The sequence below is a fragment of the Haliotis cracherodii genome, unplaced genomic scaffold (genome assembly GCF_022045235.1).
Source record: "Haliotis cracherodii isolate W230 unplaced genomic scaffold, xgHalCrac1.p SCAF_28, whole genome shotgun sequence".
Taxonomy (NCBI): domain Eukaryota; kingdom Metazoa; phylum Mollusca; class Gastropoda; order Lepetellida; family Haliotidae; genus Haliotis; species Haliotis cracherodii.
In genome coordinates this window covers 2,225,393-2,282,968 of record NW_027266284.1, presented here as the reverse complement: position 1 = coordinate 2,282,968, position 57,576 = coordinate 2,225,393, and the positions used below count along the sequence as shown (strand labels likewise).

The following is a 57,576-nucleotide window of genomic DNA, read 5'->3' as shown; positions in this document are numbered from 1 at the left end:
GATATGCTGTTCATCAGCGGTCGACCTTCACCGCCATAACGCTGTAAACAATCAACGCTCGGATGTAAACATTAACAGAAACCCTTACAGATCCCGATAAACAGACAGAATGTGAACTCAGTTGTTCATTCCCTAATGTAAGTGGCCAAAGACAAAATTATTATCACTTGATATTTACAAACTACATTCAAAATTAGTATCATTTGTAGAACGAAACTTATGAATTCTTTAGACGATATTGAAATTGAGAACTTCAAAGTATACAGCTTCCCAAGAACAAAAACTGCGGTATCCCGTTCAAGGGATATACTTGCAGAAGTTTGTCAGGGGCTCCTTTACAGAGTGGACGTGATCAGCTAAAGTAATGAACATACATACTGAGCACACAAAGATACATACACAAGATCAGAGTAAGAAAGATATTGCAACAGGGGTCTCTTATGTACCACATGAAGGGTCAACATATTTCAATAAAGAACGATTCACTAATCTCGACAATGACATAATGGAATATAGATTGAACCATTGTGTTATATTGTTGGAGGGTTTTAATGCTAGGACCGGCCGCCTCCGGGGTCTAGTGGTAGAGCAGGAGGTCGGGGGTCCCATCCCTGGTCACGTCATACCAAAAGACGTTACAATATGGTCTTTCTTGTTAAGCTCAGGGGTTAAAACAAGGACATGGTCGGCTAGGAGTCAGTATAATGTTAGTGTGGGGTATTCATTTGGGCTAGCACTATAAAATCGGCATTAGTCGGCTAGTACAAGCAGCCACACACACACACACACACACACACACACACATACACACGTCGCTATATAAGTACAAATATCTTGAAATCGTTTAACCCCATTTCACCTCACCTCGTGTATTGCTTGGACCAAAACCAATCCTGATTTTGTCAATCTTGCAAACGTTAAACCCTATGTAGATCTTCCTGGTGAACTCATGGAAGATGGACAGAAGAGACAGTCTCTTTCTGACCTGGGCAAACCCACCACAAGACATTCCAGTGATTCAGGTCATGTGAATAATCATGGGAATATGCTTTCATATATTTGTAAAAATATCAATCTTTACATTTTCAATTGCGGATGACATCAGGATAAATGCTTTGGGTAAGCCACTTGTAAAGAAATTAGTGTGAATTATGCTATTGCATCTTATGATATTACACCACACATAACAGATTTTCTGGTGTGGACCTTTAATCCTTTTTGTATGTAAAGGTATAGGTTAGACCACTCGGACCAAGTGTCTAATCGTTAAAATGGTTAATTTGACCACGAGGCGCGCAAGATAAGATACTTAAACCATGTCCAACATTTATGTCACATAAAATGCTCATATAAACATCGTTTTGTTAAATGTATTTTTTTAAAGATATTCAGTAACTCTATGCTCAACTGTTCGATCACTGTGTGAGTCGGCCCTGCGTGAAACACGTGAAATATGTTCCCGAGCATTTCGCACGTGCGACTCGCCCTTTGCCGATTTGGGTTATGAAATGCATGGCCCGGGGCAAGTATACCATTCATTTTGGACCAACTCAAGCATATTTATCAATCACCTAAATTTTATTTGCCCATGTTGAAGCGCCTACTATGAGCAAACATAGCACTGATACAGATAATAGTAATTTCTTTTCTATCTGTTCGTTTCGTTGAACGAAAAGCAACCAAATCACAATTACTGTACAAATACTAGAATGTATAGAGTAGCATGCTGCATAAAAATTGCATAAAACAAATTTCGCTGCTCATAAACGGATAAGCAATTAGTCCTGATGTAAGTTAATATTTCATACAATTTCATACAATTTCTCCCAATCGCCGTGGCACAAGTCTACATTAGTTAACCTTCCGTGCGGACTTCGCGGATTCGAATCTCGCTGGCGACAAACGTTTTTCATAAAATTGTTCTATTATCAAGAACATGACTGAGATTTTAGTGATTTTCAACATCACTTTTATTCTATTGGTTGCTATCTGATTACACAAAAGACATTTCTCGCCGCGAATAGCTGCAAAATTGCTGATGCGGCGTTATGCAATATTCACTCACTCACTCTATTATCAAGATTAATCATTGGGAAAAAAAGAAGTTTTGTCATTGCCAAGTGGTGTTAAACTAAGGAGCCATGGTTTAATCCCAGTTATACACTCTTCCCTGATACTGAGCATTGAATTCTCTTGTGACATTATATCACCTGGCAAACAAGAAGATGACACCCATGATAATGTGATCACCACAAAATGGGACAAGAGACTTGATAACCAGTGAGTAGCCCAAATACAAACATATGATACTGGGAAGCTGTGTGATTGAATCACAAACTTGCCCACAGATAATGAAATATTATACACGATATGGTTAGCTCAGCGGCTAAAGCTCTTTTGGGGAATATACACAGGAAATGTCACGACTGAACTGTTTTTGTTATTGGCTGAACATCTTATTTCATTGGAATGTAGGGATAACCAAATGATAAGCACTTACAGCAAACAGGCTCTGTACAATAAAGGGTCAGATTGTTGTCATCAATGTCCAAACAAGGAGCTGACATGTCAAATGCTGCCAGACAGGATTTTGATTAGAATAGTTGATACTGATGTCATTGTTATGGCAGTTACATTGTAAGACAGAAAAGATGTGTCTCACTTCTTGGTAGCTTTTGGAACAGGCAAACAATTTAGATATTTGGCTGTTCATTTCCTTGTCGAACTCCTTGGAGCAGAGAAAGTCTGTTCGCTTCCAGCTTTTCTTACAATTACTGGCTATGACCAGACATATTTCTGCGGGGTACGGCAATAGACAGCGCAGAATGGAAACATGGAATAGGTGATGTACCAATCGAACAGGATGTGAAGAACATGATGCCAGTCATTCAGTGTTTTGTGGTCTAATACCCCGTTCACATGCACAACATTTACTAACGTTAGTAATTTTACACATGTGTAACTATACATACGTGCATATATGTAAATTTACTGTGCGTTCACATGGAAAGCATCTTAGGAGTGTAAAAAAGTATGTAAATTGTGTAAGGCACACATATTCGCCAGTCTGTTTACAAAACAGGTTGTTTTCAATCAAAGTATGAAAATGAGAATTATCTTCAGCTGTAGCCACGTTGCACCAAGCACCATTCCAAGAGTGTGGAAGCGATATCAGACACACGGGAAAACACGGGACCTCCCCAGATCCGATATGACCACGCATCACTGCTAGAGCACAGGACAGATGCTCACGTCTACGTCACTCTCGTTGATATATTTGATATCAAAAGACACTCGGTGAGATTCTCTATATAACACCCATTTATAAAAAGAAACATACATATTTACGATAACAATTATTTTCGTTTCAGAACAAGCATATTCTTGTTTAGTGTTTGTGCAGTACTGGGCTGGAACTCACTCAGTACTTGTTTGGAACCGAATTAGGCTTCCTGGAAACCCTGTCGATACAATGATGTATTCGGTTTATCTATAAACTCTCTTCATCAACATTCAACGACTCTTTGTTAGGGCCACATGATTTGCAGTAACAATGTGGCTACATTTAGGAACAAGCCGAAACTTTGGAAACATTCAGTGTTGGCTCTAGATTCGTCTGTACGCATGTATATGATAGTTCTTGTGTACCAAACGCATGAAGAGATTCTCTGGCATATAACACACGCAGTGTACAGACCAGAAATAGTCAGAAAAGCAAATTATTGTCTTTTCCTCATATTGGACGCTGATTTAGGGCAGGCAATGTACAGGAAAACCAGTGCCTTTGTTTGACTTGGCATATTGTGGTGTTAGTTCTGTGCCTAAAAGACACGTCCTACCTCAGCCATCCCTTCAATTAGTTCTCCAGTGAGGTCACTCAGTGCGGGGAGGTTTTGTACTTCCGCAAGCAACACAAAGATGAAAGAACAAATACATTTGTTTGGAACTGTTATTGTAACTTAACTTACACGGCCCTTCCTGGCAAATGATTTTACTACCTACAAAAAAGGAGGCCGTCTATATTTATAACTATGACTCTCAGTGCGTAGTGCAGGAATACGGGAGCCCGCATAGCCGGACGATGAGGAGCGGTGGGTTCAAAAGCACTCTCGCTAATCATGTTAGAGAGTTTACAACGAGAAATTTTCAAATAACTTATCGAGAAAATTAAACAACTTTGCAATAAGCTTTCAATTATATTCTTGAAAACGGAAATGTCATTACACAAAAGTGAAAGGCACATTTATCAACACATGAACTGTACAATTCTGTACTTTAAGTACAGGATAACTCCGAGGTTATGCATGGGATAGTCAGACCCGAGGAAAGAAGCCTGAAGGAAAGCAATACTTACTTTCTTGAAGCTTTGTTTCCGGTGGTCTTACAAACCCTATCTTCCCGAGGCAAGCGTGTCCACGAGCCTATATCACGGTCTAGTTTCCACCGTTGCCACTGTAAGCCTACTTCACTGTGCTAAAATAATGAGTGGATTATCAAAATCTGTCGATTTTTGCTGAAATTGTTCCTTAAATTAAGCTAAGAATTAAGTTTTCAATCAGCTCGCCCAAGTGCTAATATATATTTGAGTACAATTAACTCATACGACTTATCGCTGATCGCAGCGTCTGAGATACAGTGCCGTTTTTAGACGACCCCCTGCTGAGCGTTTAATGTTGATCTGATAAACCAGCCCCGTGAAGATCCGGGTTAGAATAAGTCTACAGCAACCCATGCCTGCCGTAAGAGGAGACTATGCTTATCGTGTGAGGCGACTAACGGGATCGGGTGGTCAGGCTCGCAGGCTTGGTAGATGCATGCCATCGTATCAACATTGCGTGGATCGATGCTCATGACATCAATCACTTTAATGTCTGGTCCAGACTTGTTTTTTACAGACCGCCGTCATATGGCAGGAATAGTGCTGAGTGCGGCGTAAAACAACCGACAAACAAACAAACTAGCAAGCAAATCTGATGGACCAGGTCGTCTGCTAGTCATCTTCGGAAAGTAATTCAAAATAAGATCAGCGATCTGATTGGCTATCCCATTTTCATCACAAGGGGAACAACACGTGTACTACACGGGGTGGCGCCACGATCGAGCCAAATAAAGTAGGCTTGAAATTCTTAAATGAAAACTATTTTTTTAAACAGCCTGAAAGTATTTCCCACTTCATGTACCCAGCTACATGTTTTTGCTTGAGTTGATAAGATTGCAATTGTTCATATTTTTTCCTAAACGTTTTACATAAACGCATTCATATTTACGAATCACTGAAGACCAGCATCGGCAAACAGGTCATAATTTGTCAAGCACTGACGTGACAGGTCAAATCATGCCATCAACCACAAATACATGTAACACAATCCCCAAATCAGCTCACATGTCTGTCACTTCCTGGCACTCTCGTCATGTTGAAAATAGCAGCTAGGATACAGTCGTTGTTTGTGGGTCCTATACACGGCGGTACATTCCTCATTAACATCAACAACGCTACCTAGAATCACTGGGTTCTGATTCCGACTAACTGCAACTGAATGGTAAATATTCCTCATGTCTGATGAAATGGTCACATTTTTACTGTTGCTACGGAATTTCTTTTGGGTTACAGTCTCTAGAAATTTCGAAGGTGGTTACGGATGAGATCTAGAGACATAAATAGAAAGAACGAACTCGAATCTCGGAATTACCGTTTATCTTTCCCTCACTCGGAATCTATGATATTAATTCCCTTGGGAAAATTAAACCGTGGTTATTGTCATAGTTTAAACATTGTAGGACATCCCATCTATAAGACTCTGTACTTGGATATAATAAGTCCCTTGTCATCACTTGGCGGTGTCACCAGCTGTCTTGGTCATCATGCTACACTGTAAGTGTTCTGTCAGTAGCATACCAATATAATGAGATTTGTCATCAGTGGCTAGCTCAATATCTCCCTATCTGATGAAATCTTCAGTTCAGGTGCGATACATCACTTGCCAAAATCTAGTTTTATACTTTTCAAAGTAATGGGATTATAAAAAGGATGAAGTGATATACATTGACACATTTACTCAGTCTAATGTTAATTGCATTGATCTCCAAAAGAAAATAAAGTTTATACAGTCATGTGTATCAACATCTCTGCTCAGCTTAAGAACTGGCTTGTTTGAACAACCATGGATAAGAAATTAAATTGTATTGATCTTAAAAATGGTTAATTGATGTGATTGATTCCATATGATCTTGTTGTTGCTTATACAGTAATAAGTATATACTCAGTCTAATGTTAATTGCATTGATCTCTAAAAGAAAATACAGTTTATAGAGTCATATGTATTAACATCTCTGCTCAGCTTAAGAACTCTACTCAATTGTGAAACAGATATTTTAAAAAATAATAATAAGTCAAACAATGGTGGTTCAGTCCATATACATAAATAGGGATGAAACTGAGTTCCAACTGTGCCTTCATTAATTTCTGTAGGCAAATTAGGATGTAGGCACAATGGGATTGAACCTTTTCTTCAGTCTGTATTCCTTCTCCCTCGTTTATTGTCTCAATCATATCATCTACATACAGGTAAAAAAGCAGTGGCGATAAAGGGCAGCCCTGTTTTAGGCCCTTGCTCACTAACAACCATAGCGTGTTAAGCCGGTGGACGCGAATAGAACACTAATCTTGACATTGTGGTACAGTGACTTGATAGCGGCTGTCTAATTTATCCCTCTTACTCCATTTTCGTTTGGTTTTCTTACAGAATATTCTTCTGTCGATTTAAATACATGCTCTATTGAAGTTTTGAAGGCTGCAAAGGAAGATTTATTTCTCATCAGCGTTCTACTCTCTTTGATACTTGTTATTGAAGATATGTGATCCCTTGTTGATTTACCTTTTCTAAAACCATTCTGTATATCTCTGCCCATGTGCTCAGGTGAGCGTTCAACACACCACAGTATGTGTTATACACGGTAGGAGCCAAGGTAATTCCTCTATACTTGAGAGGCTGTTGTGCTTCCAAAATTGATGATTTAGGCATTTGGTTGATAATTCACCTCACTTAAATCCTAGCTGCTTTGAAACAAACATTAAATGGTTTATGTAGAAGTCCAATCGTGTTTTTTTCCTCTCAGAAGCTGAACTGGTGTTATTGTCTATCCCACGAGCTTTACAATTCTTTATTTTTGCGCAGAGCCATTATCCAACCTTATGTCATTCAAACCCGTGTGTATTGTTTCCTGCATATTGTTATCAATGACGTCATCCGCCTCATCATTACCACTGAAAGGTTGATGATCGTCATCCTTCCACTTATCCAAAACATTATCTGTATCTTCACACACGTCTCAATTTTCTAATATTAACTCGTTAGGAATACCCTTCCGTCGATCCTGCCTTCGCCTTACCAACGCGTATCGTTATTGTTTTAAGTAGTTCACGTATGCATACACCAACATAGAAACCTTCGAGAGGGGCAAGAATGGTACCAGACCTCAACACTTACCAAAATCATTTTATTCATAATTCTACCCAAGTCTGCTACCTTCGTAGTTATAAGGATTGTTTTTCATTTTTTGTGTATTTATCGAAGGAAAACAGTGACAAATTTAGTATAAAATCACTCCGCTACGACTCACTATAAAAATACTCTTTAATCTGACTGGTGGTGTAACAAAAAGCATATAGCGATTTCATATCTATTAGAAAAAAAACGACACAAGATGAAGTAAATTCTAAAATGTGCCCCTGAGAAAGACACACAATAAATTTAAACCTTGATCAACATGCCGTGATCCTATAAGTGGCAAAGTGAATGGTTAAATCTCCCAGTCCCAATACTAAGTAAAAAATAATATAATTGATTTACCTCAAGTAGGAACATGGCATTGACAAGGAATGTGAATGAAAAGTCTAACTTCTTAGGAGTATTTTCCCAAAAGTTACCAATGCTTCCAGTTTTGTTGTATGTCTGTTGTTCAGATAACATAATAAGCCTATTTCTTGCATGATCTCCCCAAGACGTCCAAGCTCAAAGGCCCAGCATGCACCACCCCTGCAGAAAGAGTGGCCAGTCACAACTTGTTGGTTGCCAGAACGCCTGAGTGCAAGGTGCACTATGGACACAAATCTATCATAACCAAGGGCTTGGTAGTTATTGTCACATAGAAAAGGTTGAGCTCCATCTCTACCCGCCTGATACTCTAGCACAGACTGGATAGCATTGCCTGGGTCCAGTGGGTGGCCTGGAATGTTAAGCAGAATTATATCCAAACTTTTCTTACGAAATTGTAGCGTTTCAGTGTGTCTCAGCTTCACACACAATAACCACCTCTACTGCACTTACATCTTGAATACGAATATGCTTCTCTGCCACAAACGCACCTTTTTACACCAAACATTGCCTGCCCTCAACATACAAAAGAAACCTCACACACAGGCAGCCCACACACAGGCACCAAAAAGACATCCTAAATCCAAGTTGTCATGTATTGCTAGTAGCATTGTTGGCGTAGCAGGGTTTGCAGCCGTCTGAGCATCGCCAATTTCCCGTTTTACACCACAAAGAACATGTTGAACTTGTCAGCCGTCCTCTTGTGTCACTGGTACTGGATCAATAGCGATCAGATCACAAAAGTCAGTGTAACACTTTAGTTGACAGTGATACATTGACCTGGCCGACTCTGCCCACTCTTGCATCTTGGGTCTCTGCACGGAGCTTCTTAGCCTTGCCATGCTCGTAACAACTGGAGGCTAGGCAACAATGAAAACACATCCTTTCCTTTCTCATGAATTCTTGAAATAGAATAGATAATGACGTTTTGATGTTGTGGACTACATTCAGCTTGTAAAGCAAAGTTATATGACGCCTGTTACCAGAACATGCATCTCTAATACTTCATTAAAAAGGGGGACTTGGACGTCTGCTTGTTGATAATTGATCTGGCAGTTATGTTTTCAGTCTTAACAATAACCACTTTATGAACGAAGTGGTGACACCATCTCATAACTGCTAATACAATTATCAAGGCTTCTTACAGTTAACGTGCTGACCACAAACAGGTGGCATATCTGTGGCCCAATTGACATACATAAAGTCTCCTTCATAATAAGCACCTCCACCCTTTAGACATGCATCAGTATGTAAAGTTCTAACAGGTCTAGAGTCAAGAAACTTTAAAGATAGCCACCAATTCACACCTTCATGGAAGTCAGCGTTCAATAATAATTCTTCTAAAAAATGTTCTTAATCGTTTTATAACCATGCTTGCCCAATTGAGCTTTCCAATTAAACTTCCCAACTGCTTTTTTGTTGCTTGTTTCCTATCATGGAATTCCAATAGCACTTGTTTAACATCTGTCACTTTGTCTGAAGGTAGGGAAGGCACACTATTTGTGGTATCAGTCACAATTCCTAAGAAAACAATATTCTGACAAGGACCATCCACCTTATTCCAGTTTATATTTAATCCCAGAAACCGAAGCACTTCAAGCAATTTCACCAGTCATTTTGCACAGACTTCAGCTGAGTCACAATAATCAAGAAATCATCGAAATATGCATTGACGTCAAATTTGGCGTCGAAAGGCAATACGTCATACATATAAGTGTAGTCAGAGACCCTTTCGAAGAGCCATGTAAGTCCTGTATACGTGTGGCTACTAGGAAGAATTCGAACAGATGTTTATGCATTTTCAAGTCAATCTTTGCTAAAAATAACCTTTACTAATATGTTGAATTGCATGTTTAATATCCATATAGGAACAGTCACAATCTTCCATGCAACTGTTCATTCCACAATTATCATTAAGACTACCATCGTGAATGAGTCGTACTATATCTTCAGACTTAAGAATCACACCAAGCGGGCTCACAATGACAGGTTTTTCCTTAGTTAACACATAATTACCAAGATCTAGTTCTTCCTTAATTTGCTTTTCTGCCAAAAACTTGTGCTAATATGCCAACCTATGATTCCTTGTAAAACGAGGTGTCAAAGTAATATGATCACCGTCAACTAACTTGAAACCTTCCCTTACCCCTTCCAAAATATTATCTCTTTCGGGATCATCTCCTGCAAGCAGTCTCTCACAAGAAGTTTTAAGTTGTGTAAAGTGTTTTTGCCTCCGGTCTGCCTTGTGTTCGCTCTGAAATCATGTGACTGGGAGGACCAACTGGATAATCAACATGAGCCATCCTGCAGTACTCCTTCCGGCAGTTTCAGTAGTTGAAGCGACGACAAATTTCCATTCCATTCAGCGTTAAAGGTCCACGTTTCCGGGCGCAGATGGTGTACGGCGAAGATTAGAGCTGACACCAACACCGGCTTCCATATGACGCAACTTAGTGCCATTGGAGTGTTGGGTTTAGGAACAAGCTGATAATCTCTGATATCTTGAGATTGCATACCCCATTTCATGCCTTCAGTTTTCTGCACTGTTCTGTATTCCTGGTCGTATAACAATATAGACGACCCAATAAACTTGGCCGAAAAACGACAGATATCCAGAACATGTTTTATGAAGTCATCCGCATCCAACATGTTCACCTCTCTCCCTTTGATCATTTCTCTCAACATACCCAAATTGGCGTAGACCAACATTTCCTGAGACACCTTTGACAAGTCATTCCTCTTCTTGCAAATGTCAATCATCACACCCTCACTAATCCCAGTGCTTGTCTCTGAGTGTCCAATGCATCCACACACATATAATCAAGATAGTTTCTTGGTTTACGATGCATGTGCGCCGCCATCTTGCCGTCCTTTACCCTCTGTCACTGGCTCATCTTGGTCTCTGGTCACGTGATCACTTGAACCGTTCAATTCATGAGAAATGCGATCTATTTCCTCTTCCTATTCCTTTTTCTTCTTCTATAACTTCAGTTCATGAAGGTCACGTTCAATTTTCTCACATTCAATTTGCAATTCACTTTCAGAACATCTAACATTTCTTTTCCAAGTGATGGGCTGTCATGGCTGACTTCACCATTGGACACTTTTCTTGACAAAAACTCCTCGTCCTCAACAACTGACGAGTATGGGGGAAACTTTCAGAGCTTCCAAAATGCCTGGCATTCTGCTCTATTTTTGTTTGGCGCGAATATCTGGATTAGGTGATGACATAAAATATTAGTGAGTGAGTATGGTTTAGTAATATTCCAGCAATATCACGGCGGGGATACCAGAAATGGGCTTCACACATTAATTGTACCCATGTCGGGAATAGAACCCGGGTCTTCGGCGTGACTAGCGAACGCTTTAACCACCAGGCTACCCGGCCGTCCCATTTAACGTACTTGGGAGGATACAGAGGGGTGGGGGTGGGGGTGGGGGTGGGGGTGGGGGTGGGTATGCGAGGGTGCGCACACACCCCCTTTTTATTTCGAAAAAAACCTTTATTTCTGTATATAAATTACCACCAAAGACAATAAATAGATCTTAATTGTGCACCCCCCCCCCCCCCCCCCCCCCCCCCACACACACACCCTTTCTAAAAAGCTGTATCCACTCATGACGTATTAGATATCAGATATTAACGTGGTAAACTGGGCTAGCGAGCCCGATGCCTGTTCCCGCGCGAATAAGCGTATACCGCGCACTCTGAACAAGGGGTGTAACTCTCATTATATATCAAGCTCCTCACAGCGATATCCCGTACGCGGAGCTCTCTGTACTATCGCTGCTCCCTTCTGTGATAGGTGGCCACAACCGACCGGCCGTTATGTTTACACACAAACGATGACTGCCGTGACGCTGAATACACTTACCCTAACTTCATTATTTTCTTTGTCACTTTGAATTTCTATTTCATTTCAACTGTCATGTAACTGGTATAGTAGGAATGTAAAGGGGTATTTGGGTAATTTGTACGATCGTCTGAAATTTCGAACCAATCTGATCAAACAAAAAAGAAGTTAAATTCCTCTTGGAAATATTGTCAGTCGTAAACCTTTTCAAAATTCACTACATTTGGGGTTAGAGGGCAAATTTCAAGATTCCTGTAATGGTCGCGCCCACACTGCTGGCAGCGATTTTACCAAGAGTGTAACGAAGGTGTCACGCGCTGGGAAGGAGCTTGGTAAGCTATGGACAAAGGGAAGTAATTCTACCCCATCATCAAAATATATTTTGTCATCACACAAGAGAACGAAAAATACATGAAAAATGAAAACTAATCCTCCTATTAGCTATTAATATTTAAAGGGATAATCGATACGTGTCAGGGTGTTTTTGTCTGGTAACACATATCAATCAGAAAAAAAGGAAAAATATGCCTCTGAGAGATTCAAAAGGAACCATCAACTGAAAATCTCATCGTTCTGTGTCGTTACCAAGTCATGTTCGTATTGCTGGTAACACACGAGCTGGTGCTGCAGCTAAAGCAGCTCTTGATAAATCCGTCTCTTATCTTTCACTTTCCTACGGTGATTTTAAACCATACATCAAGGAATATGTGCGAGGTTTGATGCAGAAAAGATGGGACACCCAAGTAGGTATAAATAAACTCCATGATTTTAAGCCCAAATTAGGCTACACCTACTTGGGTTGTTATTCTGGACCAGGCGAAGTCATTCTCAGACGATGTCGTAGTGGCCATACACGCTTTACACGAGAATATATTTTCAAGGGCGAAAATCCTCCATTTTGTGCCCCTTGCATATCTTGCTTGACTGTGTAGACGTTTCCATTGCAAGGGATAATTTTTATCTTTCAACTTCATCAAAGGATCTTTTCACTAATGTCAGTGTTCGTTAAATTCTTGCCTTTTTCAGAGGCATATTGAATTATGTGATAATTTTTTATTTTTTTTAGAATAGTGTAATATTATCACCAACGGATGTTATTTCAGGCAGTGCCACTCATGGGGGTAGTGTAAAATTATTGACCCCCAACAGTGGCACGTGAGTCCATCCACACTGAAGTATATAATATTGCCTAGTGTTTTATTTTCTTGATTGTAGTTTGTTTTTTAATATTGATTGGCATTACATATAACCACTGGTGACCAAAGTGATGGCATAAATCCTGCTGGGAATCATGCAGGAAGCAAAAGCACTGTAATTCCCCATGATCCCCAGTTGGGTTGTCTAGCTTTGATTGCCAGTGGTCTATATAGCCTGGTTTTAATTTATATTAACTAATTGACTGAACAATTCTTAACTTCTTTGATAGGCATTTAGAAGTTGGAGTGTTAAGTAAGGATAAGAATTTATGGATGAACAACTTCTTTATTACAATTAAGAGCGACGTTTCGGTGTAGAGTCTAACACCGTTATCAAGCAAGTGATATACAGAGTGTGGTCGGCAAGTATTTATACAAGTAGGAGGCAATGTTTATACAATATCTACTTGACTGTATAAACAGTGCCTCCTACTTGTATATATATATATATATATATATATATATATATATATATATATATATATATATATATATATATATACCGAGTCAAATTAAAAACTTCACATTTTTAAAAGTAATCCCATATATGACATAAAACGGACAAATGTATCAGAGAAGGTAATTTTTAATCATTAATGTCCAAAGAAGGATTTCAATTAACGGTGGTAACCATAATTTGTTCCAAGCACCTACGGTATTCGGTAATAACATCAACAGTTTAAATCATAAGCACGAGAATCTGATGGCACACAAGTCCAGTAGCGTGTATGGCCACCTTGTGCGTTGCCAACTGCCACACAAAGCCTCCGCATGGACCTTGTGATGCTTGTGAACACATGATTGGGAAGACGAGGCCATTGTTGCTGCAAAATGGTGCCAAGATCTTGCAAATTCTGTGGTTTGTTCTGGAGAGTGCGCAGACTTCTGCCAAGAGCATCCCAGACGTGTTCGATGGGATTGAGGTCGGGAGACCTTGACGGCCAGTCCATGACGTTGACTCCCGCATTGTGAAGGAAATTCCTTGTCCAAATTGGTGTGTTGGAAGATCCAACCGGGTCCATGTGCTGCCATAAAAGGCCGAAGTTCTGGTGCCAGTACCTGGTCGCGCTAAGCAGCAGCGTTGAGGTTGCCACGGATGACAAGAAGCCTGGAACGTGCATTGCCACAGAAAGCACCCCACACCATGACACTTCCGCCTCGAAATCTGTCAACTTCCTGTACGCAACACTGGGCGTAACGTTCATGACGCCTCCACACTCTCGCCCTACCATCAGCAAATCGAAGATTAAATCGGGATTCATCACTGAAGACGACTTGATTCCAATTCCTCTGAGTCCATCCTAAGTGTCGCTGTGCCCACAATTGACGTTGACGTCTGTGTAATTGAGTCAGAATCGGCCCGCAGTATGGCCGTCGTGCTTGAAGGTGAGCAGTTCTCAGTTTGCGCGCTCAGTCTACCCCTAAATGTTCATTTCTGGTTGATGTAGCCGTCAAAAATCGGTTACGGAGGTGACGTAAGACAATCTGACGATCCTCTGCATGTGACGTCACACGTGGTCGAGCTGGCCGAGGGCGATCAGCGGTGGTACCCGTTTGCTTTAGACGCGTCTGTAAATCATTGACAGTCCGTCGACTACTACAACCCATCGTCCTTGCGACTTCAGCTACGGACGTTCCCGTCTGCAAGATGCCGATGGCACGTTCACGCTGCACATTTGAAAGGCGTGACATGACAAATGGCCGTAAAGACTTTTGTTTTCTTGTGTTTTTCTTTTTTTGTTAATGACTGCTTACAAGTATGGCTGAAAACACGTGCGGTATTATGGCCACGTGACCAGTTGCACGTGAAAAACCACTTTTGCCACTATAGTGCTGTGCACATGATTTTGATCGATTCACCTGCACAAAAACGGGTGTTATCTGAAGACAATACGTGGCCATTACTGTTTAAATACAGAATAAGGGCCCACAATGATAACTGGTCAAAATGTTAAAATTTTAGGATTGTTAAGTTTTTAATTTGGTTTAGTATATATTTGCCAACCACACTCTGTATATCACTTGCTTGATAACGGTGTTAGACTCTACACCGAAACGTCGCTCTTAATTGTAATAAAGAAGTTGTTCATCCATAAATTCTTATCCTTACTTAGATCAGGTTTGTTTTATATCTAAACTGTGATATTTACCTTACTGTTTAACTGTCCTTTCTTCTCATCGTGATATGGCTGCAATATTGCCGATGCGATGTAAAATTATAACTCACTCACTCTCATTGTACTTACTTACTTAAATTAGGAATTTAACGTGCGCTTTCAGACATATGCGTATTTCGCTCACAACTCTCATTGTACTTACTTACTTACTTTGGAGATTAAACATGCGCTTTCCGACTGATGCGTATTTCGCATTACCCCACTTATTCTTCCCCGCCCTTGAGGTTAATTTTAGAGCATGTAAGTCGACATGTTGGTTTCTTTGAAATTTCAAGCCACACAGTTACCGAAACGAAACATACAAATCATGTGAAATGTGCGTGAAATGTTGATGTTTATCTTTTCCAGCAATAAGAGATACTTCAAAATCGTCTTGCTATTCTGAGACTTAGTCACTTTTCGTAATGCTGATAACCCATGAAATTTGTTCATTTTGTTTTTAAAAGAGATAAAAATGATCCCATTTCGCTAAAGTTAACCGGTCTATATTTTGTAAGAATAAACTATTGCGCATTGAGCGATTATCTCCTTTAGCTATAGGCGTAGTATAGAAGTGATAAATTCACGCACTGACCTTGCATTGCTGTACATCGTATCTTATTCAAGCTGTATCACTGAGTGTGAGTGATTATCTCCCTTACCCAAACAGCTCAATTGCGCACTACCTTTGCACCTGTCACGCGCACTCGATTTTCACACTTCTATTGCAATATATTGTTCAACACGATTAAATAACAGGCTTCTGTAAAGTATGACTTTGTTCAATAAACAAGGGGTTTGATATGAGAAATTCTTTATTAGTTGTCTTCATAATCACATGTATGGCGCTTGCTGTGCATAGTTGAGCATTGTTTTAAATACTTCACTGTATGTAATGTATGGTACATACCGTTTCAATCGGCGGTTTACGTTTCATGCATGGTTTATTGCTTTGACAAAAAAAAATAACTTCCAGCAGAGATCATACACCCGTATATGTTCATTGCTTCTGGATACATAGGAAATGAACAGGTTGGTCTGTAGTTTGCAATAATTTTCCAAAAAGATAATACGGTTGCAGGATATCTTCACGATGTTTGGGTTGAACATAGTAACATTCTTCTAAACAAATTTCCAATCTAAGCCGGAAGCAATCACAACACCCAGTTAACCAAACGGAACAATACACAAGAGTGAGTGAGGTAGTTGGGTTTAACGCCGTCTTGAATAGTATTCCGTGTCAGCTTGAAGTGGGAGGAAAGTCTGAAGTGATGCAGGTCTTAGACGTTCACCACTTTGGTGACACCAACGAGCAAGGGTTTTCTGCTGACAACAAAATCGGGGCGAACCGAGATTCAAACACACTGTCATAGGTTTCTGGCGTGCCCAAGGGACACAACTCTGCATAGCGAATTGCAGCGCCTTCGGCGACTGGGCCAACCATGCCCCCGTAAACAACTGTAAGAAACTATTATACAACAAAGATGTTTTAGATGAGATATATATTGCGGAACATTCCATGAAGAAACAGTGGCAATATTACATAATCACAAACTACAAAATACATGCACAATAAACGACAATTAAAAAAACACAGGAACAGTCAACATTCAAAAGAGGTACATTATAACAATTTAATTTCTAAAACAAGTGTATTATAATGATATGGAAACAATATGAGAATTGAGCAAATTTATGGTAATGTTGTACATACATGTACAAGGAATTTGTTTGTAATTGTTGATATGTTAACAGATCTTGGATGTTGTTTCTGGATAACTGTTGGTAAACGTATTAAAAATCTGCTCCTTTTAACAGAGTGTACCAAATTCTTTATCATGATTGGGGATTATTTGTGATTCTCTTTCTTGATTGTATTATGTAAGACAGTGCGTAATGTTGTTCATCTTCTGATATGAGACATCACATGTTTCACAGAGACGTTGTTTAAATGGGGTTGGTGTTTTTGTATATCTACAATTTTTTCAATTTTTAGTTTGTGATTACTTAAACGAAGTTTTGAGAAAAGTGACCTATGGCCTTTGTTTTTACAATATGTAAGATAATTCTCAAGATTTATAGATAACGTGACCAAACTGTATGTTCCTAACTTGCTGCTAGATAAATGGGAATCCATTAACGATTGCGTGATTTTTTACATTTGAACTGAAGTATATTTAGAGTGGATTCATTACATTTTTTGTGTTTACTATTTTAAAAGTTTGCTTTATTTAACCCAACCAACATTTTGACCAGAAATATTGATATTTGTTGCAAAAGCATGCTTTAGAATGACATTTGATGTGTTATCTATATAGGATTTTTTTATTGGTACAAATAGTGGGTATATATCAAGTTTTGCCTGACAGGCCCAGTTTTCTTGCCTGGGTTTTCTTTGTGCTGACCAATAAAAGACACTGTTTCTTTTATTGTGCTTTCCAAATTCTCTCCTCCCATAGCTTACACTTCCATCCTCTGCACATAACATTATATTGCGGGGAGCTACTGCTGCTCTACAGCAATCTCTACTTGTATATATGGGCGGAGAGTTGTAAGGAAGGTGTCACGCGCTGGAAGGAGCATGTGTATAGAGAACTCCGCGAACGGGATATCGCTGTGAGGAGCTTGTATATATATACTTCCGTTTGCGCATGTGCCTCATTAAAGGAAGTTTTGGCGGAAGACGCGTGTGTCGTGTATTACTACATATTTTTCGTTCTATTTCTTTAGAAACACATAGCAATGCCTAAACAAGAGTCCTCTTCGGTGAAAGAGGTAATTGGAAAAACTTCTACATTAGATAGCGAGTTAGAGGTACAGAACGAACAGTTATTTGAAACAGTTTTGTTCTAAAATCGTTACCACGTTTTCTTGTTATTTGATTTGGAAGTTATTTGGCTGTGTGTTTTACTCGTTGATCAGTACACCCCACTTTGAACGCGTAGAGAATATGTTTTGTTTTTCTTTCATAATTTTACAACCAGTTGTGTTAAAGTTATGTTATCATTCACAGTGGTCATTCCTGGAATCCATATGTTCGTCTGCACAACTTTCGGAGAACGCTGCAGACGACAATTTATTGATAATGAAAATTCGAGAAAGATACATGTATATGTCATTGTCAGAAATTGTCCAAATATTATAGGATTCTTTTCAGGGCCCCCTTCTTAGATGTCTAAAAATCTGTACGTTTTTTCTTCCGACTTTTTTTTAATTTATCTTTTCAAAGGGCCAGTTCGTCAATGCTTCTGGGTTTTTTTTAATTCATTTATGAAACAATTTTCGAATGTGAAACCAACAACACAAGCTGTGCAGAATAACTGTAACTGTAATAGGCTTCTGTTTATTTCTTAACGATGATGAATGAGTTACAAAATACCAATTGCCAGCTTTAGATTAGATGCCAGTGTTTAATTAAGCCTCAATTACAATATAAATACCTCGGTCGTATGAAGCCAGTCACATTCTTTCCAACCAGCATAGTACCTTTGCCACATCGTGTCACAGACAGTTCAAGATATTGCATATGTTTTTCAAGTTTCATTTTTGCCGAGTCTACACATTTAAACATATGTGATGAAATGTTTAACTTTCATTTAGAAACTGTCCAAAAACCTGAACAACTTGTTCCATTTGCGTAAATATTCTTTGTTTATTTTATGAAGACCTACAGAGAGATGGCGATATGGCAACTTTGATGTGTAAAGCAAAATTGTCTTGCACCTCTGTCACAGTTGTAGTAACAGCTACATAATTATGAAAAACAATGTAAAGCATTCTGAATGGCTTGCATTAGGCTCGGCTGTTCATCTTTCAGAATAAGTGCGTTTGTTTACAAACGAGAAACATCTGGTCATGTAATAAGACTACACACGCATTGTGGTCATTGGAGCAGAAACTTCTCTTGAGGAATAAGGCGAGAAGAGATGAATAAACTTGGGGGTTATTGGCTGTGGTTTGCGAGCATTGCTTCAGATTGCATTCTGGCCTTTTGATCCATTGTACATGTTAGACTAATGTTTGTGTGTCAGCCTTCCATTTCTTCTCTATAATTGGGAAGATGTGCAATTTCAATTTGACACCACCCAGTTCAGAAGGCATATCATGTTCGAGTAGGCAGGGTCGAGTTTAGCTGCAGTTCAATTCTTACAAATTGGTACAATATTAGAAAAAAATTGCTCGTGTCTTTAAAGATATTTCTAAAATATTGTTGAAACAACACAAACTCAAAGCTATTTACAGCAACCATGATCAGCTATTGACGCTTTGAAATTATCCTCTCTGGTAGTTGTCAGATAATGGGTCCATATATCAATAATGCAATACTGTTGGACCTGGAGTGCTTCCTGCAATTTATTTTAGTCATCTAATGTTTTTCAGCTGGAAAAGTTTTTTGAGAAGACAAAGAAAGATGTAAGTATTTCACATGTATTAACATTTCTCTTGAGGGCAAGCTTTCACTAATATTGAAATATGTTCTCAAAAACACATGTGTTAATGTTAATTTTATCATCTAGCAGTTTCATGTTCTAAAGCTAAAATTATGCACTTGTCTGTTGCAATGTTTAAGTTTATCCATGGAGATTTTGGGTGAGAATAGGTCCAAAGTAGCCTATTGTTGTTTAAGCAACTAAATAAATTGTCTCTGTGACATGGTTGAATCTGATTTAGATGTCATCATACTTTGATCATATCCATCGCATAGGAGTCCTGGACACTTCACGTAATCAGTTATTATATAATTAATCAATCACTAGTTTGTCTAGGTTATTTACAGAAGGAATATTGCAGACTGGTGTTTGCCCTCTTGGTGCCACAGGATCATATATGCAGGGATTCAAATAAACGGTTACCTGTAGGACCATGGCTAGTAGTTATTATTCTTGACCGAAACTGACAATACAAATTTGAAAATGTGACAATGACAAGATCGCATCACGACAAGACACTGACTGATAAAGCTAGGCAATGTGCAAGAATACTGTTTGACAAAGTGACTGACAGGTTTCCAGACAACAAATTGTATTCTGCATTTGGAACCTCTCAGCTAGTTGGAACAACTTCTTCAAGCAAAGATCTTCACACAGCTCTTTACTCTGTCAAGAACAAGCAGTAATATGCATTAAGGAGTAATGCTGGATAAGTATACAAATATAAAAAATATATAGCATTTTACTAGGTACAAAAAGGTAGTGGTATCATAAAACATGGCCCCAGGTCACTTTTGCAAGAGCTTTAATCAATCCAACATTGGTTTTCTTACCCAGTGTACTTTACATTCAACGTAATAAGCGCCCACAGCAATATTTGCTAATATATTGGCTAGTGAACAATCCCCATTAACACCCCTTCTGATTTATCAATGTACAGAAGACTTATTTATTCGCGTATAACTCGTGTGTTATATGCACCCTTTATTATGGGCAATTAAATTCTGAAAAAATATATGTCGTATATAAATATTTCAAGCTGTCGGCAAAAAACCATGAAATTTATCTTTCAACCAAAATAATATTCTCTAATTTTGAGAGAATTTAGTTAAGTGTTCTCTATTTGTTAATACTTTAAAATTGCAATACAGTGCAATGGAGCTATATTCTAATGTATTGATTTTTAATACTAATTTAAAACTTTGTGTATGTATCAAACACATGTTGAATTGGTGACTTGATCATTTGGTATTTCTATAAAAAAAAGAGTAAACATTTGTGTTTCGTAGTAGGGGTGTCATGTTATATCAAAATATCGATATATTGCTATTAGTAAGCACTTAGAGTCAGTAAATCTATTGTCAAATTAGTTTCCAATCAATAGTATTGATTTCAGTTAGGAATATTGATAGTTTTGATTGTATTTACATGCAATTTGTTTTCTTTTGATCATGAGTGGTAGTAATTTGCACATGGTAATGTGGAAGTTTCTTTTTCTTAAATTATATCCCAAGCTTTACTATTTATTTGTTGTTTTGGTTGTCACATTCAAAGGAAACTACAGTTCCAAGGTTAAATTCAACTCTAAAATCCATCTAAAATGATACACTGAAAACTATCGATATTTATCGCAATAGTTGCTTGCAATATCAATAGTTATGGCAATAGTGATTTCCAGACAAATAGTCACCCTTTTTTGTAGGCAACAAACCAGACTTAGACTCGAATACATGTAGCATTCATTTCCAGAGCATAACCTGGAATCCGTTTTATGAGTTTTAATAAAACCTTTCATTTGGATCAAACGTATGCTGAACTGGACATTTTGCTGTTTCCTTGGCAACAAGTTGGATTTAACCCAATTACAGGTTGCTTTCAATACCAGAGCATAACTTTGAAACCAGGTCCATTATCGGATCCATTTCTGGATCATTTATATCCATATCTTTTTTTTAATGTATTATCCATGAAACTTTATACCCATATTGATAGAGTACTGGAATTGTCATGCGATTTTGGATTTTCTACAAAAAGATCTACGGGCTGCTTTGTCTAAAAAATGCTTCCAAAGTTATCTAATTGAGATGTATAACACTTGACAAGGAAACTTGTACAGGGTATATGTTGAATGGTGAAAACTCTCAACAAACCACAACTTACAAGAGACAGCCTTCTTCCTTGCAGTGGATTTAGTAATTGTTTTAGTGCTTGCAATTAGGCCATTCACAAAATGTTTCAGTGAAGTTGTCAATAATCACAATGTTATTCATGTATCAATGTGCAGAATGTTCACAGTGTACAGGCAGTGAAAACATCTGTTATTTAGAAACTTTTGTTTGCCTTATATTTTTTACCCTTCTGATATAATAGTCAAGTATTCTAGAAAAATTCAGGTGAGTTACAGAACCTCGTCACTAAACATTTGCTAAACACATTAATAGCATAGGGAATAATTTCATGACAAGTGATCCTGAAGGTATTTTATTTGCATTATGCATGTTATGTCAATCACATACAAAAGGGAGAAAACCTGATCAATTTTAATTCAGCCATGTTTTCAGAAATTGTTCACAATGCTTATCATGCTTATTGATATTTCTTCAGCTTGAATGTGACCTTGGCACACCGGCACACGCTGGTACATTTCAATCCTGAATGTGCTTTTTGATTTACATTTATGCGCTTCTGGTTTTGTTATTCATGTTGTGACAGAAGGTTTGTTTCTGTATTTCAGGCAGAGCTATTGGTTAATGATGTTTTCCCACAGAGAATCATGGCTTTGGAAAATCTGCATCAGGTGATCAATCATTCTATCATTAATCTGACCCTAGCTGCAATATTAGTTAGTCAACTAGTTATATAGTAGTACTAAATTTGGTTCGGTTACATGATTTTCATGTTTTAATTTCACCATATTTGCCGCATTAAGCGATCTGCTCAAATATGCACCTCCGACCAACTGCTAGGCCAGTCTGTTAGTAATCTTTTAGGGCACCCACTACTAAGACTGAAAATCTACATTACTGTCAATATTTTTTTCAATCTTATTAAAATCAGATCTAAGTTCACGCTGCCGCTAAACAAAGATCTGAGGACATCCCGTTATGGCCTATGTCAGAACAACCTTTCGCAAATTCTGACTGACCACTGAAACGACTAACAAGAAGTCAACATCAGCAAATTAGAAAGCAGCTTTCTCGAGCTTTACGGCACTCTTCAACTTGGCGATTTCCATTTCAGACTACGCTTGAAAAATATGTTGTGCAACACTTCCTCCTTTCAAATGTTTGTCCCATGGAAGTGAGAGATGGACCATAATTTCGACGGAATCAGTTGTACGGGCCTTTACTGTCTTTTGGAATACCCTGTGTTAATGTTTTCGAGGTTGCAAGGATAGAAAACACATTACGACTGTCGCTTTCATGAATGATGATCTGGTAAGCAACGCTTTGATTGGTTGGATGAAAGGTCGTTCTGACATGACCCGTAATGGGATGTTCTCAGATCTTTGTTTAGCTATAGCGAGAACTAAGATCTGATTTTAATGAGATTGTATTTTCTTGTGTATCTTGCAGACTTTTTTTTGCAGCCCAGAACCATTTTGTAAAAGTTTCTAAAAACAAATTTAGCTCGTTGTGTATGGCTTTATTCCTCCTGTCTTTTTTCTGAGCTAATTTATGGGCTTATTATGGTGAATATGGTCATTGTAACCTGATAAATAGCAGTGTTCATTCTGAAACTTGACCTTGTCATATCTTTTTCAATTATGACGTAAAGACATGAAAAATATCATGCAGCAAGTAAATCTGAAACAACTGGTTGACTTGGGAGCACTGTAGGCCCAGTCGTCTAAGGCTCCGCGATTGCTGTGCAGAGTTGCATCCCTTTGGCACGCCAGAAACCTAAGATTAAGGTTTCAAATCCCGGTTCACCCTGATTATGTTTCTAGGTTTGTTAGCACCATACCCGTGCTTGTGGGTTTCACCGAAGTGGTAAACATGTGAGACCTGCATCACTTCGGGCTTTCCTCCCACATTAAGCTGACATGCCCTGATATAACTGGAATAATGTTAAAAGCAGCATTAAACCCAACTCGCTCACTCGCTGGTGGACTAGTTGATTATCAGACTAGTTGACGTTCTTTTGTTCAAACTGCATGTTATTCAGTTAAATATGATGATTGTAAGTATTGACATGATGGTATACCTTTATCATTCTGGAAGTAAAATCCATAAAACTCTGCCTAACAAAAAGCACAGATTTGTTCATTTGAAGGTCAAAGTCCCTCTGTGAGAAGTAGCCGTTGCAAAAACTTTTGGATACACAATATAACTTGAGCATTTATGATTGGAATTTGATGAAACTATCTCCAGGCAGTTCATGGCTGCGATTGAAGGTCAAGGTTTTGTTATTAGGTAGCTAGAGGCAGTCTTTTCCTGTTTCAACTTGTACTGCTTTGAGCATGCATTTTCCCAAACCAGAAGTTAATATACCGGAAGTATAACTTTGTTATTGGGCATATGTGGTCTCAACTGTCACCTGATTTGTTAAAAGTCAAAATAGTTTATGATAAGTATGATTCCTGTGAAAAAGTCCCTACCTCCATTGCATCATTGCCATAATAATTGGCTGTCATCACACCATCAGAATTAGAAATTGGCACTAGTCCTATTGTCCTTCCAAACTGCCCAAAAGTTAAGACATGATAAGGACTAGAAGAAATTTGCCATTTTTATGGGTTATATGTTATAGTTATAAGGACTAGTGGACTGAACATGTTACTGAAAATGTTAGTTTCTACTGCTGGACCATAAAGATCTTTAGATTTTCAATGGAGGCTCTCTTCACTGTTGGCTGTTCATAATCAGCCATACAGATAATAGTCTATCACTGCCCAGTGCTCTTGTGCACGTAACAAATTCATGGCTGATGTGCTGTTGGTTGGTGACAGCCTGTATCTCCTGGCCAAGAGGACAAAGGGGGTTCGGTTTATTGGGTCTGGTGTCACGGATGACACAGAGTAGATGATGTCCATGGATAGACACACGAGAGGGTTGTATAACCCCTTTAACCTCAGCTGGCATGGAAGGCCATGTGAGATAATGTAGGTGGCGGCAGCATTCATAAATGTTTTCCATTTTTAACTTCTCCTGGCTGTCAACATCTGAAACATCTATTCTGAAATTGCCAGACAGTTAAAGCTAAGCTTGAGCATGTATGTTTCTCCTTATGTTAACATCCTATTTTGATCAAATTGTTTAAGTCCTCAGCATTTATGCTTTTTTGTTTGCAGCAGTCTTTGTTGACAGGGCTGACCATTTGATTTTTGAAGGTGGGGTAAGGTAAAGGGTTTGAAGTAATACAAAAACAATCGGCTCCAAAACTTGGGGGAGGGATGGTGGAATAATATGACCTCTGTCTCTGACTCTCTCTCTCTCTCTCTCTGAATCTCTCTCTCTCTCTCTGAAATAGTTTGCTGTCACTTTCCAAAGAAAAAGAATTGTATGCTTTACCCTTTCTTTTGTGCCTTGTTCCAGATATGACATTCTCTACTTTTATATTTCATGCATTTGAACTATAAATCACTTGTGTTTCAGTCTATGAACTTGACCAAGTTATCGGAAGTCCACAATGACTTAAACATCCCTGTGCCAGATGCTGTACTGCTGCTTCCTGACACTGAAGAGGTTGGGAAATTGGTTTATTAGTACCTCACATGTACCATGATGTGAGCTCATGTCAGCTTGTGTCTATCTGCTACAATTGAACCCTGCTTATGGGTGCTGGTTACTGGGTTAAACTTTGTTATCTTTCAGCTTGTTTTTTCATCAATTTCGGATACATGCCTTCTCGAACACTTGCCAATAGCTGCAAAAGCAAAGGGAATTGATGTGTGCTTCATTCGTTAGGCAACAGATTAGGGACATCACGTTAAGAACATGAATAAAGTGAGAGTAATTTAAGGAAATGATGGAAATGCAGTCATAATATATATATATGAAAAATATCTGTTATACAAAAGGTGTACCAGCTAATCTGGAATGATCCCTCTTATACTTAATTCAGGCTTTCTACTGCAGGCTGTGTCAGCTGGCTTGGCACTCCTATAGATCGAGGCGAGTTCTCATTTAAACTTTTTTTATAGACAAAATACAGTACATGTATGAATAAAGATATCAGATAAAATTGGTGATACAAACTTGTTTAGTTATTTTGGGCGAAATGTGAAGTTTCGCTTTCAAACATCCAGGCTTGATTTCAAACACCGGTTGGGCGGTCGGGTAGCCTAGTGGTTGAAGCGTTCGCTCGTCACGCTGAAAACCTGTGTTCGATTCCCGACATGAGTACAATGTGTGAAGCCCATTTCTGGTGTCCCCCACGGTGATACTGCTGGAATATTGCTAAAAGCGGCGTAAAACCATACTCACTCACTCACTCACTCACTCACTCAAACACCGGTTGACGTAGCCAGTAGAACCTGAAACTGCTAGAAGAAAAATGTGAGATTGTCTACCCTGTGCATAGTACGACCCCATTTCATAGGTCCTCATTCTATGGTCTAAAATCTCGCACTATAGACGGAGATATGTAGTATTCTAAAATTTGTCTGTACAACCCAAAGAGATATACCCATAGATATCTGAATCAGATTGGTGTTACCTCCCAGAGCAAAAACATGCAAAAATTGAACTTATGTTGTAAAAAGTTGAATGCTTTTGCATGTTAAGTTTAAAAAAGACTATAGAACATCATGTATGTTTGGTGTAAAATATTGTAATGATCAGTAAATTCTACCATGAATTTGGAAAATACTTGATTCTGAAACATTAGTACCAGTACATTCATTTGTATTGCCAAAGATAACAATATAACTCCCATACAACAACAATCTGTAAATAATCAAGTTTAGACCAGATAATCCAGGGATTGACATCATTAGCATCGATCCATGCAATTTGGAAAACACCCGTGTGACAAATACAGTCTCTATTGAAGTAATAACAAAGCCAAAATCACAAATTAATGAAAGCTCAAAGCATAACAGAGAAGCCGACAATCAAATAATTCTTTGACAGCTGTAAGCAAAGTTTGTCTTTTTATATAATTGAAATTAAATCCATTTGCACCTTTTAGATCTTAAATATTACATATATTGGCTTGATATGTTATTGTCTGTATTTCTTTAACAAGTTTCGTCTTTATTTGATAACTGACAAGTTTACTGAATTGAAGTGATGCCCTAAATGTGGGTGAAAATAAAACACATCGACACTCTGCACTGCACTGCACTGCACTGCACAGCACTGGTTTTGTTTAGAGAGCCCTTTACAAACTGAGCCTTGATACCCGTTCCACTTGGTCACCTCTTATGACAATGATATGTACAATTGTAGGTTACAAGAGACGCATTCTAATATTCAAAGTATGTGTGGCATATATTTAGGGCAGAAAACAAATTAACCGTGTGCATTTGAAATTTTAAGGAGTACAAACTTCTATCTCAGTATCTGACATCAATTCATAATTCTTGAGACATTCTCCCCCCACAAAAAATGAGTAAAATACTGCAATACAGTATTGGACTACCATGAAGACATTATCGTGAGCACTCAACACCGGAAGACGCATGTCTTCAAGTAAATACTGAAATACACAAGTTAGTCCTATTATTACACTATCTGGCTATAAAAGTGTTCATTGTGTATCTGAACTTACATTTATAATACATTATATTACTTTTATCCATGATTTCATTTAATTTTGAAACGAACATTAATCGTTGGAGATACAAAGTTTTTCGGTCTTCCTATCACTGTAAGAGTATGTTTGGAGTTCTTTTTTAGTATAGCTACTATTTTAAACATTGACAAATCAGATTAGTTGATTTTGCTGGATAGAAAATTCGCAGAAACAATAAAACACATGAAAAACATGTGAAGGTTTCCAATGGCAATGAAACAAAAGTGGGGTTTTACATACTATAAGTTGCCCAACTTCATTTGCAGATGGCACCAGAACAGGGGGATATGTCATCTCATGATTCTTGTTATATATATTGTTAAAATAACATGGTCTTATGAAACTTATCACTGTAAACACATGGGACCTGAAAGATGTTATTTTTTATCTTATCCTGAATTATTACCTTGCTGCTTCTGCTGTTTTTTTTCTTGTTTTTTTTTAACCTAGGAGAGGGGAGCGATGGGAGGTCTGGTCTACAGAAGTTGTTGTACCTACTAGTTGTGTGGCTTCCTTCCTCTCACAGCTACCACGTGACCGAAAGTGGCAAGATCGTGCACAATCACATCACTGCTAGTAATCAACCTCTCAAAACGTTTGAGAACTGAGCTCCCCAGTTTGAAGACCAGATAACATCCTCTGCCTATCCTTTTGTTTATCCTTTGATAACCAATATGTTCTCAATGATGTAATTTATAGTCTGGTGTAATGGGGTGTTTTTTTCAGGCTTGTGTAAGAGTAATTTCTTCCTGACTTCAATTTTTGGTGTGTTGTACGTTTTGCCACGTAGCCATGTTTACATGTCTTGTGCTTTGATATTTCTATATGTCTATCTGAACTCTTGTTCATGTGCTAAATACCTTTCTTACTGGGCTTTTTAAGTGTATGATTATTCTCTTTATATCCATGCCATTGGCGCGATTGTCGCCTCAAACTTTTCAATAGCTCCTCTTAAACAGCATATGTGCACAGCTTTATAGCCTGCAACTATGACTACTTCTCGTCCAGCTTTGCCTCCCTTAGAAGATATAGGAAACCACTACACCTTGTTGTTCTTACACACATGACCCTACCTCTCCCGTCTCTTCCTGTCGTACATCCAGATCGTCTCACTTTAGAAGTTTTGGCACGTACTTAGGTCTTAACCAAGTGCCTGACTGGATGGTAGATGTTTTTCCTCGGTCGCTCCCTCTCTACGTCTGAATGTTGATATTAGGGAAACAATTAGTGTTCCCCCACATCCATTCCTCCAGACCCAATGGCCACAGATTTGAATTTTGTGTTGCATGATGATTGCTCTCTGACCTTCAAAGCACCTCAGAACCGGAAGTTAGATTTTCGCATCCATGCGTTTGAACTCGCAGATAATGCGCATACACTTGACAATAATCTCCATCGCATGACAGGAGCTTGAGCCATCGATCAGGATCTTACAGAGGACAATCCTAATTGAGTCGATCCTTTGCGAACGATAATTTCCTTTCAGCAACGCTAAATCGACCACTTAAGCAATCATCTCGCCTTGGCGGAGATTACCACCACTAGGCGCGTAGGTTATCTTGCTCTTACGGACTGAGATTCCGAGTTTAGAAGGCACTTTCTGTGTAAACCCTGGAGTGCATCCTCGTTATTTAAAGGTGCTATTTCTGAGACATGCACGCATCTCCAGTTTTGCCAGCACTCAAGGCTTTGGAGCACGTCTACAATCAGTCTATATCTAAAACAGACAAAATTGGCAATTAACAGCCTAGGCCTTCTTTTAAGGCTTCTCTTCAGACTCTTTCTTCTTCCTTTCGTGGCAAAGGTCAGGACCATACGAAACCCCAAGGAAATTATCAACTCTGCTGTCGCCAACACAAGCTCAGGGGTAGTGATCGCGAAGGCATGTGCTCGGTGCCTGGGATCTCCCACATCCAGTTGTCCCAGTCATAGACACACCAGTAGGTGGGAGATTGGGCAGGTTTGGGGCCAATTGGACAATTCTTCAAGATCCATTTGTGACCAAGATCCATTTGTGACCAACATCCTCTGTCAGGGCAACAAGCTCAAGTTGGAACTCATTCCATCGTTGAAGCTCCAGTTAATAGGCGGCCTGTTACGCATGGACCAGGATCTCTTCCTGGTACCAGACGTCAGGTGGCACAAAATACAGCACCATCTTCTTCCTGCCCTTCATCAAGCTTGCACCCCGCGTCAATGGCAGGTACTAAAGGGACTTCTCAGTTACCTCAGGATCTGACGGCCAGAGGCTGACTACAACTACATCTGATTCAGCAGTTTCTTTCTCCGTTTATTAGTTCCAAAGCACTCCCATCTCACCACTGCCCATATCTTCGTTGGTGGGCAGCAAGATCGGATGTCTGCGACAGCGTCTCCTTAACAGTGCTCAAGCTTCCCTCGCTCTGTTTGTCGACGCATCATGACAGGGTTTGGGGGCACATCTGGAGGATCAGACTGCCTCCAGTCAAAGTTGGTTGGTTGGTTTGTTGTTTAACGCCGCACTCAGAAATATTCCGTTTATACGACGCCGGTCTGTAAATAATCAAGTCTGGACCAGACAATCCAGTGATTAATACCGTGAGCATCGATCCACGCAATTGGGATATGATCACATGCATCAACCAAGTCGCCGAGCCTGACCACCCGATCCCGTTAGTCGCCTTTTACGACAAGCATAGTACCCTTTTACGTCAAGCATGGGTTGCTGAAGACATGATCTACCCCGGAATCTTCATGGGTTCCTCCGGTCAAAGAATCAACTCCAATTGCACTTAAGCAATCTAGATGCACTGATCCTAGCGCTGTCTCACTGGCAGTCCCGGCTTCAGCGCCAAGTACTAGCCGTATCCACAGACAACCTAACAGTCGTCTAGTGTGGGCGCAACCTAGGCTCTTCTCACTTGTCATCCTTTCTGTCTCAGACCTTTCAGTTCTTCCAGTTGGACTGCACATGAGGTTCATCATACAGCACATCCCCGGTTGTCGCAACATCCTGGCAGATGCTCTCTCCAGATCTGACAAAGTGGCTCCTAAGGAGTAGGTGCTCCACCCCGATGCCTTCACCTTGGTGTGCCAGTGATCTGGCCTGCCACTTATCGACCTATTTGCCACCTGCAAGAATATATCAACTCAGCACCAACATCTTCCCAGTCGACGCATTCAACATTCCATGGACAGGCCTAAAAGTGCACTTTTCTGCCACCTGTACTGCTTACCAGGGTTCTGAAAAAGATTTAAAAAACACCAAATCTATCTTGGTAGCTTGCTTGGAATTGGTTCGTTGATCTTTGAGACCTCGCTAGTCATGACCCTCTTGTATTCCCATGGTGGCCACACCTACTGGTTCATCCCCACAATCAGTTGCCACACCCAGCTTGGAACAAGTTTTGTCTGCACGCTTGGCACATCTCCACCAGGCCTTAAGTGCAAAAGGTCTAGAGCGACGAAGGCTATTGCTTCAGCTCATAGACCGTCAACACTATCCCTATGTGATAATAAATGGGTTTCCTTTGAATCCTTCTGTAAATATAAGAAACAGTTTATGGCTGAATTCCTTCTGCACCTCCGCAGTAAGCCTCACCTCAAGGGTGGTACCATAACTACATATCTGGTAGCCCTCAACTCTGTTTTTGCAGTTCCTAAGGAACACAAAATGACTTAAATCGTGTAACATCAATCTCTTTTGCGGTCTTTTCATCTGGAGGATCAATGTGCCAAGTTTTGTCCCCCAGCATGGGATTTGGACATGGTATTGAAGTCGCTTCATACCGCTCCTTTTGACCCTATCCACTAGGCTTCTTTCTTCAATCTTACCGAAAAGACGTTTATTCTCTAGTTAGCCACAGAGGCTCTAGTCAGTACTGTTCGAGTGCAGAGCGCACGGTGCTGTCCATCTGGGGCTGTGCTTGGATTTCATTGCTAAAAATCAACTCCCATGACAGCCAGACAGATCTTTCACCATTCCTCCATTATCATTGATAGTGGAATCTGAAGACAAGGATGAACTAGTTCGAGCCTTAAGGATTTTCCTTTGTTGAAGAGAAATTGGAAATTACTTTTAATCTCGCTGACGTCCAAGACAGAAGTTAGACTTAACACTATCTCACTATGGCTGCATTCATTATACTGCAGGCGTTTGCATTAGCAGCAATGGGCTCACCCAGTGCCAACAACCCCCATGAAATTGGAGCTGTTGCCTCGACCATGACTCTCTACAGCAGTTGTTCCATACAATTTATCATGGAGGGTTTTGTTTTGCCGCTCAGATACTGTCATCAGCAGTCATTATCTCTGAGGCGTGACTCTTGAGGATGTGCAAGGTGTTCATAGTTTCGGTCCACTGGTGGTAGAGCAACAAGTCACTAACCCCAGACGATTTCGATTCTTTCACCTCGGAACTGAATCTGCAACCTCTCTGCAAGTAATTACTCCCAAGAGTTTCAGTTTTCCGCTTATTCCAGCTTTGGGAATTGGAATTTAGAACTTGGCTGATGCCTCTTCTAATTTTCCTAGTGTTCCATGACTGGATTTCACCACTACTACTCTTCATCATAGTGTAGCTCTATTGAACAGGAAGGTCTGTGGCTTCCCTGGCTGGTTGGAGGGATTTTATTCTAAATTCCATCTGAAAGATATGCACTCCTCTCTTCCATCTGATAAAGATGCATTAAGGTTGTAATGCAGGATAAGATAAAATCTAAATATTTTTTATCTTCGGATACTTATCCTGCCTTACTATGTCGAAGGTGCCCTACCATCGTTGTGCTACCTCCCTGCAAAGTTCTTTCAGTTGGTCCATTACTGGCTGTGATGTGAATGTTAGTGACCTCACTACTTCCAGTCACGTGGTTGCTGAAGGAGGAAGCAAGCCCCACAACTATTTGGTGCAACAACAACTTCTGTCGACCAGACACCTCACAGCTCCCATCTCCTAGATAAGAAAATAACAGTAGAAGCATTAAGGTATTGGTAGTAATGCCAGGTAAGTATCCAAATGTATGAAAATATTTAGGATTTACTAAGCTTGTGTATGGCAGTGTTTTGGATTAAGCATTACAGTCGAGGGGTCCTTGTCAGTGTTAAAAGTAAAAGATTTAGAGTCCCCAGATATAGATACCACAAGACATTCAAGGACCCCGGCGATTGTCCTGGGTGAAGAAGTAATAAACTGTTCTATGTCCCACTTATCACACCCACCGCCACTGTCCTGTGACCTCTGTGACCCTAGGTCACCTCCTCACATCACTGCCTGTCTTGCTACAGCATGGACGTGAACCAGCGGAGCTCTCGTTTTGGATTTATTGAGACCTTCAGTTTCCGTCTACAATTCCACAATTCATCTGCGACCATCTTCCCAAGGCAAGGGAGTTAACTGACTAAAAAAGTCCAGTTTACACCCTTGCTGAACTAGGTTGGTATTATGGAGTTACATTTTGGCTGGACTAACGAGTCTATGCATAGTCCAATCAAAATTGTGCATCGAAATCGAAATCGTAATCCGGTTCGTAAACTGTCAAGCAGATTTCGGTTGATTGCAGGATTTGCAAAGCATGTGCACCGCCAACTCGTCAACAGATATTTTCCAAATCTTTTCATGTTTTTAATCAAGGTGCTCACGCCTTGCGCGATGTAAGATCAGTTTTATCACATCATAGACCTTAATTATCAATCAGATCGTCTTGACTGGGCACCACTGTTTTGTTTCAAGCAAATGCAAGTGATACGAGAGGTGGAATCTGATTGGTCTTAAGGAGAGGCTCAGAAGGGACATAATTCGTAATAGCCACTGGTGGCGCTACGATAGAGCCCAGGAATTCCAGCCTAGTTTGGCAAGGGTGGAAACTGAACTTTTAAAGTCAGTTAACTTTCTCTTGCCTCGGGAAGATGTCTGCGACGGGTGATGTGTTCTTTTCATATTACTCTCAACATGTTGTCTTTTTCCGCGCCTCATGCTGTCTGTTTACCGCCATTTTGAATTGTGTTACCATTGTTTGCCTGCCAATATAGTCAATTTGTTTACAATTCTCAACTACGTATGTATTACATATTTATGTGCTTTTAAATACTACTAGCTTTAGCGTTTCATTGAGTTGCGTATATACATATTATTGAATACACTTTCAACTCTGTACAAAAATTTGCCGATAGATTTATTAGATTTTTTATGCTTGCACGTTGTACTAATTGTCGTGGAAAAAAATCTCTTAAAGATCCTCATTCCCGTTGTCTGGCATGCACGCAAGTTTGTACACCAAACTCTAAATGTGTCTTTTGTGTAAATCTCTCTCCAACGAGTTTTTGTGACACATAGGCAGCAATCTCGTCAGGAGACTAGGAAGATGGCACAATCGCTGATTTGCGAGGGACACGGTTCGGTCATTACTACGCAACCATTATCTTGGACGGGTGATACGTCGGCCGTTACTGTCACTGCTGAAGTGCATGCTTCACTGAAAACCTCAAATCCAGAGGATCTTGTGCCCAAACCCAAGCCACATACAAGCCAACACCATTGAGTATTGCATCTCATGTGCCTGCGCAGCCACTGCCTACTACAAGCGCATCTACAATGACGTGAGCCCCAGGGCTATCAACGCACAAGTTAGCGCTGTACCAACTTATCCAGTGCAGCAGATGTAAACCATGCAAGCAATGCCATTACAGAACACTATTTGGATGCAAAATATTTGCATATCATCTACGCGACTAACGTATAGAATACTTCCATCGTGCATCATAATACAGCGCATTCATCGTTGAGTAGTACCAGTATGCCTGCGCATACTTGGACATTGACGCATGACTCCTATTCACCAGGCAGTTCATCTAAGCCCTCAGTCAGAGGTAGTACTACACATCAGAGTAGAAGTCGTTCACCATCTAGACGCACACGCCAACATCATTCTGATTCGTAGGACTATTCTAATGGGGAAGAGGGAAATTCCTTGAGAGAATAAAATACTCACCTTGGTCTGGCACAAGTACCTGATAGGGTAGCTGACCGCCTCATTTCAGTGCCTTCCATGGGTAACGGGGTTGATAAAAAAGATACCATATGGACACATCCTACATCGAGTACGGTCGACCCTATGATGTCAGATATGATTAGATCTTTGGATGAGGACTTCACCAGGCTGATGCTTACGCTGTCATTTAAGCCACTCAAGTTTAGGAAGGATGAATTTCCTATCCATGGCTTTGAGGCAGCAGACCAGACACATAGTTTGGATGAGGATATACAGCGAATTGCAGTCTCCTCAAAGCCTTCTACTCTTAAGGCTCAGGATACCAGAGTTGTGTTTATTCAAACAGACATTTGAAGGGTATTAAAACCTTTATCAGCACTAAGCTCGTCAACACGTGCGGTAGAGCAGGATCTGTCGGAGGATAACCCTAACCGACTAGATCATCTCCAAACTATAGTTGATTTTCAACAGCGTCAGATTGACCCTATGAGAAATCACCTTCAAGCAGCATGGCAGAAATAACGGTCACACAGAGGCTGGGCTTTTTTATTTAGCCTTATCAACTTTGGATTCGGAGTTAAAGCGCAGGTTGTTACGTCAACCTTGGTCTTCCACGTCTCTGTTCAGATTACAGACACGCATGCCAAGTTTCCAGTTATGCTAGGGATGAGACGGCACACTAGGCTTTGGAGCATGTTTCTCACAGTTTATCCCAACGATCAGGCAAGTCAGGCAATAAGTCTCTCAAGGAAGGCCAGATGCAGGATGCCTTTTGTGAAAAAGGGAGTGGCAGAGGGAAACCTCAAGGTTCTTATCAATCCAGGCATGGTAAATACCACAGTAAGGGAGGTGATAAGAATTAAACACTGAAATGTTAGACAGTCATGACTGGGATCTCCCGCCACCAGTCATCCCAGTTGTAGATACCCCAATAGCCAGGAGACTGAGTCGATTTTGGAAGAACTGGAGCATCCTGAAGTTACTGCTTCAGAAGTTTGGGCAACCAAATATCGACCTTTTTGCAACTTGCAAAAATTACCAACTCATGACATATGTCTCCCCGTTACCAGATCCGCAAGCTTGGGGATGTGGAGCCGCTCAGCATTCCTTGTGAAGGGAATAAAAGCGTACGCTTTTCTTCCACCAGTCTTGCTTCCCAGGGCAGTACAAAAGATCAAGGAGGCTTGCTCTGACTTCGGTCACACCTTTGTGGCCGGCGATAGGGTGGTTCGTCGAGCTCAGAAATCTATCGGAAGACGATCCACTACCCCTCCCACAGTGGTCCAACCTGTTTATCCACCCTCACAGCAACTTGCCTTATCCAACATCAGACAGATTACGTCTGCACAATTGGTTCGTCTTAAAAAGGCCTTAAGTGCAAAGGGCTATTTGGCACGAGCAGCAAAAGCTATGACATTAGCTCATCGTCCATCTACTAGGTCTTTGAAACATTTTGCAAGGAGAAAGGCAAGACCAAGGAGAGAAGTCAAGACCCTACAACTGCTTCACCTCTGTTATTTTGCTTTAAAAATTACAAGCAAAATAGAAAATCAACAAGCAATTATTTTTCTCAACTCAAAACTTCAAAATAAATATCACAAGATTGCATGATCATGATTTATGCTGCATATAAATAATGGCTGATTATGCATGTTAGGACATTCGGAAAACAAAGTAATTAAATTACACTCATAAAACATTTATCAGAGAAGATATCTGCATGTTTGTAAAACATCTTTTCTTGTTTATAAATCTGAAAGTTATGTTTATCACATTATTTAAATTATGCATTTACAACTTAATTAAGTTCGTTGAACATAAAAAAATGTAAGCTAACACATTCATAATGTCCAGATTAAGGACCAAGGAAGCGAAAAATTTAAGATTGTCACAAATAGAATCCAAAAGATTTCATTAAAAAAATTGTTTGCGCAATTGGAAAAAATATCTTTAAAAGAATTATAAATAGATCTAGTATCTATCATCACCCATTTCCCGATAACAGTGGCTGTCAGCGCAGTAGAAAAAATGAAGAAACACCTCCGTTTTGAATAACACATTCGTCGAAGACTGCCATATGACACTTTGCTTGACAGCTTTCTTTGCCGAAATCTGCTACAAGGTTTGTGACCTGTCAAATTTGAACATGTGACCTAAGTCAGCCTATCAAATTACATCTGTGGTATGACGAAAGATTTTTGTTAAATTGTGTTATTCTGAATGTTTTAAGCAGGAAATTGCAATCTATATTAAAAATATGGAACTTCATAGATGTATCGTGCTAGGTTATGAGCTATGACAAAGATTTTTCATGCTTATACTTTTGCATTAAACATCGTGTCCGAGCAGAGGTAATTGAGGCGACGAAAGCCGAGATGTCATTTGACTTACATTACGCACGATCGCACGAAAAGATTGAAATATTAACTTAGATGTAAGTTCGACAACTTTAAGGTATATTTTTGTTGATTATATTTATTACTTTGTATAATATACACATGCACTAATGTTTAGCGCCACCATATTCATAGTCTCTTGATTTCACATGTGGGAATCAGAAATACAAAATATGATGATGTACGACTGAATTAGGCTTCCATAGTTTCATGAACCCAAATTTGTCCTGATACCACAAGGAAAGCGTGCTTTACGTGTTGCTGCAGTTCCCCTACCTTATAAATAGTGAAATTCAAGTTTCAGACATGTGGTTGCATTTTGCTTCTGTGTGAGATTCCCCTTCAAATAGAGGTTGAAAATCAGCCATTGTGAGGAGAAAGTTAACGAACGCTGAAAGATAGCAAGTGATAGGCATGAAAAATGCTGGCATGTCATGCAGGGCCATTGCAAGACAAATGGGTCGTCATCACAGTGTTATCACTCGTTTGGTTGTCAAACATGGTCAAACCAATGATGTCAATGACAGGCATAGTTCTGGTAGGCCAAGAAAGACCTATAACAGAGAGAATTGACGTCTTTTCAGGATAGTCAGACAAATCCATTTGCCACTTCAACAGATTTAAGACTGCAGTGGATTACCCATCAGAGACTCTCGACGATGACCGTAAGGCGTCGCCTCACAGCGGCTGGTTATAACGCCAGAAGACCAAAAAAACGTCCTCAACTGACTGAGAGGCACATGCGGAATTGTCTGATATGGTGTTGTGCCCGTAGTCGATGAAACTTGGCCAACTGGAGAAGGATCGATTGGTCTGACGAGTGTCGAATGCTGCTACGAACTGTTCATGGTCGAATAGGTGTTTGGAGGAAACGTAACACTCGTTTTGCACCAAGGAACATCCATAAGACCTTAGCATGTGGTAGGGGGCCTGTCATGATATGGGGTTGTTCCTTCGGCTGCAAACTTCCGCTGGTGACAATTCGTGGAAACCAAGATGCCGTTCTTCGTCCAGTGGTAGTCCCTCATTTTGACAACCATCCTCTTCAGACAAAACCTGTTTACATGGATGACAATGCTAGACCACACAGATCTCAGGCAGTTTTGGCTTATTTGCGTCAAGGAGCTATTGCCGCTCTTCCCTGGCCGGCCTGAAGTCCGAATCTTAATCCGATTGAGCATCTCTGGGACATTCTTGGCTGGAAAATCAGACATCGTGATCCCCCAGTTCAAAATCTCGCTGGACTTGAAGCTGCACTACATGAATAATGGATCCGTTTGCCTCAGAGAAGCATTCAACGACTTGTAATGAGTATGAGCCGTAGGGTTCAAGCTGTGGTCAATGTCCGTGGATCATACACACGTTACTTACGTTTCTGTCTTGCATTAGACTCTGCTCTCCCTAGGGTGTCTATGTGACACCTGATATGGTCTGCTGATATGACAGTTACATGACAAAAAAGGTTTTTCAATGTTTTCTTATCCTTCAATTTCTGGTCTTCGGTAAAATTCCTTTATGCTCATATTCTTTTGGAACACAAGATAAACTTGCTTTGGGACAACTTTTGCATCACATGAGGTTTACATATACGCCTTATAGCAATCGTACATCTCGTTATAATACTAGTCATCATTAAGTGCAAAAAGTAACAGCTCACAAATATGGTTGGTGGCGCTTAACTTTTGTGCATGTGTATATATTGAAAGATTTGCTTTAAACGTCTTTACATTGCTCTGACATGTTCAATGTGGACCCGTTCTTGAAGAGTGTTTTCGAGATTTTATTTTCAATAACATCGCAGGAAATAGAAAAAAGTTTTTTTAATTTATTGATAAGAAATGATAAATTGAAATGGAATACGTATTTCAGACAATGTGAAATGTGATAGATTTAGTAAATGAATGATATGACAGGTAGGTCAGGGTGTCCTCTGGGGATGCGAGGATGGTAAGTCATCCCCCAAAAAAGAAACTACCTTGGGTCAATAAATTACCGATGACATAGTTTTTACGGCATTTGATTGGCCTCTCTATTTGCATAATATTAATCTCTGTGCTATATGTTCATTATAGTCGGAATAGTCCTCGTTTACCAAAGTTGAATGGAGAGAAAGGAAGTAAAAAGTTTCCCGGGAAACGCGAATGAGGAGGTAACTCTAAACTGTAGGTAAACAAATCAAGAAAAAATCTTCGCGAAATCAGAAGTTATCACAGTGAATTTAGAAATCGAGTTATTTCTCAACCAATTGTGAAACGGGGGAAAAGCAAGGAGCAAAAAATAACTTCTTTAATTTTTATTTATAGACACAAAATCATAAATTTAGACGCATTTTGCGTCTTAGCGTCCCTTAATTTCGAACCCTGTACAATTGCGTACCCATAGACACTCGATAGGTGCCACCGGTACTTTATATTTGGTTGCACTTAACTCAGTGTTGGCCGTTCCGGATTATCGCAAGATGACTAAGGTCTCGGAACTACAGGCCTTATTACACTCTTTCAGGCTTGAGGATCAGAAGGCCTAGTTCCGCCCACCTGCTTGGGACTTTAATGTGGTACATTGAGGTTTGTGAGGTCCCCCCTTTGAGCCCCTCTATGCATCCTCATTTTATGACCGCACAAAAAAAACAGTATTTCTCTTGGCACTAGCCCCGGCGCCCCGGGTTCATTTTGAGCATGGGATGCTCGAAGCGGTGCATCTCAGGTTGTGCTGAGATTTTATTGCTAAGAATCAATTACCAGGCCAACCTGATCGTTCCTTCACCATCCCACCAATATTGACTTTTGTTGGAAGCTAAGATGAGGTTGAACTTTTGTTATGTCCGGTACAGGCACTGTGAATTTTCATCAGCCAAGACTAGGCATGGTTCGAGGAAGCGGTTATTTATACCTGTGTCTACTATGCCCACGACCGAAGTTAGTTGCAACACCATATCTCTATGGTTATGCGCAATCATCCTTCAGGCTTATTTGATTGCCAATTTGGCGAATAATCCTCATGAGATCAGGGCGTTAGCCTCTACCATGGCTTTACACAGAAATTGTGCTATTAAAACAATCAGGGAAGGATGTTTTTGGAAGTCAGCCACAGTTTTCACCAGTCATTATCTTTGCAATGTGACTCTCGAGGACGTCGAAGGCCCTCGTTGTAGCCTAGAAGGTTACCAACCCTGACGCAAATAATGAACTCGCCCTATACAGAGCCTTTCCATTTCCGATGCAGTCGATCAGATTTGCCAATGGAAGAATATTAGACAATCAATTGTCCACAAGTCTCTATATTGTAGTAAGTAAAGATTTGGCTGATGAGCTATTTGTCTTCATTACTAAGATGTATACGGAGCTACTCTTTAATTCCTATGCTCAATTCTTTTTCACATTGAAATAACCTGACCGTTACAGCGTTTTTCTGAACTTTTCCGCTTCACGGTTTATTGACCAATTGGTGTCGTACCTTCAGGGTGTTAATTATTGAGGTTTCTGTATTTTGAGGGTTTCCTACCTCCAAAATGGCCAATACAGATGCATTAAGTATGTTTAGGAATAATGCAGGATAAGTAAAAAATTTAGTAAAATCGGAATATTTTTTACATTTGTATACTTATCCTGCGTTACTACATAATACCATAATAATACCATAGTAATACTTTAAGCCCACCTATCGCAGACTTGCCTCCCCACTTTGGCATCAGAAACCTCAAAAGTCTGTCTTTCTTAAGCTCAGGCGACAGGCAGTGATGTGAAGAGGTGACCTAGGGTCACAGAGGTAACAGGACAGTGGCTGTGGGTGTGATAAGTGGGATATAGAACTGTTTATTATTTCTTCGCCCAGAACCATCGCCGGTATGTTGTCCCGTTTCTTTGTTGCAAGGTCAGCAGTGAATGCATTAAGGAGAAATGTTGGATAAGTATACAAATGTAAAAAATATTTAGATTTTACTCATATTCTCAACACACTTCACTGGAGATGTCACCGTTTAAATTTCATGGGAGCTACATCATATACAGAGCCTTATTGCTTCCTTTTCTATTTTCCTATTTGCAATTAGTGTTTTTTGTCCATTTACAACAATTTGCTTCAGCAGTTATTTGATTATTGAGGTTTTGTTGCGATATGTTAATAATATAACTTTTTTTTTCAGCCAACATCCAAAAAGAGGAAAGTTGAAGTCTCATCTGGCAATGGCGAAAATATATCTGGTATTGTAGTTAATAAGTAGCTGCCCTGTGAAACACGACTGCTTTTAGTTGTTGTTAAAATGTGACCGCCGTGCCGTTTTACAATGATTTTTTTTTTTTATGACTAGGCCAGAAAAAGTTATTGACGCTAGAGATTCTTTAAGAATTGACTTTCACTTTGTGTGTGTTCATCGGAGTGTGAATGTTGGAGCTATGTCTGTCAAAGGTCACTGTCATCTCTAATTTTATTGTGAAACATGGTTGTATAATTTATTGCCAGTTACTGATGCACTTTTACTTTGACTTTGGTAATTGTTGGATCATATAAAGTTGTCTTCTTTAAGGTCAAAGTTTGAAAATAATATTTTTTTACTAGTTATACATGGTGGCGCATTAAGTCAATAAGCTTTGAGGAAATGGCAATGACTGGGCTGCTTCTGTTTTTGCAAACACCTCCAGTTCATATTTATGCTTAACCGCAAACTTGAGGCTGTTTGAGAATGTTAAAAATGAAAAATTGTTCTTTTTCACATGCTTTGATTTACTTAGATGTAAATTCTAGGTTTGTGTTACTGTTTTTAAGTCCCAATAGCAAATCCATAGCAGAATAGCCCCTTGTTCCTCATTAATATGTAAGAACTGACAAGGTATCTTTGGCGTTGTTCCACAAAACAATCTTAGTGCTACAACTGTCTTACTCCTATATTTCCATACCTTGTCATAGTCATACAATAGTTGTGGTACTGAGATCGCTTTGCAATCATGGAGGATTGTGTATTATTGTAAGCTATAGCATGGATTTTTGCTCTTACATTTTCTGCAGGCATGATGATGGACAAAGCCTTCAAAATTTGGTTTAATGTTGTGCTCAGAAGTGCAATCGCTCTGTGGGGATTGTGGGTTAGAATTGGTCCCCAGCAATCTATGCTTATCGTAAGATGTGACCAAATGGATTAGGTGGTCAGAGTCTGTGACTTGCATGATGGCCTGTCATAGTACCCTGATCGGCATTGATTGTTATTAACAAAATCAATCTCTTGATTGTCAGTACCAAACTCTATGATTTACGGGCCTCCGTCGAATAGCTGGAATATTGCTGAGTGTAGCATTAAACAATAAACCAACGAAACAAATAAGTTCAATGCTCATATGAAGGTGTTTCCTGTAGTGGATGTTGTACAAGTAAAAGATGTTATTAGAAAAAATGGCCCATTGTCAGCACACTTTCTATTTTGTTCTCCAGGGACCAGAGTACTTGCTCTTCCTAATGGATTGGCTCCCTGTAACAAACACATTGTTGATTTGTCGGAGAAGATGAAACCTTTAATAAGGGATCTTATTGAACATGCTAATTTGGTGAGTTGACTTTGAAGTTTTTGCAAAGTTTCAGATATTATTGCTTCTATATTTATGTGAATAATCATTAGTAGCTCTGTGAAACAAGACTGCTTGAAGTGTTTGTTGGATTATCACTATCACTGGTAATTTTTGTAATGACTTGCACAAAGTTAATTGACTTCTTCCAAATGACCCTGGTGCCTTTTAGCATAGATTATTCAAAGGTCACAAGACAGAAAAACTGAAAATGGTGTGTGTGGTTACACCCTTTAAAACTTACCCTATCTTACACTATGCATATTTTCTTTGTTCCTATGTGGAAATGTGCTTAAACTCTGTTTCCAGCTTCTAAAACAAAACATTTGCCCGAACACACACCATCATCTCTGTGGTTAATTTCGTGCTCTTGTACTCGGTAACCTTCCACGCTTTGACCATGTGCGTCTCTCTACCAACTCATTCTCTTTTTTATCGCCATCGTGTCCAGCTTGTGCTCAACATGCTAAATGCCAACATACTTATTCTACATCGGATCCGCTCAAGTTTTGCTGTAATTGTTGTAGCCAATGTAACGTATATCACTTTGTATAAGTTGAGTTTTTTGCACCTAGAATTAGGGGCCTTTCAAGGGGGGTCGTTTTATACACAGGGTTGAAGAGCTGAAGAGTCCCCAACACAAAGACATTACTGTGAGCACGTAACACCGTAAATACCATATCAACAAATCTGTACTGAACTATGCAAACTAATCATGTAATTACACTGTCTGGTTATAAAAAGTGTTCATTGTATATTTGGACTTACATTTGTCATCTGCAAAATTTATTGATTTTATTCAAAATTTTATTCAATATTCATACAACTGAACATTATTTACAACAACCATGGTCAGATTACTGCTATTGATGCCTTGAAACGAATTTTAGTGGCTAGAGAATGGATATATATATCTTAAATGCCATACATTGACTCGCTGAAAGTCATATTTGTTGTAGTTTGACTATTATGTCAACATAAATGTTTTCGCTATCGCGAGTGCATGAGCAATGATGTGATTTGTCAAATTGTTCCATGGTATATAAAAAAATATCCAGCAATAGCGATCAGCTTATGGTTATTAATTTGTTTCAAATATATATACATAGAAATTAGAGCCAGTGGAAGTATCCATGTTATGACAATTATGCGATGTACTACCTCAGATACGGATACCCATACCCTCCAGGATTTGCAGATTACCTATCCACTACAGACCATGATTGTTTTCCGCTTCGTCATCCTCATACTTACAGATATAATCCTCAAACTTCCCAACTTGTGCATCGACAGGACGCAGATCAGGCACGTCACCACTCCCAAAGTGGCTCTAGTTCGGCACTAAAATCACAAAGTCCGGATACCTCCTTGTTCAATCCTGATCTCAGGCTCTGATCTTACCCACAAGTTGGAACACTGCGATGAGCGATCCTCAAATGTTCCCTTGGACCTTTTGGTTTGGTCTTGACAGCGGTCGATCCTATTTCCACCAGTTACAACAGTGGAAGACACACACCTACCTAGTGGTGTTAATCTGCATCTCTCCGCCTCCTGCGACCCCCAGGTTTTATTCACCAATCTTCCTTGATCCAGAAAAAACGACAGAAAGCTTAGCTAATCTTCAACATAAAGATTTTCAATGCGAAGTATTTGGAAGTTCCGCATGTTTCATGTTCAATCTTGAACTGCAAGATGTTTATCTGCACATCCCCGTCGACGGGTGCACCGCCATTTCCTTTGGTTTATTTTCCAAGGTCACCATTACCAGTGGAAGGTGCTCCTGTTTCAAATTTCCTCTGCCCCTTGGCTATTTACCCTCCTTACTCGCCCCATAATTAAATTCCTTCAACTGTGATGGATCTTGTTCAATGCTTTCCTATATGATTGCATTTGAGTGTACGCAGATGCTGATATCCTTTGTCAATAACTCGATTTACATTAACTCAGCTGGTTGATCGATATCAACAAATCCAAGTTCGTTCCCACCCAATGACTACAATTTATCTCTTTGACACTCGACAAGCCATCATGTTTGTTCCACACGACCATTGGATGAAGATTCAATGGTATGTTCCATTACCACTCAAACAACCACTCCAGCTCCCACAGACAGCTTTTGGGTCTCCTGACGTCAGCACAAGGTCAATTGCATCAACAACCACTTCAATGCTTTCTTGCACCATTCATCAGGAAGGACGATTGTTTAATGCAGATCTCCCTTTTGATCCATCTCCACCAACATCTTCAATGGTGGTTAGTCTAATCTATATGTTTTCTGGCAGAGTCTCTTTCAGGCCGTTCGTCCCCGTCCCTTCATGTGTTTTTAGATGCATCAACCATAGGTTAGTGAGCGCATTTTCAGGCATCAGGACGTTGGTACACCAAGGATTGTTGCCTACACATCAACAATTTTGAGTTCAAGGTGGTCATTCTCACAGTATTGCATTGGGCCAAGCTCCTACACTCATAAACGGAATAGGATCCATGAAGTTGATCGCTATTGAATTCTTCCAACTCATCTTCTCTCAACATCTAGGTCTGTGCCCACAACATACCAGGGGTCTCAAATTTTTTGCAGACTCCCTGTCCGGGCCTGACAGACCGTCACCGACAGTCGTCCCTGCACCCAACGATCTTCCAATGGATCTGCCAGTTATATCGCCCCTCAGAGATAAATCTGTTTGCCACCCGCTTCAACGCCCAGCTATCCAGATTCGTGTCCCACAGGCTTGGGATTACGATGCGTTGTAAATCATCCCGTGGGAGAGCTTCAATGCATATGCATTCTCCTTTGGGTCCTGCTGAGGTAGAAGCCACCATTCACCTATCTCTGACTTTGGTTGTGCCCTATTGGCCAACATGGAAGTGGTCCCCACCTTGCTAAGGCTAGCTGACAGACGATTCTATCGTCTGCTTCTTCGAGAAGACCTTCATCTTCAGCCGCACTCTCAGTGGCTCCATCCAGCCCTTGCAAAGCTTCATATATGCGTCTGGCACATTTGCAGAAGTCCCTTTTTGCTGAAGGCTACTCAAAGCGAGTAGCGAGGACTATCACTGCAGTCATCGTGTATTTACCTCGTGCCTTTACAACCACAAATGGTTAGTGTTTTGTGATATTGCCTAATACCTCAGCTTCACCCCAATAGCTTGCTGAGGACTTACATCACCAACACGTAAGCCTAACCGCTCTTTTCTGGCCACCTGCTTAGCAGCGATTAACTCTGTTATTGCTACTGTAGCGGTTATAATATTTCCGAGTCCTGTGAAGGGATTCGAACCACGGACCTTCTGATCTGAGGTCGGACGCCTTGTTCATATGTTCAAAGAAGTTAACCCCATCAGCAAGCTGACAAGGTAAGGATGTCATCTGTGGGAGTACTCCACGCCCTTCTACATACTCCCCCGACAACAGAAGGCATGTCCTGAACAGCATAGTAAGGTACTGAGGCTTATTTTGCTCAAATTCAATATGAACGTGCTCAGACCCACGTTGGGCACCAATGCAGCGGCCATAAAATTTCCAAGTCCTGTGATGGGATTCGAACCACGGACCTTCTGATCAGAGGTCGGACGCCTTGTCCACATGACCAAAGAGGTTAACCCCATCAGCAAGCTGACAAGGTAAGGATGTCATCTGTGGGATGACTCCACGCCCTGCTACACTACTAATTCTGAAGCTAAAATCTCCACTGTGGCAGAACTCCCAATCGCTCATCGGTTCCAACAAGCTAGCAGGCCAATCTTCGACTCCCTCTATAGCGACCTTAAAGTGATCCTAAAACACTTCACTTCCAATGTTTACGAGCCACTGGTGGATAAGAACTTCGAGCCAATCACCCTAAAGACTGTATTTCTACTGGCCCTGGCTACAGCTGCTCGCATTAGCGAGATACATGCTCTCGATGTCACCAGGATCCAGTTCGAACAATCCAGAAGAGAAAGGGGTGTTCCTAGGTCTTTGCTGGAATTTTCCAGCAAAGAATCATCTTCCTGGCAAGCCTGATCGGATAACCAGAAAGATCTCACTCTGTCCTGTTCAAGAGCTTCGTCTCTAATTGACTGCATCTCCTCAACGTAGAAATCATGGAAGAGACTCTTCATTTGCTGTCAACCACTTCCATCTCGGAGATTTCCCACACTATGCTCTGCTTTTGACTTCGTTCCATCGACCTTCTAGGGTATACTTTTACTGGCGTTTAACCCGCACGAGACGCAAGGGGTTGCCTCCACCATGGCTTTATTCAGTAATTGCTCCCTCTATGCCATCATGTAAGAGTGCTTCCGGTAGTTGGGACCCATTTTTTGCCTTAGGGTTTCCTAGACCGAAAGGGGTGGTGTCATGTTTTGTACAGACAAAACTTTTAGTAAGTTTTACCGTTATTTGTTATTCACATGAAAATAAAGTGGAATATTTTTACTGGCTCCTTGTTATGGGACAGGTAATCCAGTGGTCATTGAGCTGTCAGCTGTAAGTTACAGATCTGTGTGTTCTACCTTCAAAGTTGTTTCTATTCTAAAGATACCAATTAACCCATTTTCCAGATCAAGATGTGGATCAGTTTTCTTATACCAAAGATAGAAGATGGCAACAATTTTGGAGTGTCTATTCAGGCAAGTGACATAGTGAATAAGTTTAACAAATACTTTATATATGTTGTGCTAATATGATATATGTATACCTAGTATTAATGTATTATTTTTATATGTATGTTTCTTTGTTATCCAAATCTATGTTGTTTACATCATTTCATTGGTTTACCTATTGTTCATATACCAAATTTTTATTGTCAATCACATAATCATAATATCAATAATCAAATGAAACCCTACATACTTTAATAGCATGTTGTTATTAGATTATTTCAAATTGAAATGCAAAGGTTAGCCCAGAAATCAGTTTGTACAAAACTAAATTGTGAAATCAGTAAATGACCACACACATTGAATGAATTGTGTAAATCTTGAAATTAATGTGTCTCCAAATTAATAGACTGCTGACCCCCAGCCAAAAATGCGACTCAAAGTCAATGCAACTCCCTCCCCACCCCATCCCCAGTGGTATGATACATAGCCTTAGCATAGTTCAATCACAAGGTAGACAGACTTGCTTGACAACGATATAAGGATTTATACCGAAACGTCGCTTTTCACAGTATAAAAGAAGTTGTTATCCATAAAATTGTATCTACCTTTTCATCTGTCAACTTCTAAGTAATTCCTATCAAACAATTTATTGTCCAATCAAACAGCAAATAGCACTGCTTAAGCACTGAGTAAAGCACTTCTAAAATAACAAAAAAAACAGTGTTTTCCTAAAAACAACACACAGTTTACGTGTTTATTCTGTTGACTGGCATTAAGGAAGTTCAAAGGCAATAAAATAATTATGCATTGCTGTTGCACGGTTCAACACCCATTTTCGAACCAGGGAAATGTGGACCCAACATGACCAGTTTTCCAGGTGCCAGTAACCTGTTTCTGACAAAAACTTTGTAGAAGAGCAACATCGTCAGCAAAGCCTCAATTATCCCCATAGTGAACTCTCTAAGATTTTTCACCTGCCACTGTTGCTTTTGGTAATCTCTTACATTTACATCAGGTTGGATCCAAGTTTTGTGAGGGAAAACAATACCTTATAGTATTGATTGGTGATACCTGGTGCATAGTGTCTGCAAAGGGGTCATATTAGTCAGAAAGTACTGAAGTTACATGAATGAAACTTTTCATGCTTACCTAAGAGATACCTATCCAGACTCAATTTGAAAATTGGTGGCATAAATAGAATTGTGTCCAGAGTTACGTCCCTTGCTATATGTATTTTTACAATGTTAAGGTACTTACAATACTCCATGCTGCAAAATATATGTTGGAACTACATGCGTACACAAATACAGATGTAACTACAGTAATTAGTGAAATACATTGAACACATATTGCTACCGTCTGTGACATAAGAGGTTTTGGCATGGGCATTGGCAAGCTTAATTGTTTGATGTTTGATCATTAAAAAAAACTGAAGGTTAGTGAACGACTGCCACAACTCACAACTGTACAAAGTCATGAGGCTATTGGCATGCTCCATGGGGCAATGTATCAACTTCAGGTGGCTGCACATTTCAAATTTCCACCAATGCAGGATGTCCATGTGTCACTACAGCGGTAGAAACTAACATTTTTGGTCCACTTACTCCTTGTAATGATAATATATAGCAAAACCCTTTAAAATGGCAAATTTCTACTAGTCCTTATGATACCTTAACTATTGGGCAGTTTGGCAAGGACTATAGGACGAGTGCCTATTTCTAACCCTTTCACAATGCCAAGACAGGACAGATGGATATGGTCACCCATCTCCAATGACCTCTGCTCAGACCATTCCAGGACTTAAGCGTATCCACCCAAACACAGTCAGTAACTGCTTACGTCAATACGCTATGCTCAAGCCTCTGTATCATGGAGAGTAATCTCTTTGAAGGTGGTTCCGTGATGATATGTGGAGCGGGATAAGTGTACATCAGAGAACCCCTTTGGTTGTTGTTCAGGGCAATTTGACATTTGTGGGCTACAAAGATCAGATTCTCAGGCCAGTGACAATTTTGTTTCTTCAACGTCACTGCTCACGGTGGGAATATCCGTTATGGAGTTCTTAATGTTTACATGGAATCTTTTCATTGTTATATTTCCAAATTTGGAGGGTAATTTTTAAAATGCGCAGTTTCTTTTTGTGACTAGTATATATGAACAAATAACATTCTCAATGCTGGGGATAGTGATAACTGTGTTTTCTTGTGTTTCTTGGAAATAGTATTTCAGTCACTTTCAATAGAGGTGACCCTTCAAAATGTAAGTTCAAGGCAAGCATTTATATCCTTTCGTTGATCTGTTGACCTAAAGTACTCACGGAAATGGAAAAAAAACTGTTTTTCTCAATTTAAAAATCGACACAAAGTGTTACGTAGCTGTAAATACGAAATCACAAAACAACTTGAAAAGTATTAGTCTGGATTTGCTAGTTTGATCTCAGTGAACAATACAAAATGTACTTTACAGGAGGTAATTTGTCGGCACTTTCAACATTCAAAAATAAAACTAAGTCCAAATTGACATAGCAGAAACAGACTATAGGCATTATGCACCTGTTCTCACCTGTCGTCAAGGTGTCATAGGTCACCTTGATCTACTTACACCTGGTTATGCCCTGTTTCATAATAGTCTGTTTTATTCACATTTTTACACACGCGTAAAAAGGCATAAAAACATTTGATACGCTGTATTTGTGCCACGGCCCAATTAGTACTAATTTAGTTGTTTGGATATTTACATATTTTGTATATTAACATAATTAAGATCTGAGGTCGAAAAAACAGGTTTTTTTCATTGCCGTGAGTACTTTAGCATTTATTCTAGGTAGGTATTCATTCAGTTGACTTCTAAAAAACACATTACATTGCTTTTTCTTACAGGAAGAGACATTATCTGAGGCAAGAACTGTTGAAAGTGAAGCAGCAACATACTTGGAACAGATCTCTCGCTATTTCATCACAAGAGGGAAGATAGTGTCAAAAGTTGCAAAGTATCCTCACATTGTAAGTTGACATTTATATCTTGAAATATTTGGGCTGTAATCACACTGATTTGTTAATAATATTCATGTTTTACTCAAAGAATACAGGTTTTGAGTTAGTAAGTACATTTTAAGTGGGTAATGACATGACAGTGCCTTTGCCTCTAGACATGATAAATAAGTATGTCCAAATTTCCCCTGTGAAAGGAGGTAACCTAAAATTGTTAGCCTCAGATTTCATAAAACAATCTGGCAGATAGCAAGGTTTGTTGGTTATGGTTTATGACTTAAACATTTCAAACTTGATCAATGTAGCTTGACCTCCTCACCAGTGAAGCCTGTTGGATCAGGTGTCAGAAATATATAAAACAGGTTCTGAAGTGATGTGTTTGCTGTTACCAGATTTTTGTCTTTTTTCATTTTTCTTGAATTCCATTGAAACAATTTGTACTTAGTCTTATAAGGGGGTGGATTTCTTTTCTGGAGCACAATTAAAAAAACGTAACCTCTCTTTCAACAAAAATTAGCAGATATCTATAACAGGTCCTGAAGTGGTGCATCTTCCCGAGGCAAGTGAGTTAACTGACTATAAAAGTCCAGTTTCCACCCTTGCCGAAATAGGCTGGTATTATGGAGTTACATTTTGGCTGGACTATTGAGTCTATACATAGTCCAATCAAATTCACTCACGGAAACTGTAAACTGTCAAGCAGATTTCGGTCGATTGCAGGATTTGCAAAGCATGTGCACCGCTAACTCGTTGTCAACAGTTATTTTCTAAATCTTTTCATGTTTATAATCAAGGTGCTCACGTGATTTGATGCATTTTGCAATGTAAGACTCGTTTTATCACAATATAGATCTTGATTGTCGATCAGATTGTCATGACTGGGCGCCGCCGTTTTGTTTGAAACAAATGCATGTGATACGAGATGTGGAATCTGATTGGTCCATAGGAGAGGCATAGACGGGACATGACTCATAATAGCCACTGGTGGCGCTACCATCGAGCCCAGGAATTCCAATCTAGTTCGGCAAGGGTGGAAACTGGACTTTGATCAAGTTTGATTTTGACTCTGATCCTGGTGGTGTGTACCTGACATAGAAACACAAAGTTCAGAATCCCAATTCCCAAGTATTGTTTAGATAGATCAATAACTACTCTTGTATACGGATAAGATAGAAATCCTCTCATCAAGTTGGACTTAAAGTAACAGTCAGATGATTTGTTCTGTCAAATTTGTTGGGGCCAGGGGGATTTATCATCTTCTGATGTCTCTTGTTTACAGAGTTATGGCCCTTGCTCTGTGTTTTTCAACTATGTGCACAGTGTCTGCAATTGGGCCAAGTTTTCTCAGAAACTACCAAATTTACAAGAATTAAAGTTTACATGCTTATGTAAAGGATACTTGTCAAGATTGGGTTCGAAAATTGGACCCGTAATTATTATTTTAAGAGTTACTTTCCTTGTTGCATTAGGTTTTGAGCATACACAGATATGGCCCTTGATCCATGTTATTTTACAAAGTGCATAGTGTCTGCAATGGGGACAAGTTTTCTCAGAAACTACTGAAGTGAGTTTATCTAAGAGATACTGATAAAGTCTAAGTTCAAGAATTGGTGCCATATATTATTTTTCAGAGAAGGGGCCTTTTCTGTGTATTATTTTCACAATTAATCATTTGTTTCATGAAGCGACCCAAGTGCTTGTTTCTTCTTAAGTTTATTTTCACTATTGATGAACAAATGTGCCCCATGGTGGGGGACAGTGATAACACTGTTTTCTTGTTTGAATGGTCAATGATTCAAAAGTCCTGGCCTTCAGCTGATGTTGTCACAAATTGTCCTTTGTTGTCTTCCGTTAGGGAGTGTCAATTATATGATATGTTTTTCCTTTGTCCCACAATTTCGCTCAGTAATCCGAATTTATATCATGATTTATTTGTGTCATATACTCAAGACCATAACTTTGGTCCTATATCATGTATATAATATTTAAAGAGATCCAGATTAGTCTGGTTTTGACAGATTCCACTGTAGTTGAATTTGAGCATGTTAGTTTAACTGTATGCTTTTTTCTTTTCTAATATTAAACAAACTGGATTGGTTGCAAAGTCATGGCCGTTGAACTTCATCACACCCCAACTTTATATAAAGTTCCTGTCTAAAAATGTTGACTGCAAGGAAGGAAGCTGCTGGCCATTCCATTTGACATGCATATGTTACTCTCTTAAACCACAACCCCATGGGGATTTATGGTCAGAATTGGTCGCCTCCACCTCATGTTTATCATATGAGGTAGACAAACACCGGGGGCATGGAGGCCACTTCCTAGCATGCCATTTCTGCTTATGATTTAAGTCACAGATCATGAGTTTTTGTTGTAGGTTTAAGCATGGTGTTCAACAAATGTACTGCAAAATGGGTCATCATGAATTGGCTTAAACATTGTATCAAGACAGTCAGACTTGAATCATAAAACACAAAACTAAACACTTTACTAACCCACTGTCACTAGGAACCTGTCAGCTATTGTTATTCCCAGCAACGCATTTTGACACTGACTTAGAATGAAGATTGTAGTAGTGTTCATATTCTGAGTAAACCTTGGGAACCATACAATAATTTTTCACTAAAGTTAGCACATAGATGGGTCTAGTGGTAAACTGGCACTTTTTGATATACTACTCAAAAAATGTTAAGGATCACCCGATTCTTTCATATTGGTAATGTTAATCTGTCATGGCATGAGAGATAAACTATTGTAATATGGGAGAATCAGGTGATCCTTAACTTCTTTTGAGTTGTATAGTTTGAAATTATTCAAACAAATACTTTTCAAGATTCCATGGCAACAAGGTTCATATATGTATTCATTGCGGGAGATATCAATGAGTTTGTCCTCTTGCCTTTCTTTTTTTTTTTTACATGTTTATACATTGAAAACTCACAATCACAATATTATTAACACCCAGTGTTAAATTAGTGAATGTATTATCAGGTGAGCTATCATGGTTGACATGCAATTATACATGGATTAGCCTGTGATAGTGTGCTTAAAAAACTAATAAGTCTCAAGACCTTTAACCTTTGATATATGTATGCTCGAATTACTTTTCAGGAAGACTATCGGCGATCTGTCAACGAGCTAGATGAGAAAGAGTATGTGTGTCTACGGTTAACATGTTGTGAACTAAGGAACCACTATGTAAGTTCAACTTGGGAATTAGTCTGTATTCTGCTTTGTTGGAATCAATTATTTTTGCTATCTTTGAGACATGTTATTTTTGTCTAAAGTCTGTAACCCTGTGGTGACCAAGGTTATAATAGTCCCCAGCACACAATTGCTGGTCGTAAAAGGCAACAAAATTGGATTGGATTTGACCTAACAGATAGCATGTTATTGTGCCCAGTTTCAATAGAAAATGTCTCAAGTTTCAGTCACTGGTTTGTCTAGTCCGGACACCTATTAATTGTAGGCCTACATGACATATCTAGAACCACTAAATAAGTGGTCTGCTGACTGTTAAAACCCTTGAGGATCCGGGTTACAATAGGTTTTCAGCAACCCATGCTTGCTCTAAGTGGCAACTATGCTTGTCGTAAGAGGCATCTTAACAGGATCAGGTGGACAGCCTGGCTGAATTATTGTGATGCATGTCATCGTATCCCAATTGCGTAGATCGATGTTTATGATGTCAATCACTGGATTGTCTGGTCCAGATTTGATTATTTGCAGACCACCACCATATGGCTGGAATATTGCTGTGTGAGGCTTTTAGCAACAATTAAACAACATAAAACAATATTCACTTGCTCACTCATACACATTATAAACATGTAAAGGCATATAATGCCATCTAGTTCTTTATGATGTACAACATTAATCTTATTTCTTTTGTTTGTTCAGGCGAGTCTTTATGACATCATCCATAAAAATATGGACAAGATAAAGAAGCCTCGTAATGCCAATGCTGACAACCTCTATTGACCAACTTACTAGACATAGGCTGGACACCTTGAACAATATTCTCAAGTGTGGGCTGATACATAATTATTCATGTCTGCCAGTCATACAACAGGACAACTGGCAAAGACAGACATCAAACAGTGCAGAGTCGGATATTTTCATGGCATACTATCAGTATTCCTTCAAGAAAAAAGACAAAAATTTAACTCAAATTCTTGATCACTGTGTTGATACAGGCACACGTTTTGGAATGTAATGAACTATCTATGAGATCCAAACTCCTTGTACACATTCCAGGAAGTGCAGAGGATGTTTCACCAGAAATAATAACATAATTGTTCTTTTGAGAGAAGTCTTCTACCGTTATGGGTTTTGACAAAATTACAAATAAGATTTTGTCATACCAGTGTTGTGTCACACGACATTTGGGATACATCTGCACTGGGTAATTTTTTCAGTCATCTGATGCACACATGGTATTGTCGAGAAAGGGAGGAGAATGTCAGCTGTCACTGTCTGTGAAAGTGAAGGGGGTACTTGTCAAGCAATGTTATGTTATACCTTTCATCTTCCTGTAACCATGATGGTAATGTACAACTGTTTTAGCATTTACAAATTTGTATGTCTTGTTAAAACATTTCTCTCCGGAGAGTTTTAAACTTTAAGTTCTACATTTTGGTATTTGGTTCTTGTTTTAACAGGTTTTACAACAAGGAAATACTTTAAACAAGTTTGTGACAGTTAAATATGTTATTTTATGCTTGATAACCTTATGAATAGGCAAAACATTGGTAGAAGAATGATGGTGAACCCCAAACTTGATGAAACAGTCAATACATGTATTCATAAAGTGTTTTTCTTCTGTGATTTCTAAGACTAAGATATATATTTTTGTTACCAAAATGACAATGACAACATTATAATGGAAATATGTATTTAGTTCAATTGCAACCAATTGCTTAAGGTTATTCCCGAAGAGCAACCTAGGCTTTAGGGTAAAAAGTTAAACAAGACCTACTAAGACCTACTAAGACCTAAAAAGTCATCCACAGAAATTCATGTTGCTACTTTCAGAGATGCTAGCTTGCCCTCTTATTGGCCTTTTAGCACAACTTTCATACTTCTTTGGGCAAACTGTGCTAGTTTTGTTTGATATGTAACAAAAACAAATACACAGGGAATCTGGATAATGCTGACCTATTCGGCATGGCTTTTTAGAAATGTATTTTCACCAAAATCAGTGAGTCATTGCACTCCATTTTCTGACTCTCAGACCTCTTCTTATTTGCCCAATGTGGCAGGTCAGACTGGTGATAATGGATGGTTTCCAGGGGGTCATCAAGGCGTGGGATCCGCCATCCTTTGTGGAAAGAAATTTGCCTAAAGGTCAGATTAGCATGTTCATTAGCAATGCATTATTGCATTTCCAATAACACTGTCCATATTCTCACTTTATCAAAAAGTAAATAGCTTTCATCTTATCTTGATACAAAATCTCAGGCCTCCATGCCACTCACCCTCCACCAGAATATTAAATGGGCAGTCCCTAAGTACAACTTTTGGGACAACAGATTTTTCTGTTTTGATTTTTTTTTATATATATCTGCAAGTAAAATAATATATGTGATGCATTCACATTATAATCAGATCTTGTACTAGATATGATATCTCCCGACATAACTCTCTGCATGAATATCTGATGACATCTCTATGGAAGGTTGCATCGGGTGAACTTTGACCAATCAATCTAAATGAAGGATGCATGGGCTCTTGAGCCAATAAGATTTGCCTTCATTTCTTTACCACCTTGATTTTGAATTCTGTATTTCTACAAAAGAAGACACATTGAACACAAATATTCCTTTAATGATATTTCCTTGATGGTGTGGAGGCCATGGCATTCATCACCAATCTTCAGATTTTCATGCAGAGAGGTATTGTATTGGAGTAAAAGATCTGATTTAAATGAGATTGAACTGTGATGTTAACTGTTCATTGATACAGTGGATAGTATCTCCTAAGGTTTGATATTTCAAGAACAGATACTGATGTTGGTATGTTTGGGAGTTGAGAACAGTTTGAAATGTTTTTTTCTTTCTTTATGGCCTCACCAGCGAAAATGACTTGAAGGTTTTCTTGTTACTGTTGAAATTATAGCTCTTCCTTTGTTGGCAGATAATTTTCATGTACCTATCATACATCCTCTTAAAGACATCTGTATGTTTAGGACCTGGGGTATATTGTAAACAAATAATTTGTTAAAAAAATATTTGAAAATTCTTATTTGGGCTCCAGTTTTACTAAAAACATTTCTTCTCTGGATAATGTGGAATAAAAACATCTTGGCTCCTTCTTTCAGACCTAAAATGTGTCCTTGAAACAGTGGAAAAAGGAAATTTTGTGCCTCTTGCAGGATTTGTACATGCTGACAATGCTCCATCATATGTAATAAAGTTTGACATTGCCAAATGACTCATAGTTTCGTATACAGTATTCTGTCAGGTATTGCTTATACATATATCGTAACAGGGGCACAGGTGGTCCAGTGGATAAGGCACCACAATTCGCTGTGCAGAGTTGCACCCCAAGTCATGCCAGAAACTCTACCCTTATTAGTTTAGTATAAAGTTTAGCACCCATAATGGCATCCTAGATCTCTCCCCCAGCTTGCAAAAAGTGGAAGATTCATGATTTAGGGAGACCTCATCCTGCATGCTGGAAGTGGAGGGACAACGCCTGCATTGAAAAGACTTGTTGCGAGTTGTGCTCCTCCCTATCAACATCGGCCTTTGATCAATAAGGCTAGCAAGGAAGATCGCTGATGTCATATTCATTGTTATTACATTCAAGGGCAAACATATCGGGCTTCATAAAAATCATATGTGCCCTATGGTCATATCACGTCACGAGACAATGTGTTGTTTCCGTCATTCGAATCTTATTGACATTCGGAATGACGTCACACTACAAATGACGTCATTGCTGATGATTGTTGATGTCATCCAACAAATTGTGGTTCCGCTGCTGTTGTGACTTGCTGTCCTTATAGGTAAACACTAATATGAAGACTTGTTAGGTAATAAATAAAACATTATATTCCTGTTCATGTCATAATATGTTTATGACACTCTTTGATATAATCTCCTTCCTGTGCTCTGCTGACTGAAATGTCTAAAACTCCAAACCAGCACTGCTCCTGTCTTATCCTTAGGCCTGTTATAATAATAATAAGCAGGTGATAATAATGCAGATTACCATGATGGAATCACTATTCTATTCTATGCCTGGCAGCTATATCCACACCAGCCTGGTTCCCTGCGTATGCTGCGCTGGTGCTACACTGACCCAGGCAATGACTGCACAATGGCCGCCTCCACTAGACGAACAAACATGGCGAACACGCCATGTATTTACTATAGAAAAACTCTAGAACGTGTGGTTAATTTTTTTCGTAGCATTTTCATGAATGCTTTTGCAATGTATATGTCACGAAAATAATGTCCGTTGTTACTTTTAGTGAAGGAAAACATTACTTAAGCTGTTTTGAGACTCGAAAGTGTTCGTCACATCGGTGAAATGTAAACAAATAACACACACCATTTTCAACAGCGATATGTGCTTAAATATTTCGTGTCAGCTCACTGTTATCACGAAATCGTATACATAATACATGGAATTAAACGACCACATCAATGAAATACCGTTAGCATCTTTATTTTAGAAAATCTGATAACGCAAATGTCGCCGGTTTTGCCCCGTAAAATATAGATGCTAACGGTATTTCATTGTTTGTTACACCTTTCGGATTGAAAAAACCCAACTGTTAAGGGATGACGTCAGATGAACTTTAATCTACTGTCAACTGCCCTCGGAGACCAC

The 57,576-nt window shown here is 39.4% G+C and overlaps 1 protein-coding gene across 5 annotated transcripts; it reads left to right on the top strand.

Annotated features, from left to right (window-relative positions):
* The first annotated feature begins 5,500 nt into the window (after positions 1-5,500).
* Positions 5,501-56,157, top strand: LOC139473350 (proteasome activator complex subunit 3-like). Of its 5 annotated transcripts, none has more exons than XM_071255882.1 (10): positions 5,501-5,540; positions 19,461-19,493; positions 22,245-22,307; positions 25,108-25,197; positions 40,753-40,810; positions 42,033-42,145; positions 46,706-46,774; positions 49,627-49,749; positions 52,849-52,935; positions 53,638-56,157. In XM_071255882.1, exons 1-10 carry the CDS (start codon positions 5,538-5,540, stop codon positions 53,716-53,718), a joined length of 720 nt encoding a protein of 239 aa, XP_071111983.1. In that variant the 5' UTR covers positions 5,501-5,537; the 3' UTR covers positions 53,719-56,157. The 5 variants fall into 5 exon arrangements, with proteins under 5 accessions (XP_071111983.1, XP_071111982.1, XP_071111981.1 ...); XM_071255881.1 differs by lacking the exon at positions 5,501-5,540 and adding an exon at positions 17,739-17,855; XM_071255880.1 differs by lacking the exon at positions 5,501-5,540 and adding an exon at positions 17,739-17,855 and having other exon boundaries at positions 19,443-19,493.
* Positions 56,158-57,576: the final 1,419 nt, after the last annotated feature.

Bases quoted from the DNA above. Each gene is read 5' to 3' on its own strand.
- LOC139473350 (XM_071255878.1), top strand. From the start codon at position 17,823: ATGCCTAAACAAGAGTCCTCTTCGGTGAAAGAGGTAATTGGAAAAACT. The intron at 17,895-19,442 runs GTACAGAACGAA...AATTTATTTTAG, and splicing joins CATTAGATAGCGAGTTAGAG to TCATCTAATGTTTTTCAGCT. The intron at 25,198-40,752 runs GTTGGGAAATTG...TTTTTTTTTCAG, and splicing joins TGCTTCCTGACACTGAAGAG to CCAACATCCAAAAAGAGGAA.